This window comes from Leptopilina boulardi, unplaced genomic scaffold, assembly GCF_019393585.1.
Source record: "Leptopilina boulardi isolate dan_hultmark-lab unplaced genomic scaffold, ZJU_Lbou_2.1 LbouV2_368, whole genome shotgun sequence".
NCBI classification, from domain to species: Eukaryota; Metazoa; Arthropoda; class Insecta; order Hymenoptera; family Figitidae; genus Leptopilina; species Leptopilina boulardi.
The window spans coordinates 144280-208948 of NW_026137938.1; the positions used below are offsets into that span (position 1 = coordinate 144280).

General features: G+C 29.9%; 4 protein-coding genes across 4 annotated transcripts; 1 reads left to right on the plus strand and 3 right to left on the minus strand.

The window, feature by feature from the left end:
* Positions 1-4906: 4906 nt before the first annotated feature.
* Positions 4907-6700, minus strand: LOC127287300 (uncharacterized). The gene is made up of 2 exons (XM_051314134.1): positions 6458-6700; positions 4907-6131 (listed from the first exon to the last, which is right to left on the minus strand). The coding sequence occupies exons 1-2, from the start codon at positions 6698-6700 to the stop codon at positions 4935-4937; spliced, it is 1440 nt and encodes a 479-aa protein (XP_051170091.1). The 3' UTR covers positions 4907-4934.
* Positions 6701-7112: 412 nt separating this feature from the next.
* LOC127287301 (uncharacterized) lies at positions 7113-7679 on the plus strand. The gene has a single exon (XM_051314135.1). It carries the CDS (start codon positions 7113-7115, stop codon positions 7677-7679), a length of 567 nt encoding a protein of 188 aa, XP_051170092.1.
* A 1311-nt stretch (positions 7680-8990) lies between these two features.
* On the minus strand, positions 8991-20009 carry LOC127287302 (putative protein TPRXL). Its single transcript, XM_051314136.1, has 4 exons — positions 19736-20009; positions 12236-12335; positions 10905-11543; positions 8991-9005 (listed from the first exon to the last, which is right to left on the minus strand). The coding sequence occupies exons 1-4, from the start codon at positions 19819-19821 to the stop codon at positions 8991-8993; spliced, it is 840 nt and encodes a 279-aa protein (XP_051170093.1). The 5' UTR covers positions 19822-20009.
* Positions 20010-36736: 16727 nt separating this feature from the next.
* On the minus strand, positions 36737-37372 carry LOC127287303 (uncharacterized). The gene has a single exon (XM_051314137.1). The coding sequence runs from the start codon at positions 37370-37372 to the stop codon at positions 36737-36739; it is 636 nt and encodes a 211-aa protein (XP_051170094.1).
* Between the last annotated feature and the right edge of the window lie 27297 nt (positions 37373-64669).

The following is a 64669-nucleotide window of genomic DNA, read 5'->3' on the forward strand; positions in this document are numbered from 1 at the left end:
ATATCAAGACTATGACAGTGTTAAATGTGGACACTTGTGTTTGAAATTCCTATGTGGACAACTTGAAAATAATACTAAAAATGTACTCTATATATGTTAGTGACTCAGAAAGTTGAGTCAGTAGAGAGTGCAAGCTCATCATGGATGAATCTTTTACTCTAACGCTTTCTGGTAACACTTCTGTACTGGAAGCCGTGTACTTTCCTCCAATAGAACTCTCATCATTCAAAAGTTATGCACTTGGTCTCGTGAAGTTGCTCACATTTAATGCAATACCCAACATTGAAGAAGGAAAGAACAATAAATTCTACATTGGAAATACAGTTGTGAATATACATACAGGTAGCTATGAAATTGAGGATATTAACAACTACGTGCAAAAGATAGCAGCACGTGCTGGTATTGAAATACAGATTAGACCAAACAACAATACTTTACGCAGTGAAATTCATTGCAACCGTGAAATAAATTTTCAACACAAGGATTCAATTGGACGTCTCCTGGGATTTACACCACGCATTCTGAAGGCAAACATTACTCATACTTCAGATTTACCAGTCGCTATTCTCAAAGTGAATGCTTTGCGAGTGGAATGTAATATAACAACAGGTGCATACATCAATGGCAGAATAAGTCACACAATACACGAATTTTTCCCCCTTGTTCCACCAGGATATAAGATTGTGGAATTGCCAACACATGTCATTTATCTTCCGTTAGCCGTGAAGACAATACACAATATACAGCTGCGCATAATCGATCAAGACGGTGATTTAGTCAACTTTCGTGGAGAAGTTATAACTATACGGCTACACGTTAAAACACTGTGATGGGTATTGTATACAACAGTAAAGAAAGAGGAGGAACAAAAAGTTTTATAAATTACACAAAATGTAAAAAAAGCGTCAGTTTGAAACCACTTCGCAAAGTGTTAACACCTCAGGACGAGACTTTCCTGAAACAACTAGGACTCAAAATCGTACCTCGTGGAAAAAAAGATTCAAACGTCCTTTCCAAATATTGATTTTCTCTGTCTGTTGCAATAAACGCAATGGAAAACGTCTTAAACATTTACACAGGTGTTCAGTTTGATGAGTCTGTTTCACATTATGAAATTTACGCTCATCAACCATATGCATCCTCATCAACTTACAACAACAGCGATGAAATAAGAATTGCTATTCAACATCAAGATTTGTGTATTCTACCCAGAAAAAGTACTTTGCACGTATCTGGACGTTTGACAAAAGCTGATGGTGTTACAGCAACTGCAGCAACAACTCTAGTTTCTAACGCCATCTGTTTTCTATTTGATGATATTCGTTATGAGCTCAATGCTATTGAGATTGATCATTGTAAAAATGTTGGTCTCACGAGCACGATGAAGGGATATGTATCACTTACATTGAGACAACGTAATCCACCCAAATGACTCTCTAATGGTTAGCACCAGGAAAAAGTGGGATGAATGTTGATCGCCGCCGCTTCGCGGCAATGGTGGCGCTGGATGTGCTTTCGGGCCGACTTTTAAATAAGTGAATGAAAATAACAATAATTTCATCTTTTCTTTTTTGTTAATCTATAATTGTGGTAGAATTTCTTTATGAATAAAAAGATAATTAAATATAAAATAATAAAAATAAAATATCTCGCATCAAGTACAAATTTATAAAGGAAGCAAATAATTTCACAAACTGGTATTAAAGTATATGTGCAAAAATTCAAAATAATAAATTATTTATTCAATATTTACTGTAGTTATAATTTATAATTATAATATTATATATTTTTATTATAAATAAATTAAAATTTTTATTTTTTTTATATATTAGATAAACATTGTCATAACAGATAATAAAATAATAATAATAAAATAATCCAAATAATAAAATACATCAGATACAATTTTTATACTTTTATGTTGAGTAAAACTTCGCTATTTTTCGAAAATCAGTGCTTTTTTTTTGTGATCTGCCACCTGAATTTTAGCATATTGCCGCATGCGATTTTGCAAGTAGTAATGAATTATGTATGCTAAGACTTCTTGAGCGTGATCAGCGCATGGAAAACTAAAAGTTTGTTGAAGAATTTCATCAACTACAACGTCATAAACATTACTTTTGTTACAATTTTGAACAAAACTAAACTCAATCACTTGCAGGAATTTATAAAGCCTGATATTAGGATGTTCGATTCTAATGCTATTTTCGTCTTCTTTTTCTCTTGTTACGAGTTGAGCAATGGGATGATTTGACATAAATGTTTTTTCTGACGATTCTAAAAATCCAGTTCGGCAGGTTTCACATTTCACAAATTTTATGAAATTTTTACAAATGCTTCCTGTAACAAAGTAAATAAGGCACTCTGTTACATAGGGAAGGTCATAATCGTGATCCAAAGCGTTCGTAAAATCAGTAAAATCGTTATCGTTTTGCTCAATGACAATATTTAATTTTGTTTTAATATTTTCGATAAAAGATGGTTTTTTCTCCGATTTGTAAATTTCCTTCAATTTTGACATTGAAATTAAAGGTTGACCAACATTTTCTGGCAAGGAACAATTTCCGGTTTTAGGTGGTTTTAAAATACTATAAAATGATAATATTTTATAAATTTGCAGGAAAGTTGGAGTCGCTGGGTGATCATTACAAGCTCCTGATAGTCGTACTGTTCCAAAAAACCTCTGTACAAAATAAATACATGAAAAATGTTTATTAAAAATTATAAATACAAAAATATTTGCCAATAATTAATCGCACGCGCTCTGAAAAGTTACAATAAATATAAATTTTCAAAATATGTTAATAATAAAATATAATTACATTATAATTAATTTATAAACAATTCGCAACTATTAAATTATTAAGTACTACTACCGCACTGCCACCACCATCACCACAATTATTATTGTTATACGCCGCACTTTTTTCGCCTGCTTGCGCGCTCTGTATAAACTCCTTAATCTGATCAGTGAAAAATTTTTCGATTTCAATTATTGATCACTACCTCTTCGTGAGTTTTTGTGAAATTAATAAAATCAGTTAATTTTTCACTTCAGACTTAGAAAGTATCGCGCCAAAATACCTCCAAAGAATCCTGATTAATTCTGCCCGTAAAAACCATTTCTAATTTTTCTTCTTCAATCAAATATTTTATTAAATCTAAAGTAGATCGTAGAGTCATTCGTAATCCTACATCAGCGTCATTGGTGAGAAATTCTTCAGGTGCAATCAAACCCTGGTTAACTCTTTCCTTCCACGAATTTAGCCACATAAGAGAGTCTTCCAATACCTATTAACATCGTAAATAGTAAAATATAGCAAAATTAAATTAAATGAATAGCCTATTAGTTTGTTAATGCAAAAGTACATACACGTATGTCATTACAATTAGGTCGTATTGCTGTTTCGAAACTTGTTCGATTTAGTGCATCAAACATTCGGTCAAAAGTTTCACAAAACTGTGCAGTAGATTCACTATCCTTCAATTTGTCTCCTAATGTTTTATAATAACGTAAACCACGAGCAACGGATTTACTGAAAACCTGTATTAAGAAAATAAATATATTAAAAATAATATTTATTTTTAATTTTAATCTATGTATTAATTTAATTATATTCTTTTAAAGAAAATATTAATTATTTTTTAAGTTTCTGAAGAGGACGATTGTGTCGTTCAAACGTAAAAAATAGTTTTTTATTTTTGACTTGGAATAATCGATATAATCAATTTTATTATTATATCAAGAATAAATTTTAAAAAATTATAAATTTTTAGGTAAAGTAAAATTATTAGACATGCTATACATTTTTAAGATTATTAAAAAATTTTATTTAACATCAGCTTCATGAACAAGTTAGGTTTATATTTGTACTTAATATTAAGACAATGAAATTTATTGAATAAACGTACCTGCACCGCAAGAGAAACACGCATTTTAGAATATTTATCGCCCGTGATATTTACGTGTGCATCTGTTAGTTTCGGACAAATTCTTTCTCCGGCAGGTAAAAGTTTATCTGTATCGTGTAAAATTTTAATATGACTCCACATGATTGGACTTTCATCTGGATAAACCTAAAATTAGAAATTGATTAATATTTTAACACAATATTTAAATCGATAATTTTATAAAAGAACACAAATTTTGTCCCCTCTGCTAAGTTCTTACTCGCAATTGTCCACAGTTTACTAGACGATTTCTTATCGTCTTTATTAAGTGAGGAGCATCCGAGAATAGAAACACTTTGCGTTGTTCTACTGTGGGATGTCGAAACCAATTTTTAAATTCTTGGTCCAGTTTACCACTGCAACCCATCTCGGACCACATCTTCCTATTTGGTTTTCCCCCATCAGCAACAATCCCATGAATTTTTGCGCCTGCTTTTTCTAAAAATATTGTGGCTCTAATTAATAATTTTGCTAAGACGTCTCCACGGGTTGGTCCTTTCGAAGCAAACACTGCCACAGGTTGCGAGTAATTATCATATAAAGGCTGATACATTATGACGAGACCGTGATCAGACATTTCAGGTTCACCTTCCTTTGGAGTATCTTGAATATCCCCAAAATCTTGAATACCTTTAAAAGTCATTGTTTTTTGATCCAAAAGCAAGCTTTTCCGGGTAGACATTTCGTCTACAAGAATTAATCCATGTAATTGGTTCGATGTTTTTCCGTCGAAATGACTCTTTAAAATTTCGAAAAATCTGGGATCAAAACCACACGGGCAGTCTATTTGAGAAAGATACCTGTAAATATTAGTATAATAAATTTTTTCCTGTGAATATAATATATCGTCTTACATATAAAACATTTTAATCAATTCAAAATTTATAAACATTATTTTTAATGTTTCCAATTTAATTATACTTTAAACATAATAGTAATTATATAATTTATATAAATTATTTTAATATTGTATTTTTAATTATTTAAGCAAGGTACCTCCGAATTGTTCTGACGCAGGGTACAGATAAGATTTTATTATCGTAAATCATTCTGTACGTTACAGGTGACCGCATGTGTAGTAGGAGGCAGAGAATGATCCAGTCATCTGAATACCTTCGACCTTTTGCACTTTTAACTTTGGATGCTTTTAAAATTTCCTTAATAGCTAACTGCTCATTCGGGCTAATATTTGAATTTTCAGATAACATTTTATCCACGCAATCGTCAGAAGTTTTACTTAATTTTTCTTGTGATTCTTTTACCGTTGCTTTTAATAGTCGAATAGTAGCTTGAGCTCTTTCCTTCACTCGACCCGTATTTTTAACTATTTTTTTTATTTTTTCAAGTTGCGCTCGTTTTTTCGGACTCAAGTCTTTTGAAAGAAAATATTTCGAGTTCCTGTTCCTTTGACGACGAATAATTTTAGTATTCAACACATGTCCAACATTTTTACAATAATTGCATTGATTGTGACGACCTTTCAGCTTTAAACCTTCTTGTAGTATGATAGGACAGCATTTATTCCTTAAGATATTGATACCATCAATAAACGTAAACGACTGCAAAAGACTGGCATTAATGACATTATTTTCTATATTGAAGCTACCTTGACAAATTTGACATTTATCCACTGTTTCGAGGACATGTGATAAATTTTCTACGCTTTCAAATTTATTACTTGAAAAACCAAAATTAACATTTTCCATGTGTCTCCCATTAATATAAATGAAAATATTCATATCTTCGTCAAGAGTAACTGTTTTATGACAGCCAGAATGAATCTGCCCATTTTTTTCTTTAATTCCGATTAATTTTACGAAACTAATTCCATTTTCGTGATTACAAGTGATATTTGATCGAAGCCATCCACAAGGCAGGACTACACTTTTTTCATCTTCAGCTATTTGCTGAAACAAAGTCTTATTCTCCTCAGGCAACACTTCGTCTTCATCGACATTAATTGTCGCATCACTCGCATCAACGGCACTTTTTTCCGAAACTTCTCTTATTTTATCTTCAGAAATTTTTATTGTTTTACTGCCTTTCGGTTCATCAACAATATTCCTATCTCGAGTACGTTTCAGAAATAATGACCTTGGTTTCGCTTCAGGTTTTTCCTTTCGTCCTAAGTTCAAACTTGGTAAAACATCTTTCTTTAATTCTGGTTTTTTCAGCACAGTCTACAAAATTTTTAAAATATAATTGCTTAGGAATCGAAAATATGTATATAGTGAAAACATAAATTTTAAAAAAATTTATTTTAATAACAAATTTATTTTTAAAATTAATTTTAAAGTATAGAATGATGTACTAATGAAATATATTTTTAATGTAAAGAAAAAATTTTATGTAAAATTATAAAATTTAAAACAATGTACCTGTTTACATAATTAATTATTACCCTTTTTCGAAATTTTTTTTGGTAATTAATTATTAAAAATAAACGTACAAAGTTTGTAAATTATTTAAATAATATCGATAATTATAAATATAATAAATAACGTACCTTGCCTATGACAGTTCCGTCAGAACTTGTTATCGGTCTTTCAAAAATAAAATCAGTCTTGCGAAAATGTTTTTCGCATACTGCGTCTCCTGCTTTCAAAGTGATATCGTCACGTAAAATTGCAATTTGCCACTTTTTAATTGTTTTTTCGTCCTTAGGTACGTAATAGAAAAAGACTTTTTCGACAGGATTTTTTTTCCTTTTATAACCTGACACACAACCCACTGCCACACACTTCACCATTATACGTTAAACAATTTTAACAAATAATATTCTTTATAAATAAATAAATATTAAAAGAAAATTTATTAAAAAATTGTGTTAAACGTATTAATTAATTAATTCAACAATAATAAATTACAAAACAATTCTAAAATAACAACAATAACATTCAAATGCAGCAGAATAGACAAAAGTCGGGCCGAAAGGTAATCAGCGCTCCTATTTGGTACTAAAATTTCTGTTCAACATTTTACCTACTGTCAGATGGGGAGAGTCACCCGGGTGACGTAATCTCTTGGAGAATGCAGGCTGGATCGATTCAACACTTGCCAATAATGATGGATATTTTGATGTCACAATACCGCTAAGTTTGATCTTGGGTTTTGCTGAAGATTATCAAAAAGTAATTGTAAACGCAAAACATGAACTTATCATGACGCGTGCACGTAGTGACATCAATGCAGTTATTCAAGGACAAGACATTGAACAATTCAAGATAACACTTTACAAGATTGAGTGGATGATGCCATATGTAATGGCTGCTGATCGTCAAAAAATACGTTTACTGCAATCAATTGAGAAAGATTCATTCATTACAATGAGTTTTCGAGCCTGGGATTTGTATGAATATCCTTTACTCCCCACCACCTCAAAACATGTATGGACAGTGAAAACGTCTACGCAACTTGAAAAACCGCGTTACGTTTTGCTAGGTTTTCAAACAAGTAGAAAAGATAAACTAAAAAAGTATGCTAATCGCTTTGACCACTGTGACATTACAAATGTTAAATTATTTCTAAATTCTCAATACTATCCCTATGGAAATTTAAATTTGGATATTGAACACAACCAATTTGCATTGTTGTATGAGATGTATGCAAACTTTCAACGCATTTATTATGACAGAGAGCCGGAACCTTTATTAAAGAAAATTGATTTCAAGGATGCTGTCCCACTAATAGTCATCGATTGTTCAAAGCAAAATGAATTCCTTAAATAAGCTTCAGTAGATGTACGTTTGGAGTTTGAGTCAAGAAAAAATTTTCCTGCTGAAACTGCAGCCTACTGTCTCATTATACATGATCGTATCATTCAATACAAACCAATTAGTGGAGAAGTTAAAAAACTTGTTTAAACCTGCAATAGGTGGAAGTGGTTGGGGTAAATATTGGTTGTGGTGGGGGAAGAAGGTATAAAAGCAGAGACATACTCACCAAACATTCAGTATAATATCAACATGGAGTTCATTGTTGATGTTCAAGGCTTTAAAAAGCCATTCAACGAGTTTGTTTTCAAAGAACTGGCAATAATGCCACTCCAGAAAGACGCTCAACCTCTGGTGTACTTATTTGAACCACCATGTTCCTGGAAGTCTGTACCTGCACGTTACAAAAGTGAAAATTGGTGGTTAACACGTAATTACCATGGGATAGACTGGTCTGCAGGTGAAATACCCTATGAAGAAGTGAGACTTTTATTACAAGACATCCTAAGAGGAGCTCGTAGAATTTACGTGAAAGGTCTTGAAAAGAATAAATGGTTGGAGGTGTTTATAACTAACGTGTGCAACGTTGAAGAATTAGGCTGCCCTGCTTTGAAGAAACTACATAGTGCCATTCCTCCACTGTGTCATCACCATTGCCAAACCTGGTACCACAACTGTGCAGTTCGCAACGTTATGGCTCTAAAAACTTGGTTCCTGAATCCTACTGCTACTACTACTACGTCATCAAGTACTCAGAGCATTATAGGCACTCTAGACGATGATGATGATGATGATGTTCGAGACTCCTCTTCCTCTGGACATGATACTGTGGACACCAACCTGACTACGTTAAGAGATTATTATACAAGTTGTGATTCTATGTTTTAAAAAAAAAAAATGTAAATTTTTAAATTAAGATTGTTCAAGAAAACAGAAGAAAATATAATAATAAATATCTTTTTGTTAATTATCCCAACCATTACATTCTAAAACATGCTTTGAATTGTTTCAACTTGCTTTAACCTGAGTTACTTGTTATTTCACATACATATTATAGAAAATTCTAGAAAATTTTAACAATGTAGTCTGTGGAACTTTTGGAGTGGGGATAGCTCTTTCTATAAATACAGGATACGACAAGGTTACTTTCAGTCTTAAAGTTGACAAGTGCTGTGACACATTATTCAAGAGAAAAAAATAACAAGTTTTTTTAAAAAAGTTTGAAGTGTTTCTGCTTGGACGAATTGCAAAAGCCTTCGAGGAAGATCCTGATAACACGTTTGAGGACTTAGTTGAATCAGCTAAATTAAAAAACCTTTACATGTACTATTTTGGTGGACCCTACAATGTTTTTAAATTAAAAACTCATTAAAAAATGAAAAGATGTATATTTCTGAAATATATTTCAATACAGAAAAACAAATTATAATTACATAATTGTTATTTTATTTATTACTTATAACTCTATTTATATACTCAAAGTAAAAATTAGTGACCTCAAAAACCACAAGAAACCAGATTCAAGCGAATTTATTAATTTTTTCTCCACCATTTTGAATCCTAACCTCAAAATCGTAATAAGCGACCTCAAAAACCACAAGAAACAAGATACAAGCGAATTTATTAATATTTTTCTCCGTCATTGTGAATGCGCCATTTTGAATTTTTAAATTCTTACCTCAAAATCGTGTTTAGCGCTCTCAAAAACCCCAAGAAACAAGATTTATTCGATTTTATCAATTTTTTTTTATCCGCCATGTTGGATCCGCCATTTTTAATTATTTCATTCTAACCTCAAAATCGTAATAAGCGACCTCAAAAACCCCAAGAAACAAGATTCAAGCGAATTTAATAATTTTTTTCTCCGCCATTTTGAATTCTAACCTCAAAATCGTGTTTAGCGCCCTCAAAAACAAGAAACAAGATTTATTCGAATTTATCAATTTTTTTTTCTTCGCTATATTGGATCCGACATTTTTAATTATTCAATTCTAACCTCAAAATCGTGTTTAGCGCCCTCAAAAACAAGAAACAAGATTTATTCGAATTTATCAATTTTTTTTTCTTCGCTATATTGGATCCGCCATTTTTAATTATTCAATTCTAACCTCAAAATCGTGTTTAGCGCCCTCAAAACCCCCAAAAAACAAGATTTAAGCGAATTCAATAATTTTTTTCTCCGCTATTTTGATTTCTAACCTCAAAATCGTAATAAGCGACGTCAAAAACCCCAAGAAACAAGATTTATTCGATTTTATCAATTTTTTTTTATCCGCCATGTTGGATCCGCCATTTTTAATTATTTAATTCTAACCTCAAAATCGTAATAAGCGACCTCAAAATCCCCAAGAAACAAGATTCAAGCGAATTTAATAATTTTTTTCTCCGCCATTTTGAATTCTGACCTCAAAATCGTGTTTAGCGCCCTCAAAACCCCCAAGAAACAAGATTCAGGCGAATTCAATAATTTTTTTCTCCGCTATTTTGATTTCTAACCTCAAAATCGTAATAAGCGACGTCAAAAACCCCAAGAAGCAAGATTTAATCGAATTTATTAATTTTTTTTTATCCGCCATTTTTAATTATTTAATTCTAACCTCAAAATCGTAATAAGCGACCTCAAAAACACCAAGAAACAAAATTCATGTGAATTTATCTTTTTTTATCCATTTTGAATTCTAACCTCAAAAATCGACTTTAGCGACTTTAAAAATCCCAAGAAACATGATTCAATCTAATTTATTAATTTTTTTTATCCGCCATATTGGATCCGCCAGTTTTAATTATTTAATTCTAACCTCAAAATCGTAATAAGCGACCTCAAAAACCCCAAGAAACAAGATTCAAGCGAATTTATCTTTTTTTATCCATTTTAAATTCTAACCTCAAAAATCGACTTTAGCGACTTTAAAAATCCCAAGAAACATGATTCAATCTAATTTATTAAATTTACAATTTTTTTTTAACCCAAAAACATGTGTATTTATTTTTTATTCATCTAAATTTAATATATACATATATATATATATATATATATATATAAGTTTATTATATATTTCTTTTGTATTTCTTTTTGTTCTTTGAAATTTGGTTTTCTTTAAAATGAATTTAAAAAAAAAAGTACTATAGAAAATAATTTTTTATTTTATAAAAATTTTTTTTTTACATTTTTTTGTTTGTTTTTATTTTATGTGTGTGTTTTAATTATTATTTCCCAAAACTTTTGTTTTTTTTAATTACGTCTTGATCTTTGGGCAACTGTTTTCGTTTTGAACAATTTTCCTTGCATTCATCATCATCATTATTATTATATTCTAATAAATCTTTTAAAATAGATTGTAATTCATCAGGTGGTACATTTACTAAATCGGAAGATGGGAGTGATTCCACTGTTTGTCCCATCTTCCGATTTAGAGATACAGGTGAAGTTTTTTTAATATTCGACGATGATGGTAATGATGATGCTGATGATGATGATGAATACAATGATGATTGTGATGATGGTTTTGAAACCGGTGGCTGTCCGGAAAATAAGCGACGAATTGGCGGTTTTCCTGACGATGTACGAGAAGGCAGTGCGGCAGTTCGTGGTGGCAGTGCGGAAGTACGTGGTGGTAGTGCCGTAGTACGTGGTGGTAGTGCCGTAGTACGAGGAAGCAGTGATGGTGGTGGCATAACAATTGAAGAAGAGCGAGGGGGTGCTAATGGTGGCATCTCTGAGGAGGCCTCAGGAGGAAGTGTATGTGGGACCTCATCTTTTTTTTTCCTCTGGTGAAGATGCGATGATGTAGAAGAAGAGGAAGTTGACGATGATGACGATGATGAGGAAGATGAGACTCTATTTATCATATGTTGTGGCAGTGTAGGATTCGTCTGAACCTATAAAACAAAATTAATAAAAAATTATTTTATTTTTGAACTAAACCTTTTTTTTCTTTGTTTTACTTGATTTTATTTTACAAAAATTTTATTTTGATTAATTTTATTTTAAATGATTTTATTTTATATTACATATATATATTTTATTTTTTTTTTACTTTATTTTACTTCATTATTTTATTTTACCTTGTTATTTTTATTTTATTTTGATATTTTACTTTTACTCTTTTTTTAATTTAACTTCATGATATTTTCCTTTTACTTCTTTTTTTATATACTTGATTTTATATTACTAAAATTTTATTTTGATTAATTTTATTTTAAATGATTTTATTTTATATTACATATATATTTTATTTTTTTACTTTATTTTACTTCATTATTTTATTTTACCTTGTTATTTTTATTTTATTTTGATATTTTACTTTTACTCTTTTTTTTTTATTTAACTTCATGATATTTTCCTTTACTTTTTTTTATATACTTGATTTTATTTTACATTATTTTATTTAACTTTATACTATTTCACATTATTTTATTATTCTTTATTTTACTTTATTTTATTACACTTTTATTTTATTTGTTTTTTATTTTTACTCGTTTTTTTCACATTATATTAATATACATTACTTCTTTTTTTTTTAATTTCACTTTATTTTTATAAATAAGATTAAATATTTTTTTTAACATACCTTCGACTGCCACTCGAAGAAGGCCTCCAGGGGTAAACTAATTACAATTCGACGATCCGCGCACCGGCCACAACATTGACAGCTACATTGTTTATTCCTCCTGCACAAAAAAACACTAATTTTTAATATATACATATGTGTCGCGTCGCGAAGAAAGTGTCCTTAGAAGTAAAAAAAATATATATAGTGTGATGATATTCACAATGAATACAAGAAATAAATGTGATTAATCAACCAATAAATTTACTTTAATAATAATTAATCTTACTAAATTGTTTTTACAATTTGTATAAAAATTTCATTTAGAATTTACATATAAAACATAAAATTATCTGACTGCCAATCCTTCCATTTACCAAATTTAAACAAAGTTATACAAATTCATACACATACGCACACATTGATAGACACACATAAGACAAGACCCAACGCTTCAAACAGTATATATGCGAATTTCGTCAATAAGTATATATATAGCAACTATGCGCACCTACGCATTTCAATGATCAAGAAAATAATCAAATTATAATTATTCCTTCTCACCACAAAGTTAAATCGAACCGATGATCGCTCGCCAAATTCGTGGTCCTATTTTTTACTCCTGGAATAAAATAGCGCCACGATTTTGGAAATAGGAATGGTTGTAGTTTATCCTTCCTTAGGCGATACGGATGAATCGATGAGCAGATATTTAATTTTCGTTCACCGATAAAATATTCAGTATCGATTATCCGTCCACTTAATCCTTAATTCCAATTGCAGTACTATCCAACTTTATACTGGATAAGAGAACCATGGGGATTAAATTCTCCCTTTTATCCAAAGCGTAACAAAAAAACCACGCTAATATCGTGGTTGTATACATATAAGGTGCTAATCGCTGTCCTCAAATAATTATCAATATCACATATATATCTAAACACTTATAACGGTCTTCACTATAATCTTTTCAATTTTATACTGCCACTTGAATTAACAAAATTCACAAAATTTCTTTTCCCCCATTAATTGAATTCCCACTTATACTAAGCATACTCATTCATACCTTCACACATACATTCTAACACTCACATACATTAATCTCGCTACATATCCTCCCTTTGGTTTTATTTTAACATTTAATTTTAAATAAAACCAATTAATCACAACACGTTTAACAAAGTTGAATTTAGAGATTAAATTTTATATTCATTTACATTTCGTTGATATCATACATCGATCGTCAAAAATTATATATTTTTTGAGCTTATAAATACATATATACATTAAATAATATTTATTTTTGTCATCATTCTATAATTTTATATATATATCTTAAGCAACAATACTCATGTCATTAATTAATATGTATTTTAAATTGTTTTATAAGGTCGCAACGATTTCTTATTAAATTTACCCTTTATTCTTTGAGGATCGTTAACTTCAGCCAATTCAAATGAATTTTCGTTAAGTTTTCGATTAATCAAATATGGTCCGTAAAATATATGAAAAAATTTGTCAATTTGTCTATTCACCTTGGACGACAATCGCGGAATTCTTAACAATACTTTATCTCCAATTTCTATATTAACTCTCGAAATGGATCTTTGATACTGTTCACTGCGCTTTCTCCCCATATTCATTCGTTCATTAACTATTCGGACCATTACCTCATGAGATTCATCAACACCTGTCGGAAATTCCACTATCGTCTCGATCTTATCACGCGTTCTTACCCCAAAATGCAATTCTATTGGGCTATACCCTGTGACGCAATTCACCGCAAGATTAAGCCATTCTTCGATTCTTTTCGTGTGTCTAGCCCATACCGAATGTCGTTCCGAACATATCGTACGAAATAATCGCCCTAGTTCACGCATTGTGCGCTCTGCAGGATCCGATTGAGGGTGGCGTATAGAACAAAAAACTGATTCAATATTATTTTCCTTTAAAAAATTCGTCCATACCGGCGACGTGAATTGTGTTCCGTGGTCGGTTAACACTCGTTTTGCTTTATTTACATCCTGAATGTACTTTTCCATTTTAAGAATAACACTTTGGGTATTTTCCTTTTTTAACGGGTAAAGTTTGACTAACTTTGAAAAGACATCCAAGATGACCAAAATGTATTTCACTCCACCAGTAGACATGGGTAATTCTCCGAAGAAGTCCATTGCCACGATTTCTCCCGGTTTTTCTGATTTCACATGCAAAAATGCACCTTCCGTTGAGTACGTCAGGGGTTTTACCCTTTGACAAAGATCACACCCCGTTACGTAACGTTTTATATCTCGTTGCATTCCACGCCAGAAATAGGTCTTAGCCATTTCTTTAAAAGTTTTATAATTACCCATGTGACCCGATCTTTCATGGACTATTCTTACTAAATCCGCACGCAAATGTTCAGGAATCACCAAGCAAAACCGATCCTCATGATAAACTTTATGAAACAATACTTGATTCTTAACGCAATAAGGTTCTCGACTATGTTCCTTCAATTCCACTAGATTTAAATCGCGGTCTTGTTCATTTCCAATTCGTCTTAATTCCGGAAGATCTAATTCATTTATTGCGCAAATCTTAAGGGCACCTCCATTATCAATAGGCAATGTATTAATTGACTCATGTTCGTCGTTCTTCTCAGGAAAGTATCGGCTAAAATAGTCCGCCACTAAATTGTCCATGAACGTGAGGGCCTGATGGTCAGTAATTATAAAAAATTTTTGCCCTAACAAAAAAGTTCGTAATTTTAATAGCGCGTAAACAATAGCTAACAATTCCAACTCGGTAGAGCCATACGATTGTTCATACCCGGTTAAAGTTCAACTTATGAGAGCTACAATTCGAACGTCACCCCCACCATCGATCTGATATAGTACCCCACTTATTCCTGCCTTACTCGCATCCGTTTGTAACCGAAATGGTTTATCCGCGATATAATGATTCAGGACAACTGCGTCAATAAACTGATTCTTTATCTCTTTAAATGCTTGAGCGTGTTTAGATGTCAAAACAAACTTATTTTTTATTGTCAAAATATCTCTAAAGGGGTCCATAAAATATGCATATTTTGCGACAAATCGCCTATAATAACCCATAACACCGAGGGCACTTCTCAATTCATCAAGCGATCGTGGTTCCGGCATATTTTTTATCACTGCTACCTTTTCAGGATTCGGTTTATCCCTTTTGCCGACAACACGAATCCTAAATAAGATACCTCTTTTTGACAAAAATTGCTCTTATTTAAATGCATTCTTAAACCAACTTCAAGACATTTTTTGAAAAGTTTTTCCAAATGCATTAAGTGATCATTAAAATTTTTAGAATTTATTAAGAAATCATCCACGTACGCGGTTAAAAATTCTTCAAATTCTGGACCGAACACTAAACGAATCACTCGCATAAAAATAGATCCTGCGGTTTTAACCCCATTGGGACACGCGTGAATTGATAACATTTTCCCTCTGTTACAAACGCAGTATAAGGTCTCGATTCTTTTGCCAGTACAATATGATGATAAGAACTTGTAAGATCAAATGTAGAAAATACTTCACTACCGTGATATTTCTGTATCACATCATCTATAGCTGGTGGACCCTCTTGATCGCTTTCTATCTCTTTATTTAAACGCCTTGCGTCAAGACACAATCTAGCGGTACCGTCCTTTTTCATAACAACTCGTATCGGATTACAATGTCTACTTTCAGATGGTTCAATAACTTTTGCATCGAGATATTTTTGTAATGCGACTCGTACCGGATTTTGATAAGCAATAGGAATTGAGTATGACATTCTTATTATAGGGTTTTGCGAAAGAATTTTTAATTGATGTTCGTACCCAATTAAACATCCCGGTTCATCAGAAAACACTTCAGAATATCGCTTTACTAATTCAATTAATTTTTGTAACTGATTGTTATCTAACTTAACTGTTTCACGAATAAATATTTCCGCCTTACTCTCACATTCAACTTCATAATCAATTGGGACCTCATTAAAATTGTTTAGTTCTATATCATTAATCATTAAAGATTCCCTTAATATAACGTCTTTATTTATATCTTGTCCTTTATTTTCTTCTGTTAAAAACACACCCGGACGTACTGTTATTTTACTTAGTTCCTTTCCAATACTCGGTAATTTATTATTAAATGAAATCTCCGGTCCCGAAACTAAACTATCACCAAATTTAATATTTTTCTTTTTATAATTCAAAATTACTTTTAGAGAATCCATCAAATCATTGCCCAAAATAACGTCATACGATAAATCAGAAATCACCAAAAATCTTACCAACCACTCTCCCTCGCCAACTGTCATATTTGCTTGCATTTGTTTATTAACTCTCTTAGATTTTTTTCCGAACGCTCCTACTACAGTAATATTGCTAAGCGGTAAAACCTTTACTTTATTTACATCAATATTTTCAAATTTTTCAGCAGAAATACAAGTCACTTGACTACCTGTGTCCAAGAGTGCAACGCATTTTTCTCCCGCCACATGAACAACAATTCGCGGACAATGTTTAATTGACATTTTTGGTATTTCCCTTGAGCAATCTCCTATAACATCATATGCTAGGTCCTGAAATGCTATCTCAATTTCCCCCCTCGCCACCGGACCCAATAAGTGCGAGTTGGTTAATAGTTTTCCGTCTGTTGGCTTTCGATTTGTTCACCCTCCGCGTTTTCCGAAATAGTTTGCAGTCTATTATCCGACGCACCATGTCCATTCGTATTATCGTTATCGTAATTATGCTCCCCACCATTGTCATTATAATTAGAGGATCTTAAGATATCCCCCTCTTGAATATTCATCGCATTGACCGCGTGTCGGAAGTTACCTGGTCTTCGAAACGAATTCATATTTCTATTTTCGGCAGTTCTATATGACGAATCATTTCGACTTTCTCCCACCGTATTACTCCCTCCTCTGTGATCACTGCGATACGCCTCTCTATTACCGTAACTACTCGAGCCTTTATTCCCCGACCATCGACTCTGCCCCGGACGAGAACCTTCCCTCTCTCTATCTATTTCTATGGTGCTTCGTGTGTTGTCCTCCCTTTTCTCTATTCCGTTATTACTTCTCTGATCCGCATTTCCCCTCATAGAATTAAAATTTCCCCACCTCTGACTACGATTGTCTGTCACGCCTGTTTCATCTATTCGCGAAAGAATATGAACCACCGCACGCTGATCCTGTAATGATGCCCCCGCCATAGCTATTTGTACCTCTCGAGGCAACTGATTAATAATTATTCGATTCTTTTCGTTCATCGTCATTGGAGGTTGCAAATGAACTGCCTCACTAACCTGACTATAATAATAATTAACCAAATTACATCGTGACGAATCATATCGTCGATTTCTCCAACGATCACGCTTTCTTTCTTGTGTATCGACAGAAAGGAATTCTTGTCGGAAAATATCTCTAAAATGAGGAAAATCAACTATATCATGTCGTACTGCATCAAACCAAATTCGCGCATTTCCACTTAGGGAATTCTGAATAGTTTTCGACTGATATTCACTTGGTACACGACGAAACATCAGATATTGTTCTAATTCTTGAAGATATTCTATAGGATCCTCCGACAAATCACCCCCAAAAACCGGTAAAGCTACATCTATCATCTGTGGTCTGGACCATTCTCCAAAATTCGGCCCTTTCAACCCTCTTAATTCCGTTCTTAGTGTTTCTATTTCATTTTCTAAATATTCGATTCTTTGATACAATTCGTCATGATGATTATTGTCCCTATTATATTGCCTTTTCTCTCTATTTGACGTATCCCGATAAATAGAAAATCCAGAAGGTGCAAATTGTCTCTCTGGTTCTACGCGATTTCTATTATTATAATAATTTTCGTGATTTGATCCCAAATCGCTATTATCACGATAATGCACACCACGAGTACCATCCATTCCGAAAGTTCCGCGAGATCGTGCATTATACGGTGTTGACCATGAGTTTGGTCTAGCCATTTTTTATAAAAGGGAAAAAGAAGCTGTCGCCCACGGCAAATATGTTAATCAAATCAACAAATTTATAAACAATAAAATATTTCAAAAATTAAAATTCCTGTAATGAAAAATTTCTATTAGTATTTAATAACTGTAATTTCAATATTTCCTAAAATTTATTTAATTAAATATATGCGTGAATAAAATTTTATAATATAGTTTTCAATTAATATTTTCAAAAATATATTTTATATAAATAAAATTTAAAAGTTTCCCAATGATAACTAATTAGCATGAAGTAAACAATCAACTTATTGTTTGTATTCTCAAGGTAATTCGAGCCCCACGTTGGGCGCCAAATGTGATGATATTCACAATGAATACAAGAAATAAATGTGATTAATCAACCAATAAATTTACTTTGATAATAATTAATCTTACTAAATTGTTTTTACAATTTGTATAAAAATTTCATTTAGAATTTACATATAAAACATAAAATTATCTGACTGCCAATCCTTCCATTTATCAAATTTAAACAAAGTTATACAAATTCATACACATACGCACACATTGATAGACACACATAAGACAAGACCCAACGCTTCAAACAGTATATATGCGAATTTCGTCAATAAGTATATATATAGCAACTATGCGCACCTACGCATTTCAATGTTCAAGAAAATAATCAAATTATAATTATTCCTTCTCACCACAAAGTTAAATCGAGCCGATGATCGCTCGCCAAATTAGTGGTCCTATTTTTTACTCCTGGAAAAAAATAGCGCCACGATTTTGGAAATAGGAATGGTTGTAGTTTATCCTTCCTTAGGCGATACGGATGAATCGATGAGCAGATATTTAATTTTCGTTCACCGATAAAATATTCAGTATCGATTATCCGTCCACTTAATCCTTAATTCCAATTGCAGTACTATCCAACTTTACGCTGGATAAGAGAACCATGGGGATTAAATTCTCCCTTTTATCCAAAGCGTAACACAAAAACCACGCTAATATCGTGGTTGTATACATATAAGGTGCTAATCGCTGTCCTCAAATAATTATCAATATCACATATATATCTAAACACTTATAACGGTCTTTACTATAATCTTTTCAATTTTATACTGCCACTTGAATTAACAAAATTCACAAAATTTCTTTTCCCCCCTTAATTGAATCCCCACTTATACTAAGCATACTCATTCAAACCTTCACACATACATTCTAACACTCACATACATTAATCTCGCTACAATAGGTTATATTTATGACAGTTTTACATTTATTAAAAATTTCTTTTCGTTTTTGCAGCATCAAAAAAATTACTTTTTATTGATTATTTATTATTATTGGAATATAGAAAAGACTTAAATATTTTTAATAAAATTTTCATTAAAGAAAAAGTTTGCATTAAAATTTTATCCTCTTTGTGTATTTTCATTTTTAAAATTACAAAATATAACCTATAATTTTTTTTTACTTCTAAGGACACTTTCTTCACGTCACACATTTTTTTTTCTTCATATTTTCACTTTTTACTTACTTTTTTAATATCTTTCCACTCTCTTTTTTCTTTCCTTTCTCTTCTTTCCTCCTTTCCTTTTCTCTTTCTATTTTCCTTCCTTTCATAATTTTTTTTTATTGTTTCTCTTCACACTTTTTTTTTTAATCTGGACACTAAATACACGACGACTCACGACTAGCTGACTGACTGACAACTTTCTTTTAACTTGACAGGAGACCACACACGACTGACTGACGGACGTTTTTTGACATTGTTGCGGCCGGTGCGCTTATATATATTCGCACATGCGCCTTGTAGAATCTTCTACAGATCGATCGATATTTCGATTATACTTTCGATGAAAGTATCTCGATTTCGAAACTTCTGATTCTTTTAAAGAAGTATCTAGTTTTCGAAACTTCTTGAATGAAATCATTTTTTTTTGTATGTATATTTTTTAAAAATTACTAGCGCAATAAAAAATATAATACATTAAACATTAAATAAATTATGAATTTATTTTTTTAATTACACACGGAGAGAAATATCAAGCGAATAACGCATGAGCTGTATCACTCGTTAATCGCATCAGCTGTTACGTGCGTTTGTTACAGCAAATTCATGCGTTTACAGTATCGTAGATATCTATGCAAGAAAAGTTGAGAACATATGCTATCTTTGCTTCAAGTTCATGCCGTAAATGCTCCCCACCACACTATACGAAATTCGCTTGAAATCCATGCGCTTTTTGGATGGATTTCTTGCAACGGAGATACATATGAACTGCGCAAGCGTCACTCCCGGTTCACGGGTCCAGTCCCATTTGCAAGAAATCCATCCAAAAAGCGCATGGATTTCAAGCCAACTTTATATAGAGAAAAGGGAAGCGATTTTTTCATGTTTCTTGAGCGTTTATAGTACATATGTCTTTTTAATTTCACATCAGGTTAACTCGTGCTATTAACACATGATTTCATGAAAAAATATCTTGCGTGATAAACGATTCTTACATCAAATAGTATTTCGCGAAAACAATAACAGTCCTCCATGTACATATAGTATGATATTTCTCTCCGTGCAGAAAGCAGATAGATAGATAATTTATTTCCTTAATGCTACATGTATTAATGTTTTACATCAAAAAGTTGCCTACATACTAAAATTCTCACACACGACTTGCATCACAGTCTTTTAGTATTTTCTCCACTTCATAAAACCTTTTAAATAAAATTCTGTTCGTATTTGATTGAAAAACTTGTAAAATTCTATTTCTCCATTCATCTTCGTTGCTTTCACTTCTCCAAGCTTGCCACCATTCTTTCGCTTCCGAACTAAGTTTCTGATCCACTTTCCGGCAGTTGATCACATGTTGCAGTTTTTCCTCCACCTGATTACAAGCTCTGCAGTTTTTGTTTTTGAAGCCCTTTTTTCCCTCTCTGACTGCGTTACCGCATCTCCATCTTGCCCAAGATTCCTTCAGGTAACCCTTCAAATCCTTTCTAAGCCAGTAAGACTCCATGCCAAGTTCACTTTTGATATTTTTATAGTAGCTACAGAAGCTTGATAGATCTACTCTGATCCAATCCCTTTGTATATCCTGTTCTTCTTTAATTTTATACAGTTCCTTTAATCTATTCTCAATAACTTCTACAGGTCTCTTCTCCCAGATTTTTTCTACAATTGATCCATCTCCCAGATTTTTTAGAGACTGACATAATTCCTTTCCCCATTTTGTTGGATTTCCATTTTTAATTCCGCGAATTTCCTCCGTGCAGAAAGCAATATTTTATAATAAAATTTCAAGTTAAAAAACTAAGGAATAAATTATTCATTTATTTGAAAGTTCAAAACTTTAGGCACACAATAAATGTATATTCTGACATACAGAATATAATAAGCTTTTTTAATATTATTATTAATAATATCTTCTTAACAACATTTATTTTAAATTCAATAAATACATTAATTATTTTTTAATGTTTTTTAAAATTTTATTCCAATGTAAATTTAAAAATTTTAAGGTAAAATATAGTTTTACCTTTTTATAAACTATATTTCAATTTAAAAAAAAAAAATTCTCCATTTTCTGAAAAACATTCCTTAGCTTTCAATGACCTTCTATGACCTTCTACAACCTTCGATAATCTTCGATGACCTTCAATTACCTTTTATGAATTTCAAGACCTTCGATGACCTTCAACATTACCTATGGACTCTATCAGTGAAACAGGGACCACCGATGACCTTCTATGACCTTCTATGACATTCGATGACCTTCTCTGAATTTCTATGACCTTCTGTGAATTTCCATAAATTACGATGACCTTCTATGACCTTCGAGAACATTCGATGACCTTCTATGAATTTCGATGACCTTCAAGAACCTTCAACAATATTACCTATAAACCCTGTCGGTAAAACAGGGACCACCCAACTGATGGTAAATTAGCACGGACTCAAACCCGCGAAATCTTCCTTACCGACTGAGATCGGTAGGTGGCTCAGAACCCGCCTAGCTATACTACTTATAAAGATTAGATCAAATAAAAATTAGTTTAAGCGGCGTTTAGTCCAAATAATAATTAGACCAGAAACAAATTATCTCAAATGATAATTATGGGAAATGGTGTTTAGGCCAAGTAATAATTAGGTCAAATAAAAATGAGACTAAAAAAGAATTAGATTACAGAAAATTTAGGCCAAGTGAAATTTAGGGCAGATAAATATTATATTAAATAAGAATTAGATTAAATTAAGATTATGCCAAATGAGAAGTAGGACAAATGAAGATTAGTGCAAATTAAGATTAGATTGAATGGAGATTAGGACAAATGATAATTAGGTCATATACAGATTAGGTCGAGTAATAATTAGTTCATACGACTTTTAGGCCAATTGAATTTAGGTCAATTAAGTTTTAGGCCATTTGAAATTTGGAGAAAATTCATGCGCCTCTTCACTGCAAAAAGATGTATCTTATTATAAGATACATTGGAAGCAAGTTACCAAAAAGTATCTTCCTATCCATCTTATATCTTAAGAAAATAATGCATTTTAAGTTGTTTTAGATATCTTAGAAGTAAAGTATAAAAAACATCTTAAAAAGGTGACCAAAACATCTTAAAATAAGATACTTCTTTTTGCAGTGTTAAACATGAATTATGAATTATTATTTAAATAAAAGTCAAATGTTAACATAGTTGTACTTCAGTAACAGCAAAAGTTACATTCCTGAAGTTGATCCATGAAGAAAGTAATGAATATTCTAATTGATTTATCCTTTCTTTACACATTTCAAGATTCAAATTTGTACAGGGCATCACAAAATCGTCTCCACCGGCATCCACCGACCCTTCAATATTTAAAAAAAAATAGAATATAATTAAATAATAAAGGTTAAATAAAGTGTAGTTATATTATTTTAGTCTATATGAGGTATTTCATATGAGAATACGGGGTCATGTCTCGGATTTTTCTCAAAATTCAGTAAATTGTAGTGATAGTAGTCCTAAATAAATGTACAAATTTTGAATTTGAATTTTTTAATATTTTTCAAGATATTTACAATAACAAATTTCAGCAATATTTTTTTGATTTACTTATAACATTTTTCCTGTTAAAAATAGAAAAAAATGTTGTCAATGTTTTTTACGCGAAAGATCTTAAACTTTTGGAAAAAAATTATTTAAAAAAAAATATTAATTTGTAACTAATTTGTTTAAAAAATAAAATTTGTTTCTAACTTTTAAACATGTTCTCCCTCATTTAGAAGCGCGAAAAAAATCATGAATATTGTTTAAGTCATAATAAATCGATGGTTAAATTTTTGAGATGGCATTATTTTTTGTTTTCGAGATATTAATTAATTAACTAACAAAAGTTAATAAAAAATGAAATATTTTACTAACAAATAAAATTAGAGTAATTTTAAAAACACCATTAAAATGCTTATCAAAATCCGCATCCAACGAGCCCTATATGAACTATTTTGGATAAACGGGTGTTAAATTAATAATTAATTAATAATTAATTCCACCGACCCCAGCGTCTCCACCCGCCACAGAATTTCCACCGTCACTAGTACAAGTTTAATACTAGGGGAGATTAGTCAGGGTTGGACAGTGGTCAGGGTTGAGCCATCGCGTTTATTTTGTTTCATCACACTAGATCCATCTGTCTTTGTATGTAAGTATTTGTTAGCAATGTCAGCAAACTTTTCACATACGTTGTAGTGAAGTGTGCGAACAATAAAGACGTATTATGCTATTATTTGAAGGTCATTATTAATCGTTTATCTGCATATTTCATTAATTTTCTACAGTGGCTCAACCCTGACTATACTATTTTTTCTTTTTTTTAATTGACTATAACTCCGAAACTCTTGGTCAAATAGTTTTACAATGTTCAGCAAAAACATTACATTTTAGTAGATCTTTCGAACCAAATGCGAGAAATCTCAAAATTCGGCCTACAGGGAAAGTTATAGAGAAAAGTCAAAACTATGTCCAACCCTGACTACACTCCCCTACAATGAAACAAACGAAATAAAAAATATTTATTATAAACTATCACAGCTCTTGTAAGTTTACTATAGCTTACCAAAAAAATTTCCAGAAATTACCGCATAAATTTCCATAAATTACCGAAATAAAATTTTTAATTGTCGTTCCCGCTATATATATTTTTGTAAATTACCAAAATTAAAAATTTTAATTGTGATTTATGCTTTTCATATTTTTATGAATTTTAGACAAAATTTCTATAAATTACCGCATAAATTTCCATAAATTACCTCGAAAATTTCCGTAAATTACCGAAATAAAATTTTTAATTGTCGTTCGCGATATATATATTTTTGTGAATTACCCCAAAAATTTCCATAAACATTTTAAATCAAATTTCAACTATTTTATAGAATTCAAAAAGCAAAGAAGTTTTTTTTTAATTTAAAAAAAATGAATTTATTTCTTGACACTTTATCTTTAAAAGTTTAAAAATATGTATTGATATTTGTCATTTCGAAAAAAAATATTTTTAAAATTTTAGACACCAAATCGTGCGCTACGCGGTTAATCACCTGTTACATCCCGAGCGAAAGGCGAGGTTGAATTTAATTTTAATTAATAAAATCAATTTTTAAATTTTGGAGGACTGGTAGGCTGATTAAGTCAAGTTGGTAAAGCTTGACCATTTATTTTTATGTGAGAACGTTTGTTCCTATCGATCCTACGGGGGTCGTCTTTTAATTTATTTTACTATTAAATAATTGCCTTGACACTTATCGTTGTTAATTTAAATATGAATTTAGGTATATGAGAATCTCAATGAAGAATTTTATTGATATAAATGTTGTATAATTTATTAATATAAATGAATCAAATCAAAATGTTACAATAATGTTTTATGTTAAAAGATGTTGTTACAAAAATTGTGAATTTTAAAATATAGTACTTACAATTACCTCTGTTTAGAGGGCAGAAACAAATATAAATTGACAAGTTGGCACTTGTCCTTGACGTTGTGAGTTTTTACAACTCCTGAAAAGGAACGGTTGAGACTTCCTCACAGTTTTTTAGTTCGTAAACTCCGAAATGCACACACGTCACGTTTGCAAAATCGTTAAATTGAGAATACACTAATACGACGATTAACAATAAAATTTAATAAATGACAAGCTTACAAATCTGGCGATGATGATTACTTGCTCTAATACCGAACCGAATAAACAAGCATCTTCCAATAGTACTACGCTCGAAAACTGTGCTTGCGCCTCGCTAAAGCATACATGAGTCATAAGTCCATTCGTTGCTAGAGAGTATTGTGCGTAATAGTGTCAAATGGCATAGGTATAATTTCTAGGAATTGCCTACCAACAGGCTTTCGATATTCAAGTCAAAGGTTAGCCTATGCTATTTGATACAAGTGAGAAATTGAACATTGCATAGAATTTTATACTTTATGCAGCTGCAAAAACAATTCCTAAGAATTAGCCAAAGAATTGCGTGGAAATCATATTAGGAAAGTTTTTATATTGAGCATTATTCATACTTTTGAATAATAGCGTTTTGTAATCTTAAAATATTGAAAATATGAGGTTTGTTATTTTGATAATAATAGGTAATTGAATTTTATATAATATTGCAAAAAGAAATAATTAATTTTGAAGAATTAGGGCGAAAACTAGTATAGATAGTTTTCGCTCTTGTTCAACAACCACACGCGATTCCTCAGCATAGCCCTTCTGTAGCGGGAGGTCACCTTCGGTGATGCATCTACTCGCTATATCTATATTCACATATCCATGCCTGTACGCACTATATCTATATACATTGTTTGCTCGCGTCGAGTTATAGCATGCAGGCAGAGATATGCATATATATAGATATAGACACACGTAATGATATATATGAGTCAATGCTTCAATATAATATTAGAAATAATTATAATTTTAGATTATCAATTTTGAAAGATTGAGAGTAAAGCTTTGTTTACTATTATTTTTACTACTTATTATATGCCTATATAAATGAAATATATTTTAATATATTTTTAAAATTTTTGTTACTGGGATGTAACAGTCCTCCCTCCTTAGAATTGTTCAACGTCCCGATTGAACATAGAACTGTTTTTGGCTGTTTTAAGTTTAACTAAAAGAATTTAATTTTATACGTGACGTTTAATAGCAATTCATTTACCATTCTTCCCACTCACACTATAAGGGTAACAATAGTGATTTCGATAGATTTTATTTACGGAAATAAGAACATTGCATGGCTAGGAAGCTATGTGCATTTTTCTATTACGCGTTTGTAGTGTATAGTGTAATGTGAGTAGTGTGTTATCAGTGATACCTCTAGTGCAGTGATCTCCATTCATATAAAGATGATCTCGTCTTCCATCTATGGCTATTGTCTCAATGCCAGGGCAATGATCTTGATTTTGTTATTTCGTCAACAAATACTCATCCTTGGGTGTCAAAGTGGGAGTAATTATGCATTAGTAATTAAATCGGCACCATGGAAAGAAGACGTGCTTCATCGGAGAATGTGAACTCTGAGGACTTCTTGGCAGGTAATTATAATTTCCAATCTTCATAATTTTATACTTTGTTTAAATTGTAAAAAAAATTATGTTTTAAATTTAACTGTTTCTATTTCAGGTCGAGTTCCTCCACGATGCCCGGTCACTTTGGACGAATTTCTCGACAGAGTCATGGTGCTTGGTGTGGTGTTACACCACAGTGTACAAATTTGGAGGCACCTTGACGATGTCATAGAAAGCAGCCGAGGGCCTATGCGTCGACGAGGTCGACCCAGCCGAACAGTCCTTGCAAGGACCAATCTTCTTGAGGCACAGCACACGGAGTTGGAAGAAGCTCAGAGAGAAGTGGGTGCAGTATCGCAGGAATTTGCAGAAATGACGGACTTCCTAAGGTTGGTTTTTACACACATTTTAAAACACATGTGCATTTACATATATGTAATAAATATATATATATATTCATAGAAAATTTTTTTTTGTTTTCAGTCGTCCTGATCGTCTTCCATCCTGCTACTGTGGTAGATGTGAAGTTGAACCACCCATTCTTTCTGAAGGTTTGTGTTTTGTGATTATAATTTTTATGTTCAGATTATGCATATATTCTATGTGATATGAATTAATTGTTTTATATTATTTTTCAGCTGTGAATGACAATGTCCAGAGGATCTCCCCTGAGGTGGTGCAACCTACACCACATTCTTCAGTGGAACTTTCTTCTTCCGTGATCCTTTCCGTCGGCGAGTCCGAAATGGAATTTAAGGACGAGATCATCGATGTGGAAATGCCACAGTTTGAAGAAGTTCTAGCGGAAAAGTGTGCGGGATCCTCTGGTGAACAATTTTTCCTTGAAAAAGACCCTCTCGAACTGTGCTCTAGTGACACTTTTAGTGATAGTGATAGCGGATAAGTGTAAACTCTCTTTTTTTTATATTTTTACTGTGTAAATATGCATATATTTTGGAATGCGTGTTTGTGTGTAAGTGTGATTTGTAGTGAAAATGTAAATTGTAGTGCGAATGTGTGTGTGTTTAATAAAATATTTTTATAATGTTTAAATTAATTTCACTTTTCTTATTTATTTACTTCCTTTTGTGCATGGTTCTTATTTTAAAAATTTTTACAAAACAATTTTTTTTTTAAATTTTTTACAATATTTAAGCAAAATAATAAAAAAATTGTTTATTGAATTTTATGTTTTTAATTAAAATAATATATATTAAATGTAACTTTTGAATGCATGTTAAATATAATAAAATTTTTGAAATAAAATAAATTTTTAAACTTAGTTTAAATATGAAAAGTATATAACATCATTTTTTAATATTCTGCTTTTATGGATTCAAACTTAAAATGTTGAAGTATAAAATACTGGAATTTTTGCTTGTGTTGATATGATCATCTCATTATCAAAATTGGCCAAATATACTTTTTTTTTTAATTTGATGCATATGTATACATACATATATTTTTTTTTATCTGAAAATTTAAATTTTGGCAATGTTTATTTTAATTTTTTATTTTAGTAGGCCAATTTTTAGATAATAGGGTGATCAATATTCAATTTGAATTAGGGTAACATAATGAGTAAAGGAGTTCACTCGCATAATAATACAATGCATCCTTATCGCATTTGTGGCAGTGGTTGTAGTCCATCGCTGTCCATCTTCATGCGTCTTCTCTCTTTCTTCATGCTGTTTCTCTGTCGCACGACAATACACTGGTGCTACACTTGTCTATAGATGATTCATGATGCACGATGCTGCATAGCAAAGGCCTTGATATATATATAGATATTTAAATCTGGTTGAATATTTTTCTTGATGATTTCGCATTGAATTTAAATTAAATTTACAAAATTTGTATGCGCGTTGTCCTCCCTCCTTAGAATTTTGAATCCTCCTTGATATAATTAGGAAAATTTTTAAATTTCTATTGTCCTGAATTAACATTTCTTATTCTTTGGCGTCTCTGATGTAAAGTTGTGCAGCAAGTATACACATATCGAGCTACAATCATAATAATTATGAACAGTATGACTCGGAAGACAATATAAATGTAGCTTTTAACTTCAGAAATCCATCCGATTAGTGGTAATTCCATCTGTGAAATAAAAAGTATTTTAAGAGTTTACATATGTATATTATTTAATTTTCATTAATTTTTATTTATTTATTTATATTTTTTTTTTAGAGGAAAAAAGATAAAATTTCTTTCGTCAGTCTGAATGAATTAAGTAAAATACTTTTTTTTTATCAAGGAAATTTCTTAAAACAGATAATTGTAATATTTTTTTTTTACCATACTTCTTGTGTTTCAAGCTTTTGTTGTTTTGACATACTTTATATCTCTTACCGCTCCATGACAATTCATGTTTGGAAAAATTATAATTGATTTATAACTATTCCAATTTACCCTTAGAAAAATCAAATTCCTCTATCCTTCCTTTTGGAAGAACGAAGGATTGTTGTATTTCTCCTTCCAAAGGTTTTGTCTGAAGATTTTCAGCCATTTGGTCCTAAATAAATAATTTCGTATTAGTAATAATTATAGATAAGTGATAAGTAAATTTTAGTTTCTGTACGTGTTTATTGAAAGAGTTTTTCATTTTTTTTGTCTCTAGAATGATGATAGTTTTATCTAAAATTTTATTAATTTTATAAGGTCTGTGATATTGGCTGATTAGTTTCATATTTTATTGCAATTTCTAATGCGGCGTCCAGAGTTAAGGGATTTTGAGTTTCTACTATTATAGATACGTTATCAGGTAGACCACGAATAAAAGCTTCTAACGCGCAATCATTCAAGGGCATCATCATATCTGCGGCATTTTGATATTTATCTCGTAAAGCAGCTTGCGCACCTGATAATAAAAAGGTTATTCTATCATAGAACTCACTAATGCTTTCCGTTCGGTACATTCGAATAGTAGAAATATCATATAAATACCAAGCATAAGTTTTTCTAGTAGCAAAACGTTGTTTTAAATGCTGTATTACTGCGTTTAAGTTTGGAAATATTTTGCCATGAGTGCTGTCTCTAGCCGCACCTTTTAAACGCGATAATATTGCCCTGATATACTGTTGTTCACAATTTTCGGGTACACTTGTTTTTCCATTTTCTATGTCTTGAATGAAATCTCTAACCGACATATTTTTTCCGTCAAATATTGGGATGTTTAATGTTGCTTGTTGTAAAACAAAACACTCAGTCATGGAGGTCATCATAGCTTCTGTCATTGTGCGATTTATTGTCCCAGTGCAATTAGGTCTATTGTCTGTCATTTTGTTTAACAAACGTATGGAATTTTGTTAAAAAAAATTAATTAAAAAAATTTTTTTTTTTGAATATGATTTAAAGCGTGTTTCCGAGATATAATACGATCCTAATACTCCCGAAATTTCAAAATTACCTCGAATTTAAATAAAATTTTCGTACACGAATTTTTAAGACTGTTCACTTAAGATCGGTTTATATCTAAAGATGCAGCCAATACACATTTCCTTATTAAATTAATTGGTAAAGAAAGGTCAATGATTAAACTTCTTTGATAATATTTCAATTGTTATTATATAATGAAAGAAACAAACAAAAATTTTCATTTTTTCTATTTGTCTTTTCAAAAAAAAAGATAAATATGGAGAGATTAAAAAAAAGTTCTTTTAATTTTATTAGAAGTGATAAGGCAACCATTCAAATAAAATAAAGAAACAATTCAAAATCAACTATTTCAAAATGTCAAATAGGATGTTGTAAAAAAATTAACAATTAAATACATGTATACAAAGATTATATTCAAGAATACCATTACAATTTACATTTATATATTAAATCTGTTTTTAAATGTTGTTTAAACTCAAACCTTCTTTATGCCTTAATATCGCCTCGTTTTCTAATTTTTTAAAAAGTTTTGATTTTTGGAAAATCACTCATGATAATAATAAGAAAAACATGACTAATTTAAGGAAAATTATTTTTAAAAAAATTGACTTAAAACAAATAATGATGTATAGATATGTAATCTTATGTTATTATTTTTTTTTAATTTGTTAAATAAAATAATTTTTATTTCAGGAATTTTAGAAAATGAAGGAAAGAATTTTTCGAATTCTACCTTGACAGGTGTGCCGTGCGGCACTAAGTGTCAATCACGAAACTGTCATGTGCCGAGCGGCACAAATGATCAGGTTCTAGCAGAATATTTTTTATTAATTTTTAACAATTCAAGAAGGCCCAATTAACAAGTGTGCCGTGCGGCACCAAATGTCAATAACCAGAAATACAATGTGCCGTTAGGCACCAAAGCAGTTCTCGCTTAGCCTTCTTAAACTTGTCAAAATCTTCAAGGATATTCTTAACAAATCAAAGGATATCAGACATGTTTGCCGTACGGCATAAAATGTCAACGTCAAAAACTGTAATGTGCCGGACGGCACTAAAACAGCTTTTGCTAACACCTTAAATTTATTAAAATATGAGGTAAATATTATAACAATTAAAGAAAATCAGACAGATTTGCCGTGCGGCATAAAATGTCAAAATCAAAATAAGTAATGTGCCGGACGGCACTAAAACAGACTTTGATATTTTCTTTAATAAGTTAAAATATATAAGGATATTATAATAATAATAAAAGAGAATTAAACAGATTTGCCGTGCGGCATAAAATTGTCACAATCGGAAAGAGTAATGTGCCAGACGGCACTAAAACAATTTCTGATAATCCCTTTAATATATTATAATAAGAGTTTTTTAGATAAGTGGAATACAAGAAAAAATAATAAAATATTTTTTTTTTTTTTAAAAAGAAAGGTAACAAATCCCACCGCTGCCACCAAATCAGCTGTTACATCCCGAGCGAAAGGCGAGGTTGAATTTAATTTTAATTAATAAAATCAATTTTTAAATTTTGGAGGAATGGTAGGCTGATTAAGTCAAGTTGGTAAAGCTTGACCATTTATTTTTTTATGTGAGAACGTTTGTTCCTATCGATCCTACGGGGGTCGTCTTTTAATTTATTTTACTATTAAATAATTGCCTTGACACTTATCGTTGTTAATTTAAATATGAATTTAGGTATATGAGAATCTCAATGAAGAATTTTATTGATATAAATGTTGTATAATTTATTAATATAAATGAATCAAATCAAAATGTTACAATAATGTTTTATGTTAAAAGATGTTGTTACAAGAATTGTGAATTTTAAAATATAGTACTTACAATTACCTCTGTTTAGAGGGCAGAAACAAATATAAATTGACAAGTTGGCACTTGTCCTTGACGTTATGAGTTTTTACAACTCCTGAAAAGGAACGGTTGAGACTTCCTCACAGTTTTTTAGTTCGTAAACTCCGAAATGCACACACGTCACGTTTGCAAAATCGTTAAATTGAGAATACACTAATACGACGATTAACAATAAAATTTAATAAATGACAAGCTTACAAATCTGGCGATGATGATTACTTGCTCTAATACCGAACAACGAGTAAACATATACTGTTCGAGATGCAAGAGTTACAGTCGTAATAATTTTAAAGTAACCGAAGGGTCAAACTCACGATGGTAATTTCACGTTATGAAACGAACTATGAAATGATTCCGGAGCAAATGACAAATGACAATGCATTTGCATGGGTTTTTATACTAGAAAATCATCCTCAGTGGGAGTAAATAAGTTCAAAGATCACCCCATCTCTAAGCTTGACTCTTAGATTTTCATAGAATTAAGACAATTCTCAGAACTTAGATGGACACCTGCATCCTGTATCGCATAGCGCAAGTATCGCTATTACATCGTCTACAAGCATCTTCCAATAGTACTACGCTCGAAAACTGTGCTTGCGCCTCGCTAAAGCATACATGAGTCATAAGTCCATTCGTTGCTAGAGAGTATTGTGCGTAATAGTGTCAAATGGCATAGGTATAATTTCTAGGAATTGCCTACCAACAGGCTTTCGATATTCAAGTCAAAGGTTAGCCTATGCTATTTGATACAAGTGAGAAATTGAACATTGCATAGAATTTTATACTTTATGCAGCTGCAAAAACAATTCCTAAGAATTAGCCAAAGAATTGCGTGGAAATCATATTAGGAAAGTTTTTATATTGAGCATTATTCATACTTTTGAATAATAGCGTTTTGTAATCTTAAAATATTGAAAATATGAGGTTTGTTATTTTGATAATAATAGGTAATTGAATTTTATATAATATTGCAAAAAGAAATAATTAATTTTGAAGAATTAGGGCGAAAACTAGTATAGATAGTTTTCGCTCTTGTTCAACAACCACACGCGATTCCTCAGCATAGCCCTTCTGTAGCGGGAGGTCACCTTCGGTGATGCATCTACTCGCTATATCTATATTCACATATCCATGCCTGTACGCACTATATCTATATACATTGTTTGCTCGCGTCGAGTTATAGCATGCAAGCAGAGATATGCATATATATAGATATAGACACACGTAATGATATATATGAGTCAATGCTTCAATATAATATTAGAAATAATTATAATTTTAGATTATCAATTTTGAAAGATTGAGAGTAAAGCTTTGTTTACTATTATTTTTACTACTTATTATATGCCTATATAAATGAAATATATTTTAATATATTTTTAAAATTTTTGTTACTGGGATGTAACACACCCATAAACTTAAATTTAAATAATCACAAAATTTTATAGCCAAAATGTGAATTTTTGATTTTTTAACTTTCATTAATTATTTAAATTTAAATTAAAACTATACTTTATATATACCAATCGATTTGTCTTGACGTATCGAATACGATTTTATTATATATATAACCTTAAATTTTTCTATTTAAAAAATTTTTTGATTAAAAAAAAAATTTTGGAAAAAAGACGATAAAAATTTTTTTTGTATTTTTTAAAATCCTTTGGTCAGTTTTGAAATATTAATATGATAAATAAGCCTACCAAATTTTACCCAAATCCATTAAAACTTGTTAAAGTTCTCGTCTAAACAAAAAAGAGATCCACACACACACATACACACACATACATACATCCAGACAATTGATCAGGATCTCATATAACATGTTTCTATATAGAGAAAAATTTATTTCCGCCAGTTTGAAAATTTTTATAAACGAATGGACTACAATGCTTCCTCCACAAGGAATCAAAAATAATAACATTATATACAACTGTATCAAAAATCATTTCCCAGTGGGCACACTTTTTCAACAGACGTCCTAAGGATATCTTTATGTGGACGTCTTTTGGACTTGTGACAAAAGACGTCTTAAAGACGACCTAAGAATGTTCTATGTCTTGGCCATTTGATTTCTTTAAGATGTCTTATACAGACGTCTTTTTTCAAATTTTGAAAATAGAAAAATTTTCATAAATATATAATGTTATTTTCTAAGTTAAACGTGAACTTAGAAACTGTTGAAGATTAAAGTTATTGGAATTCTTCTAAGTTAAATTTATTTCATTGAGATGTGACATCGTAAACTTTGTAGAGGTTTACACAGGAAAAAAAGTCTTACTCTGAGCATAGTCTAATTTTTAATTTTGATTAGAAAGTAGTTGATAACTAGTATCAATCACAAATAATGGTTTTAAAATAAGCCGTTAAGGTCTTAATGAAAAACGAGATATTAAGGGGTTATATACAGTCAGGCGCTCAAAAAAAATGCAGTTTTTCGGTATTTTTTTTTTCAAAGGAATATTTATTTATATAACCAGAAGTTTTTCTACATTGTTTTACATGTTTTTAAGTTTAAAAAAATATATTTAATTTGTAAAAATATTATTCTTTTTGGCCTCTATATCCAATCTCCCAAAGGTCCTCGAAAAAAAGTGGTCCGCGGTGAACATAATAGCAATTGACAGAATCATCTGAAATCAAAAAGTCAAAAAGATTCTGTTATTGTATTAAAAAATGTAGTCCTTAATCGAAGGAATTAAAAAAATATCACTTTTTGATAAAATGGCAAGTTCTAGAAAAAAAAGATTCATTTTCATGGAAAAAAATCGACTTCAAGTGTTGATTAAAATTATAATTTTAATTTTATTTAAAAGATCTTCGATTAAGGACAGCCAAAAGTAGTTATTTAGCTTGTGTGAAAATTAGAGCTAAATCGGTTCAGTGGTTTTCGAGAAATCGTGTTCACCGATTTGAAAAACATAGTTTTGAGAAAAAGCGATTTTAAGTTTCACAAACAGTTTACATTAAGTTAAAATTTTTTTTTCATACTTACATTGAATCGTCTATTCCAGGACCATATAATGTATCTTCCATTCCAATTGCAGACTCAGGTATACGACAATTATATGTATATATATATATTATATGTATACGGCGCGCCTTTCTAGTTTTGTCTGTAACTTCGAAAATATTTCTCGAATCTTAATAAAAATTTTCTTCACAACAGACAAATATATATACTTTAAGAAAATGCAGCAAAAAAATCGATTTTTTGAAAATCGTGACTGTATATAACCCCTTAATATGACAAATATTTAGTTCTATTAGATTCAAAACAAGTCTTTGTGGTCTTGGACTCAATACAAAATTTTATTCGATAGAAATGAAACGTTAAAAGTCTTCAATCAAGCCCAAGAGGTCTAGATACTAGTGAGTTGTAACTAGACGTACAACAAAAGTGCCCGAGTGTAAAGTGTCATAGACGCCTTTCCAAAAATGTGACGCGTCTATAGTTAATCGGCACTAAATGAATTAATTCAAAAGACTCACATCTTCATTCCTGTATAAAAAATTTAGACACTATTTTTATAAAACATTTTCATATCATGAATTGTTTGTGTCCTATAAATTCAGTTTTAATTGTTATGAGTGTGATAATAATGTTATATATACAACATAATTTTGTTACAATTTTCTCACAAATATAAAAATATATAAATTATATACAAAAATAAATTTGTTTCTTTATGTTTTATATATATATAAAGTATGATTTATATCAATAAAATGTTGTCTGATGTTTCAAAACTTGTGTAAAATTTCAATAATATGGTGTGGACAGGTTTCATAAAAGTTTAGGTTATGTTAGCTAATTTTATACCGCGCAGTGGCTTGATTTAAGCCCAGGTTCGGGCTTGTGGCTACTTTCTATTTCAAAAGGTAGCTTATTGTTAGCCCCTACAGTAGGCTTAAAGTAAGACTTATGCTATGAGCGAGTTAGAAACTATATTCGGTCTAGTTTGTGTCCCATATTGAAACTAGCTTCTTTTCAGGTTTGAAACAAAACTTATTTTTTCCTGTGTATATCTGGCTTCAATGGCTGAGGTGTTTAAGGCGCAATGCTTCAAGCCCAAGATATACGAGTTCGATCCCAGCTTCATAGACATTTTCTCATTAATTCTGTATAATTTTAAAAATATAAAGTAAAACTTAAAATAAATTTAATACAACATTAATGTATTTTAACTTACAAGTAACGCTACCCAATTGTTAATCAACGATTGAGATCGGACTATGGGCATTTTGCACAGAATCGAAAAAAATTTGACACGTGTATTTTTATTTTGGCAGACATGATGCTTTAAGGGTTGAAAATGAGGATTGAAATATTTGGATTTATTATTACCACATATACAATAAAAATCACTATTACACAACAACACCATGAAAAAATCCCGAGTTGGACCTTTATCATATGTATTTTGATACGCTGAACACGAATCTGGAGTCAGATTTGTTCCATCACGTCAACAGTTTTTCCTAACCTCAAAAAACATGTCGGATTTCAAGGGTAAGCGGAATGTTTTTAAAGTTTAATGGTTTTACATTTAGTATCTGGATGTTTTTTTGATCCCTTATTACGAATATGAAGTTAAAAACTTTAAATCCAATATGGTAAAATTAAAATTTTCAAAGAATATAATGGCGGATCCAATATGGCGGACGAATTTTTAAAAATTGTTAGATTTTAATGAAATTTATTATCTAGGGGTTTTTGGGGTCGCTGATTACGAATTTAAAGTCCAATTTTCACAATTCTACGAATTTCTCAGTTTTTTTTGTTATAATTGAGTGTAAACTGCATGTCATCCAAGAATTGAGACAGATACATGTTCTAGCCGATTCATTATTTAGTCGATTCCGTTGTTTTCTTATAATTAATCCAGCCTTTGAAAATAGACGTTCTGCCGGTGCAGAAGTCGCTTGAATGCTGAAGAGATCTCTGGCCATGCGACTTAAATTAGGATAGATATTTTGATTTTGCTTCCACCAGAGTCCAATGTCTGTCTTCCTGTCAGCGAATGGTGCTTTCAAATATCCATCAACTTCTTCACGCCATGCAGGTACAGAAACCTGTTCGAAAAATGAGAGAATATTAAATTCATCTTTATCGTTTTCATTAGCGCTTGCATTGTTGTCATGTGGCGATTGGAAGTTATCTTCTGGTTGATTTCTAGATTTTTTTGGTGCGTATAAATCTTCAAAAATTTTATTAAATTTTTTTAAAGAGTCAGAAGCCATTTCACGACCCCATTTTGTCTTCTGAAACATTTCGTATTTAAATCTAGGATCTAGAATTAAAACTGAACTGTAGACCCAATTGAATTTTCGGTAATGTTTCAAAATTTTGTCTATAGCAGTCTCAAGAGAATCTCGAAGTTTCATTTCGACTACAGTTCTGTTTGGATTTTGATATACACGCGTTATTTAATTTTCCAATTTGTCCAGTAGTAAATTCAGTCCACGTACGACCAGAGATAGAGTGATATAATTTTCCCCGCAGAGAGTTGTTGACAATGACTTGAAATATTTCAAAGGTGTGCGAATAGTTGACAAAAATGTGCACTCGGCATTCGTAAGAGCGTAAGATTTCAATTTTGGATCACTGTTACAAAGAAACTCCAAAGCCGGTCTCATCGGAAGAGCTCTGTCAATCATTTCGAAAGATGAGTTCCATCTTGTTGCCACGTCGAAAAGTAGAGACAACATTTTTACTCCCATCACATCGCAGGCAGATTTTAACTTTTCTCGAAGTTGTTCGGATTTTTTCATTTTTTTAAACAGATTCCTCAATCGAACCATGACCTTTGAACCGCTGGTATTTTCTTCTTCGCTCTCTTTTTCATCACCATCTAATCCATCGACAGAATCGCAGTCGTCATCTTCCAATTCTTCAGAATTTTCTTGATTATCATCAACTGCAAGTTCACGCAACAAATCTTGAGCAGCTAAGTTGATGACGTGTGCAACACAATGATAATGTGCATCTTTAGAATCAATATTTATACCAAAAGTTGTCTTAATTAGCATCGAAAGTTGTTCTATAAAAGTCGTGTTCACTGCCGCGTTGTCGACAGTTATTCCTTGTAGTTTATGTACTAATCCCTTTTCTTTCAGAACTTCTAAAAATAAATTGGCGATGTCTCTTTCCGTGAGCTTACCATTCGATGGTACAAAGTCAATTACCAAGGCCCTCAGAATCCAATTTTCATCGATAAAGTGACCAGTAATGCCGCAGTATGATTTCCCTCGAATCGATGTCCAGCCGTCAGCGGTAAACGATATTTTAGAAGTGTTATTTTCCAAAATTTCTAAAACAATTTTTTTTGTTTCTTCGAAGTGAGACAGAAATAATGATTTCAATTTATTGCGTTGAGGTAACTGTGCTGTATTATTTAGATACTCAAAAACACTTCTGGATTCAGCGTCGTCGAAAAAGTTAAACGAGAGGCATTTCTTTGCACACATTGTCACCAATAAACGTTCAAAGTATTCTTGGTTGAAAATAATCTATAAAATATAAGGGAAAATTCAAAATTTCTGAAAGATAATTTTAATAATATTAATTTTAATAATAAATTTAATTAATTTAACAATTTGTCTCAACATTTTTATTATATTTCATTGCCAATTATTTTCTACGTTTTTTATAATTTTAAACAATCAATTACATGAATTTTGAAAAATTGTAATTTTTTAAAAAAATAAATTTATAAAATGATAAAAAATTTATATATTTTTAATTGTATTAATAGAAAATTATTTTTATCTTAAAAAATACTAAAAATAAAACTGGTATACGTCTAGTTCCTCCCCTTAATTATCAAATTAATTCTAGAAATTATATACAAAATCATAAAAATTATTATAAAAACTACCCCAAAATTTTTAATTGTAGTTTATCTTTATTATAAAATAAAAAAATTAATTTGTTTTTAATTATAACGAATTTAAGAAATTATGTCAAACTATAGAAATTATTTTTAAAAAAATTTACGTCTAAAGATTATTCAGTTAGAAAGGAGCTATTAAAAAATAAATATTAGAAAGAATAATGACTTCGTATTATTAACCTTTTTTTCTACAGCACCCGATGAGTTGCAACCATAAATGTCTTTGTATATTTCATTGTGGTGATTTTCTAAATGCCGCATCAGTCCAGTAGTGTTACAATTCTTCGTTTTAATCGTTCGTTCTATTTTTTCTTTGCGGCAAAGTTTGCAAACTCCTTCCTTGTTTCTTAAGTCGACATTTTTAATTTCAAAATTCATTTTCAATCGTTTACTGCGTTCACCTTTATTTTCAATTCCACTGCTTTTAAAATTATATTTGTTAATCAGAGAAAAATAAAATTTTAATTCATAAATATATTGTTTTTATTGGCATATTAAAAAGAAAAAAAAATTGTAAGTAGATATACGAAGAGAAATTGTTTGCCTGTCTGACAACGAATCAAATTTTCTTTTTTCGGAATTCGATTTCTCCATTATTCAATGTGCACTAATTGTTGTTATTAATAAAAACTCAATTTATAGTAATAGAAACTTGATTTGTTAAGAAAAGTTCGTTAAAATTCAAAAAAAACTTCCATCTGTCAAAGTGACAGTTATCAAAATCAATATTGTTTTAAATATCGCTTGTCTCATTAGATAAAACAAGACTACAGGTTATTGAAAAACAAATGAAAATTCAATAATTTGACAACAAGATAATTTCAATAACAATCGATAACATTCAATAATCAAGAATATTGCATCTCGACGTGCATCACTAGAAATTTCCGTAAATTACCAAAATTATAATTTTTAATTGTGATTTATGCTTTACATATTTTTATGAATTTTAGACAAAATTTCTATAAATTACCGCATAAATTTCCATAAATTACCTCGAAAATTTCCCTAAATTACCGAAATAAAAATTTTTAATTGTCGTTCGCGCTATATATATTTTTGTGAATTACCGCGAAAATTTCCATAAATTACCGCAGAAATTTCCGTAAATTACCAAAATTATAATTTTTAATTGTGATTTATGCTTTACATATTTTTATGAATTTTAGACAAAATTTCTATAAATTACCGCATAAATTTCCATAAATTACCTCGAAAATTTCCCTAAATTACCGAAATAAAAATTTTTAATTGTCGTTCGCGCTATATATATTTTTGTGAATTACCCAAAAAATTTCCATAAACATTTTAAATCAAATTTCAACTATTTTATAGAATTCAAAAAGCAACAAATTTTTTTTTAATTTGTTTAAAAAAATTATAAATAATTTTTCGACCCACCATGGATATTTATTTCTTGACACTTTATCTTCAAAAATATGTATTGATATTTGTCATTTCGATAAAAAAATATTTTTAAAGTATCAGACACCAAATCGTGCGCTACGCGGAGAATCACCCATATATATCTCGGAACTTTTAAGAAAAAAATACAATATGGTTATTAATTATTATTTAACAACAAATTTTAACTCAAAATTATTTTTTTCCAAAATTGTAAAATTGGATCTCTCCAATTTGGGTGTAATAAATTTTAAATATATTTTTAGTTCTGTTAAAAACTAGTTTTTAGTTTGAGGTTATGTTAATGGGTTGAACCTCCTTAATATTATATTTGTAAATACAATAAAAAATATATTAATTATATTCAATACATTTTTGAAAATAATTTTTTTAAATAAATTTTGTTTTTTGCTTCCTCGTGGAGGAAGCTTTGTAGTCCTTTCTTTTATAAAAATTTTCAAAGTGGCGGAAACAAATTTTTTTCTATATACCCAGACAGCACCGTTTTTCGCAGGGAGTTCGCGGGGAGTTCCCCGTGTTAAGTTCGGAAACTAAGTTGGGGAGCTTCAGGGGAAGTTCAGGTGAGCTCTATATGTCCTCGGTTTTATAACTCGCGGTGCGAAGTTCAGGATAGTTATCCGATTAAGTTTGCCGAAAAATTGTGGATAAAAGTTTAGGAAATATTAAATTTTGAGTTTTACAGAAATTTGCTTTGTAAATTTCTTTAAAACTATCTCCAGAAAGTACTCTAAAGATATATAGACAAATTTCCTGTAAAATTAAAATGCAAGTTTTCAGTGAATTTTATAAGGTAAGTTTATTATAAATGTTTTATAATATTTATTAAATAAAAGTAAAATTAAAAAAATTTATTTTTCCCTATTGCGCTTTCTTTTATTTTTCCCCAACATTAACGGCGCAATTTTCGGAAATAAATTTGGAGGAGCTGAGGATTGAACCCGGACGCGCAACACAACAGCCAAGAACCCTAACCACTAACCTAACCAACGACCTGAAGGTGGGTAACTTTCGGGTCTTTATAAGCTGCAAGCCTTGTCGTCATCAGTTGACACGAATGGCGGGAAAATTTAAAAATGTTTTCAACGAAATATTTTTAAATTCTATTATTAAATTAGTGTCATAATTAAAAGGGCATTGAAATAATATTGCAATGTTAATATTAATATTATTTGTGAAACTAGCAGCTATATAAAACGATTTAAGGTAATTCTTTAAAAATGAAATTTATTAAATACTGAATCTCGTTATAAAAAATTCTGGACTTGTCAAATTTTTATTAAATTATTATTCAATTAAAAGTAACATAATTAGAAAAACTTTTTGAACATTTATCAACGTATGTTTATGGCTTTTATCATTAATTAATTAATTAAATTTACCGAGATGTATGGTGGACATTTAAATCGTCAATTTGTAATTTGATAAATTAATTTAAAAATTAAAGTATCTGCATTTTATAATAAATATTTATAATTATTTGTCAATAATAATATAAATTATTTATAATAATTGTAAATAAATTTCTTGCATTCTTTAAATCAAAATTTTTTATACAACGCAATGTTTTTTCATATTTTTTATAATAAAAAAACATATCTGTATTAAAACACACTGTAACACGTCGTATAATATATATAGTAATTTAAAAAAATTTATGTATTTACAAAAATTGATTCAAAATTCGCACCGCGAGTTATAAAACCGAGGACATATAGAGCTCGCCTGAACTTCCCCTGAAGCTCCCCAACTTAGTTTCCGAACTTAACACGGGGAACTCCCCGCGAACTCCCTGCGAAAAACGGTGCTGTCTGGGTAGAAACATGTTATATGAGACCCTGATCAATTGTCCGGATGTATGTATTTATTGTCTTTTTTCCAAAATTTTTTTTAATCGAAAAAATTTTTAAATAGAAAAATTTAAGGTTATATATAATAAAATCGTATTCCTTACGTCAAGACGAATTGATCGATATATATAAAGTATACATTTGAGGTAAATTTAAAGAATTAATGAAAGTTAAAAATCAAAAATTCACATTTTGGCTATAAAATTTTGTGATTTTTTAAATTGAAGTTTATCTATGAAATAATTCTATTCCTTGCATAAAAACAAATCGATTGGTATATATAAAGTATACATTTGAGGTAAATTTAATAAATTAATGAAAGTTAAAAAAAAAAAATTCCCATTTTAGCTGAAAAATTTTGTATTTATTTAAATTCAAGTTTAAATATAAAATAATTGTGTTCCTTGCATTGCAACAAACCGATATAATTGTAAACAATTATAAATTATATATTATTTTTCATTAATTTTTAGAAATTTCAGCTAAAATGTGAATTTTTGATTTTATAACTTCCATTAATTCTTTAAATTTAATTCAAATCTATAGGTACTCAAATGTTTATATTATTATTATATTATTTTTGTATGTTTATTTCAATGTTAATGCTTTCTCCACGAGGAAGCAAATTTTTTTGCTGATCGTAAAGAGGAAGCAAAATTTTCATGTAATGAACATCTGAATTTACAACTTGTTTAGATTATATTTTAATAATTTATCATCTTTATTATGTATTATTACAATATTATTCATTATAATTATATCTATAATATTGTAATATTTAAAGAATTATTATTCTACATTATAGAGATGATAAATCATTAATATAACGTAAAAAAACAATATTTACTATAATTATATTTTCAAAAATATGTTGAATATATTATGCTTTTATTTTATATTTTTATTGTATTTATAAATATAGGTTATTAATTTAATAAAGATAAAAGTTTATAAATTCATTACAAAAATACATTTATTTAAATTATCAGAAATATATATAAATTGAAATAATATATGTGTATTACATTTATTAACAATAAAAGCAATGGATATGGTTTTTATATAAAATAAAAATAATTTTATAATTATATTAAAAATATATAAGTAACACTGGGTTACAAAAAAATGGTCAAGTCGTGTTTATTTAAAATTTTTTGTGTTTATTGAAAGTTTAGGTGTCACTGAACAAGAATATACCCAAAAAAAAATTTTCCATTCGGTCAGTTCCGTAGAAAACGAGATTAAAGTGTCAAAAAATCGCCTTTTTAGCACTTTTTGAAGCGTTGTAAAATGAAAACGCAACAAGATAAAAATCTTCACAAGGACTTGAATGAAAGCTTAAACCTTCAACTTTGAGTCCCAAAACTGAAAAGTGAATGATAATTGCGCAGAAAATTTATATAACATGAAATGAATATCTCAAATAGTCAAAATAGTTGGGATAGAGAGCACTTGTTAAAAATCGATTTTCATTAACGAATTTATTTGGAACTTGTTATTTGGAAGTTTTCAACGTTTCTATTGACGTTTCGAAAGTTGGATTTAAAAAATTCAAAATGGCGAATTAAAATTGGCGTTCAAATATTTCAAAAATGGAGTGAATTTTTTCGCAACTTGTTCCTCGGGGGATTTTGGTGACGCTGATAACGAATCTGAAGTTTATTTTAAAGAATAAAAAATGACGGATACAAATTTTTATTTGATTTTAATAAAACTTGGATTTTAAATGTTTTTTGGGCTTGTGGTTACAAATCGGAACTCAAAAATTTAAAATACAAAAATATTAATGAAGACATTGTAGTTTTTAATTTTAGCAAAACTGGTTAAATTAAAATTTTTACAGAAATTATTCTACAATAGAAGTTTTGTAATTCACGTATTAACATTTTATTTGAATCAATAAAGTTTTATTTGTTGAAGAGCCAGAATCCATTTGATGTGGATTTACAGTATGCATAACAATTAATGCTCAAGAGAGAAAACTCAAAAATAAAGATTGAAACATCTTAAACATTGTTTGCGAAACTGATAACGGATCGTCTCTTGCGCTTATGAGTGACGTACGTGCCAGAACGACCCAAAGACCAAATATAGTCTCCCATCATAGCGGTATCCCAGTGTCCTTGGTATCTTTCTTCCATTTCCGCATAATTTTCACTTTTTTTATTTCCGAGAAAATTCTCCACTACCAGTCTAAAAGCTTGCCAAGCATTTTTCTCTTTTGCTGTCATTACTTCTTCCAGCTTCGTCGACTTTAACATTTGTCGAACTTGAGGGCCTGTAAATACACCTGCTTTTATTTTAGCATCTGATAGCTTGGGAAACATTGCTCTTATCGCAAGGAATGCTTTTGATGTGCTACTTAGAGCCTTGACGTATTGCTTGATTAGACCCAATTTTATATGTAAAGGTGTCAATAAAATTTTCAGAACTTCTACAAGTGGATCATGAATGACATTGTAGCATCCAGGGGTCAGGTGTGGTCTTGCTGGCCAGTCGCGTTTGATGAAATGTTGTGAATCAGCCCTACTATCCCAAAGACACAGGAAGCAAGAATGTTTTGTGTAACCCCCTTGTAATCCAAGTAAAAATCCCAACATTTTAAAATCACCGCACACATCCCACTGGTATTTTTCGTAATTTATTTTCTTCAGCAAAAGTTTGACGTTCTGATAGTCTTCTTTTAAGTGGACTGAGTGTGTCACAGGAATTGCAGGATACTTATTTCCATTATGCAGTAACACTGCTTTGATACTTTGTGAAGAACTATCGATAAATAACCTCCAGTCATCAGTTACATGTGAAATTCCAATTTTTTCAAAAAGTCCGTCAACATTAGAACAAAAGCATAACTTTTCATGCATTTCAAAAAATTCTGCAAAATCTTCATGTCTTTGCCTGTAGGTAGTAATTTTGCAATCATTTTCCAAAAGATTCCACTCTTTAAGTCTGGAAGCTAAAGTTCTGCATTTGATTTAGTCAAGTTCAAATCTCGAATCAAATCATCCAGTTCTTTTTGATTTGGAAAATGTGGTTGCTTACTTGACTCATCTTTATCATCCATGTTATCATCAAAAAAGCAATCATCATCATCATTTCTTAATAAAACTGAATGGCATGCTTCAGTGTCACTGTAGAAAAAAGTTTAATAATTTTAGTTATTTCAGGAATCACTTTCTAGTTATTTGCAATCTCTTAGATTAAATTCAGAAGCTATATAGCTGTTTTCACGGGGAAAAATAAAATATGCTTGGTCCGGGATAAAAGTAGGGATTTTTAAATAGATATATATTTGCGTCTGCGCAGAACTTGTAAACTAAGATCAACCAATCATAAATCTCCTTTTTATCTTTTTATTCCTCCTCGTGAAAACAGCTTTTCGTCCTAGAATGCAAAAAAAACCTTTCCCTCACAATTGTGTAAATTAGGAACCGAATTAAATTATTATGTATTTTACATTTTAATGTAAGTTACGAAGTTACCTATTTTTACATTGCTCATCTTCTTCTACGAGCATTTTAGTTTGAGGACGGTTAGGAACAGGAAGTATATCGCTATGTGGTATAGGAGAGGTTACTGAAGAAATATTTGGATAAACTACATCACTGTGACGATCATTTTTTTTTGCATAAAAATTTGAAACGTCGACTAAACAGAAGTAGCAATCATCCTCATGATTGGTCGGCTCTCTCCACATTGCGGGAATTGCAAAAGGCATTGCTCTTCTAGAACCTCGCAGCCATCCTTCTAAAGTTGATCGACAACTACCACAATAAACATGAGGAACCCAAGGTTTATCTTGAGAACTTATGGAAAATCCAAAATAAGCTTCATATGCTTCTGAAAACTTGGTTCCAACAACTATTTGATGCTTCTTCTGCTGCTTTTTAATCAAATGACCACAAACATAACAAAATAAATCTGGAGATAGTTTGCAGGGCATTTTTACTGACTTATATTATCATAAAAAGTATTTTTTCACTCGCAATATAGCAATTATAATAACAATTTCTTAGGCTTCAAATGACTTTTTACGATTCATATATTCGATTCATATATTTACGATCATATATTCGCTTTAATATATATAAAAAAAAATTTTTTTTTGAATAAAATGAATTTTTGATAAAAGTAAAATAAAAAATTTTTTTTCAAGATTTTCAAAAATCCTCTTGACAATTTTGAGATATTAATATGATATACATACCCATCAATTTTTAGCCAAATTCGTTAATACCTCTTCGAGTTACCGTGTTCACAAAAAGTGATCCACACACACACATACACACACACACATCCGGACAATTCATCAGGTACTCATATTTGACATTTATAAATAGAAATAAATTTGTTTGAAGCATTTTTAAAAATTTCAAAAATTAAAGGACTACAAAGCTTCCTCCACGAGGAAGCAAAAACACTAAATTTATTAATAACGAAATTTTTGAAACGCTAAATGCGACTACAATTGTATCAAAAATAAATTAAAAGGGATGATAAGAAAGATTCTTAACTAAAAACAAATTAAGATATTATTTTATTATTAAGTTTTGACTCACATATGACAAAAAATGTTAAGTTATTTTCACAACATTATTATTAACAAAAATAATGCTCTTTTTTATATTTTCAGGACCCCCAAAAAACATTTAAAATCCAAGTTTTATTAAAATCAAATAAAAATTTGTATCCGTCATTTTTTATTCTTTAAAATAAACTTCAGATTCGTTATCAGCGTCACCAAAATCCCCCGAGGAACAAGTTGCGAAAAAATTCACTCCATTTTTGAAATATTTGAACGCCAATTTTAATTCGCCATTTTGAATTTTTTAAATCCAACTTTCGAAACGTCAATAGAAACGTTGAAAACTTCCAAATAACAAGTTCCAAATAAATTCGTTAATGAAAATCGATTTTTAACAAGTGCTCTCTATCCCAACTATTTTGACTATTTGAGATATTCATTTCATGTTATATAAATTTTCTGCGCAATTATCATTCACTTTTCAGTTTTGGGACTCAAAGTTGAAGGTTTAAGCTTTCATTCAAGTCCTTGTGAAGATTTTTATCTTGTTGCGTTTTCATTTTACAACGCTTCAAAAAGTGCTAAAAAGGCGATTTTTTGACACTTTAATCTCGTTTTCTACGGAACTGACCGAATGGAAAAATTTTTTTTGGGTATATTCTTGTTCAGTGACACCTAAACTTTCAATAAACACAAAAAATTTTAAATAAACACGACTTGACCATTTTTTTGTAACCCAGTGTAATTTAAGGATAAAAACATTTTGAATTTAGCATAAAGGCACGCCTTAAACATCACCAGTATTATCAGATTGACGGCAACTAGCCAGTGTGGCCCCGTGGTGAGCGTAGTAGGTTTGCGAGCGTTAGGTCGTGGGTTCGGTGCCCAGTGCGAGCGAGATTATTTAAATTAAATTAGGTGTTATTTCTACAGGTGTTGTTAATTAATCTTAAGTGATGAAACAAAAATAGTAAAAAACTTCGGATTAAATTAATTAAATAATAATAAATTTTTTTTGAAATTATACTAATAATAATTAAATGAGGAGATAAGTTGTCTTGACTTATAAGATTCCAATACAACTTATCTCCTTATTATTAATAAATTAAAATCATATTATTAATAAATACTAATGTTGTTTTAATTTTATCTATAAATATAATAATACGTAATATTAATAGGATTATTATTATTATTAAGATTTATTGAAAGCGAGAATTAAGACCTGGTCAGCTTGTCTAACTGTAGACCGTAGCATGGAACTTTCGTTCCACTTCTGATCAGGGGCTCGACAAGACCGTCTGGCCTGGGTCTATAGAGACGTTAGACAGTCTGTCCAGCGTTCTACCAGCGCCCCGAAATTTTTCCACACGAGAGATAGGTACAAGAAAAAAATTTTTTCTTAAAATCGGGTCCAAATGTAAAAAAAGTTAATTTGTTTATAAAATACTAATATTTTTTATTAAAAAATTCTAAATTTTTTTTGTTAACATTTTTTAAAAGTTGAAGGAAAAACAAATTTTTCATGTCGTAACAAAATTTTTCGAAATAAAATAGTTTTTGAGCTATTCCCAAGCAGCACGGTAAATTCCCTGAATATCCCTTGAGTACCACAGTGGAATATTCTCATGATCTTCTAGGAAAATCAAAATGTCCGCCTCCTGGAAATATTCCACGGTGACATTCAGGGTATATTCCAGTGACATTGAGGGAATATTCCTCAGTGACATTCATGGAATATTACAGTGACATTAAGGGTATATTCAGGTGATATTGAGGGAATATTCCAGTGATATTGAGAGAATATTCCACGGTTATATTGAATTTTTTTTTAAATGTGTTTTTAATCTTCCTGCTTATTTAAATAACAATTTATAACACATTTTTATTATTTCAACACTTAAAAAAATTTAATATAACCGTGGAATATTCCCTCAATATCACTGGAATATTCCTTTAATATTACCTTCAATGTCACTGGAATATTCCCTGAATGTCACCGTGGAATATTTCCAGGAGGCGGACATTTTGATTTTCCTGGAAGATCATATGGGAATATTCCACGGTGGTATTCAAGGGATATTCAGGGGATATACCGTGCTGCTTGGGTTCTTAATTGAAAATAGGTCTACTTTTGACTGAACAAAATTTTGAAAATTCGTAACTCAAAAATTTGACCAAAAAAAAATACGTATCTCATATTCTTTTATAAAGAATAAGAAAAAAATATATTTACCCGAATTTTAAACCTTGACTATAAATCTCACGTGGAATCACCCATATATTTTTATGTATTCAGAGATTATGTAATTAATGCGTTTTCTTCTTTAGATCTCGACGACTGATTGTATTTTAAATTGTAAGACAACGAAGATGGTTAAATACGATTTTCTACCTAAAGAGTTATATAGTCAAACTTATTCAAATTATTATGCTCCAAATGGTTTTCCATGCTGTAACAATGGAGTAAGTTTTCTTTTTAATTTTCTTCTCATTTTAAATTAATTATTATATTGAAATATCTAAAATGTAACATTTTTTTCAGATTTGTTATAATACTACTTGTATCCATCAAAATCAACCTAAGAGAGAAATTAATATATAGAATTTAAGAAAAAAATATTTTAAAAATTATGTTTAGAAATTAATATTTGCATAATTTCTCATTGTAATATTATTATACTTATATGCGAATGTACTATTTTAATTTTTAAAAAAAATTTGTAAAATTAAACTATGAGGTATTCCATGCCAAATCAGACACTATTTTCCACTTTCATATCCGATTTTGCTTCCTCGTAGTAGTCCTTTCGTTTATAAAATGTTTTAAAATGGCGAAAACATATTTTTTTCTATATAGAAACATCCCGGTAAGAAGCGAAGAATTGAAAAGAATTCAGAATCTGAATTCCTTTGAATGGGTGATTTTACGTTTTTATTCAATTCCTCGATGAAGCAAAAAAAAATAGAAAAATCTATTCTTCTTAACTGACTTGGCCAAAATTTATACTCTAAATTATACATGTAACCTGACGCAGTCAATTGCAAGGCATAAAGATACCTCATTTAATCTAAAAATTTTCTATTCCTCTAAATACGCTCCTGATGTCATGACACAGTCAATTAAAAGGAATAGACATATCCACTTCACTCTCCAAATTTCTTATTCCTTTCAATGCGCTTCAGAAATTTTGATACTGTCGATTGAAAGGAATAGATATTTAAAATTTACTCTCCAAACATTTAATTTTTCTCTATTCGCTACCAAAAATTTGAAAATATTAAACTTTGCGCATTAAGAAGAATAAGAAGTCTGAATTCTTTTCTATTGACTTAATATGTACTGGGAATAGAAAAAAATAGAAAAAATGATTATTCATCTCTCAATCTTGGATTTTCCGACGAGTTGACTCTGAGACTCGAACCCTCGACCATCATATCTCTCAACCGCACTGGGAGCGCCTTAACGCGCTCGACCAGGGGAGGTTATAAAATTTTTTGAGAAAATGTCTCTTATAATGAACACATTAAACAGATACATATATTATTTTGTTAAGTCATCAAACAGCTTTTCAGATGTTCATTATTACAAAGAGTATATTATCGTATATATATATATATATATATGAATATATATATATATATATGAATTTCAATACCTAATTTTAATGTGAAGTTTATTAACTTCGACATTTTAATTTAGAATGACATGGACATGAACTTAAATTTCAATCAAGTGAATTCTGCATACATTCCAATTTTTTCGAAAATAAATTAAGTAACAATGTTGATATAGCAAATTTTTTTAACAAACTAATGTAATTTATACAATGCTAATACTTAATCAGCACTCAATTTTTTACCAGAATTTTCTTAAGCATATGGAAATATTTCCATATAATATAAATAAATAGTTCAGGTCTTATATATTGACTAATATTATTAAAATTCTATTTTACAGAATATTCAAGTATAAAAATAATTTTCCGGTAAGAGGCGAATAATTGAAAAGAACTCAGAGTTCCAATTCCTTTGAATGGGAGCATTTACGTTTTTATTCAATTCCTCGATGAAGCAAAAAAAAATAGAAAAATTTATTCTTCTTAATTGACTTGGCCAAAATTTATACTCTAAATTATATACATATTATTCTTAACAACCTGACGCTGTCAATTGTAAAACATAGAAGTGCCTCATTTATTCTCCACATTTTCTATTCTTCTAAATGCGGTCCAAAATGCGACATTTAAAATTGACTCTCCAAACATTAAATTTTTTTCTATTCGCTTCCAAAAGTTTGAAAATAAGAAACTTCGCGAATTAAGAAAAATAAGAAGCCTGAATTCTTTTCTATTGAGTTATCTCTACTGTGAATAGAAAAGAATATATTTTTTATATATTTTGATGTTCAATGAGGAATTGAGTAAAAACGTAAATTCACCCATTCTGAAGAATTGAAAATGATCAACTTATGCTTAATATATGCAAAATTTCAATCTTTCTCTATTCCTCCCTTCTTACTAGGCAGGTTTAACAATTAGTTAAATAATTTAATTCAGTACACTATTGTTTCACTTCCATTTTTACACACACTGAAAAAGTTCAGATTTACAGTAAAAATATTTGTTTATTCAACTTTTTTAAAAATGTCTTTAATTAGTCAATAAGTAAATATAAACTTATATTCTTTTAAAATCTTAAAATTTATATTCATTTTCTTTCGCTTCTTATAATATTTTTAAAAAAATTGAAATGATTAGGAATTATTAATATACTCGCCAGTTTTTTCATTCCTTTCAATACACTTTTAGAAATCTGACGCAGTCGATTGCAAGAAATAGAAATATTTAATTCATATTACAAAATTCCCATTCCTCTGAATACGGTCCTAAAAACTTGACTCAGGCGATTGCGAGGCATAGAAATACTGAATTTATACCCTAAATTTCCTATTCCTCTGAATATGCTCTTAAAAACCTGACGCAGTCAATTGCAAGGCATAAAGATACCTCATTTAATCTAAAATTTTCTATTCCTCTAAATACGCTCCTGATTCCTCTAAATTCCTCCTTGACACAATCAATTAAAAGGAATAGACATATCCACTTCACTCTCCAAATTTCTTATTCTTTTCAATGCGCTTCAGAAATTTTGATACTGTCGATTGAAAGGAATAGATATTTAAATTTTACTCTCCAAAAATTTAATTTTTCTCTATTCGCTACCAAAAATTTGAAAATATGAAACTTTGCGCATTAAGAAGAATAAGAAGTCTGAATTCTTTTCTATTGACTTACCTCTACTGGGAATAGAGAAGAATTCATTTATCTGATATTTTGATGTTCAGTGAGGAATTGGGTAAAAACGTAAAATCGCCTATTCAGAAAAATTAAAAATTCTTAACTTCTGCTCTATGTCTGCAAACTTTCAATTTTTCTCTATTCCTCGCTTCTTACCGGGTATGATAAAAATAAAAACACTAAATTCGCCTTAACCTCTCGCACTCAATCGTACTCAGCCTTAGTCGAATCACTGCATTGTTTTCGCGCATGCGTTAAATCCTTACAGAAAATATCTGTAGAATTAACAGATTTAGGAACATGTAAAATCTTCAAATCGATGTTAAAGAATTACCAGAAAATTTTTTTCCGTGTGTTACAAATTTTGTAAAAAAAATATTTAAAAAGTCGAAAGTCTCATTTTTTTAATGTAAGTCAAAAAAGTCGTATAATCCGAGGCCAGTATTTATTTCATTTCTTTTAAATATAATTATACTCACAGTCTCCAAAACTTTGTACTTTTAAATCCTTCCTCTTCTTCTTTAATTTCTTATCTCTTTTTTGCAACTTCCGCAAATCGGCTACTTCCATCATCGTTTTTAAAAAATCGTCCTCGCTGCTCTCGTCACTCTAAAAGAATTGTTACATGTACGATTATAAACAAAATTTAATAATTAAAAAAAAGGAGTGTGATAATAGGGAGAGAGAAAAAAAGAAAGGGAACAAAAGACAACACAAGAAAAGAAAAAAATTATATGCAGAAGAAAATTAAAAAAAGAAATGGATTAAAAAGAGAAAAAAACAGAGATTATACTCGCCCCAATGATTGAAAAAAAAAGTTAAAAAGCACGTGGTATTATAATATACAAAAAAAAAGAATAACATTCACAATTTTAATAAAATAAAATTAAAATTATACATTAATAAAAAATATACTAACTTTGTTGTAAAAAATGGAAGAGTAATACATGAGGAAAGAATAGAAAAAAATTATGTGCATAAGAAAATTAAAAAAAAAATGGATAAAAAAAGAGAAAAATACAGAGAGATTATCCTCGCCCCAATGATTGAAAAAAAAGTTAAAAAGCACGTGGTATTATAATATACAAAAAAAAGAATAACATTCACAATTTTAATAAAATAAAATTAGATAAATTGTGTCAAATAATTAAAAAAAAAAAAAGGTTGAAAATGAATATATTTACAAAACTTATATTTCAAAATAAATTAGTTCTATGTACTACTTCATCATAAAAAATTTCTGGTAAAAAAATTTCTGGTTGATCTTACCAGAAATTCTAGTTAATCTGAGAATTAATTAAATTTATTATTATTATATTATATTATAAAATATGTATTAAAAAAATTTGAATTATGTACATATAAATGCAATCAAATAATAAGCACGTTTTCAACATAACCTTCAAACTATTTTCCACACGAACGGGTTTGCCGTTCGTCAACAATTATTTCACTTATATTATAAAATTAATTAACCTACTTTTAAACAGATCTTTTAATTCTCCCAAACCCCAATTTTCCAGAGCTTGGTTAACTTTTTCATCCATTCTTGCGATACGCAAGATAAACTATTCGAAAAAGAACATCAGACGCTATGCAGTGTCCGCAAACGCGCGTTTTTAACCAGAATTATTTTAACCAGAATAATTTAACCATACTTATTTAACTAGAACTGTTTAGTCTTTTTAACTATATTTTCTTGTTAAAATAACTAGAAATTTTTTAACCAGACGCATCTAGTAACTTTAACCAGAACTTTTTTTTCAGTGTAATAAACCGTATTATGAAAATTTAATGATATCTCGATTCAAATGCAGGAAATTAAATTTTCCGAATCATATTTGAGGGGCTGATAGTAAAAATGGTTTAAAATAACATTGGGAGCAAAAGTGGGATAAGTGACTTGGGAGCAAAAACGGGTTAAAAAGGATTCGTGTAATTTATTGATAAATTCATTATATTATCGATTAAAAAATATTAATTATAATAAAATATGCATTTTCTCCTATTGTTAATATTTTTTAATCGATAATATAATGAATTTATCAATAAATTAAACGAATCATTTTAACCCGTTTTTGCTCCCAAGTCACTTATCCCACTTTTGCTCCCAATGTTATTTTAAACCATTTTTACTATCAGCCCCTCATTTCTTTAATCTTTAAACGTACTCTAATTGTCAAAGTAATTTAATCGCATTTGGAGGTCAGTTCCATATATTAGTACAAAAATTCCTGAGTAATCTAAAAGTTATGGGAAATAAATTTAATAAATAAATCGACCAAAAATTTTTTCCACTATAAAAATAAAAATAAATTGAATTCTACTTTAAAAGAAAAAAAACCATTGATTGAAAAAATCGGAAAAAGTCCTAGGTCTGTTAAGCTGGCACCACAAATTTGATATTTTTAAATATCTCCTATGTGAGAATTTAGGGCAAATTACCGCTCAAAATAAAAAATGTACCGCTCTTTATATTAAAAAAGGCGGTTGGTGCTACCTTAACGTTAAGCTGTCACAAACCGCTTAAAAAACTAAATAAAAAACGAGATATTTAAAAATCCACCCTGCCACCATTTAGGGCTTATTTAGGGCATTCAAATGGACATAGGAAAAAATTTTCCAAAAAAAATTTAAAATAAAAAAACCCACTCTACCATATAGATTTTAGAAAGGAGTTGGTGCTATACCTTAACTATAAGCTGGTACAAATCCCCAAGTAGAAATATCCGTGGCTCGCCGTAATTAAACACCGGCATGGTACTGATCCAATACTGGCTGTCGGTATTGACTTTCAGTACTGGCAGTGTACTGACTAATACACCGAATCAGTACTATGTCGGAGGTAAAAAAATATTAAAACCAGTACTGGCAGTACACTGTCATTCACACCGAATCAGTACTATGTCGGTGATAAAAAAACATTAAATGAAAAAGTCTTTAAATTATTTCAATAGGTAGAAAACGATGATTTTTTATTTAAAAAAATGTATATTAATTTCTTTCGAATACTTTCCCTCAAAATTTTGGATGTAATTGTAATGTATTATTATATACCTATGTAAAATATATTTATGTTTTTTTAGTTATTTTAATACTCATTGAAATATGTGCATTAAGTTATTTATCATGCATACAATAACAATAAGTTGAGAATTTTTTTCTAATAGTTTTAAAAATAAAGCAAATGTAATTTTTTCACTGTAATTTTTAAATATTATTAATAATTAAATATTAAATTTAAAAAATTTTTCACCATTCATATTTTACAGTCGTCTTTTATTAACTTATTTTTAATTATGTAATTTATCAATCATTTTTGTCTGTTTTAATATTATTTACGGTAAAAATAATTTATTAAAAATATTTAACTGAAATTGATATCCAGTTTTATTTCATTAAATCTTTGTAAAAATTGAAAAAATTTTATGAGTTTAAAAAATTTAAGAATAAATTCATTTTATTTTCGTGATCAATAGATAATACAAACTTTGAAATGAAAACTTTTGTATTAGGTGAACTACTTCAAGTCAGCACTTCAAGCCAGCGCGGCTGTGCGGTATGCGTATCTGACTTGCGTTCTAAGGGTTTAGGGTTCGATCCCCCATGCGTGCGAGATTTTTCGTTCTTAGTTTTAAGTGTTGTAAGTACAATATTTGTTCATGTGTAATATCAATTATTAAATAATTATTAAATTAAGTATAAGTGCAAAGTAAAAAAAATTAAATATTATGAATTTAAAAAAATAAAAAAATTTACAACACAAATTATTTTTTGTAAAATAATTTATTAAAAATAAAATAATTTAATTAATATAAGTGATAATTATTATTTTAATTATTTATTGTTAATAATATTTTATATATTCTAAATAACATTAACTATTATTGGCTTCACATTACCTGTTCGTGGTAAAAATGGGAGTAATAAGCTAATAAGGATGAAATTTGCATTGAAAAGCGTGTTTTAGCATTTTGTAAAAAAGTGAGATTTTAAGTCCGGATGAGTACTTTGCCAGTATTATGCCAGTATTATTCTAGTACTACGTTAGTACTGGTGAGCGGGACAAAATCAGTACTGGACAGCGTTACCAGCCAGGGTTGGTCCACTACTGGCCCAGTACGGCAGTCAGTACCGTTATACTGACTGGCAGTGTTGGGTCAGTACTATGCCAGTGGCACATTTCTACTTGGGTCTCTTCAAAACCTGAATGAAAAATCAGATGTTTAAAATTTGACTTTGCAATAATTTGGAGCTCATTTAGGGCTTTCAAATGGACGAAATTTCAAAAAAATTTCCAAATCAAAAAAAAATCTTCTAATTTTTTTTAAAGGAGTTGGTGCTACCTTAACTCTAAGCTGGACATGTAACAAGATAGACAAACAACTTTCGTAAAATCAAAAATGCAGTATTGGAGAATTTTCCTCTAATTTGCCGTTAATTATTCCTGAAATTTTCAATTTTGCCGTATTTATTTATTTATTTAAACAAGGTGCACTGTAATCAAATCCCACAATTAGTTTCTCAAAATATTTAAAAAAGAAACTAAACTTTACCATATTCTATCAGGATTGTCAAAAATTTATAACTTGTCTTCCTCAGAATCACAATAATATAATTAGTTAGTAAAAAATCTGCACGCTCCCCCTTCGGGGTAGCGGACACATTCTCATCCGCGCTTCGCGCGGGGGGGCTCGCTGCGCTCGCGGGTTTGAGCGCACCTTGGGGCGCGAAGAGCACTCCGTCGCGCTACGCGCTCTAAATGTTATGCTGACTCTACATTTAATATTATATTATAATATTTTAATATAAAAATTATATACAATAATTTTATTATTATTATATAGGATTAATTTTCTTAAAGTTCTTCGACTTTAAGGAGAACATTCTCATCATGGCACTCGCGTTTCACGCTCGAATGTATGATGCGGAATTAGAAGTGATTTTGAGTATTTGGATTTTTTATTATTTAAATATATGAAACATTTGAGCAAACGAATACATTTAAGGGGTTAGTATCTCATCTCCATTATTTTTTTCAAATAGTTTTTTTAATTAAACAATTTATTTTATTTACTTCAAACTTGTTATATTTTTTAAATCAAAAAATTTTATTTAAAAAAATTGTTTTCTTTTTCCTGGACTATAATGCTGTGTAGTGAAATTTTTTTTTTTTTTTTAAATTAAATTTCAAAATTTTGAAAGTCCCGCAGTTTTTGCATTTTTTGATGAAAATGGCTGGCTAACGAACTTAACCTGTATTTTGATACTAACTTTGTGTATGCAAATTTGCAAAACGATTTGTTTCGATTTACAAAAGTTATTGTGTCAACAACATTTTGTGTCTACATACATACATACATACAGTCACACAGACAGACACATTCGCCGGACCATGATTTTTCGACTCAGGGCACCTCAAAACGTAAAGATTTCATGGAAATAGTAAAAGTCAATTTTCGACCAATTATAATACCTTCTCATGTGATGAGAATGTAAAAACGACATATTAAACAATAAATCTAATCTTAAATAATAGACTAAAGACACACAGAAAATTAAAAGGCATTAAAATAAGCTGCAACGATTATTATTTTAATGCAATTTTGCTTATTTTAATACCAAAATGGATTAAAATAAGCAAAATTGGATTAAAATAATAAGCGTTGCAGCTTATTTTAATGCCTTTTAATTTTTTGTGCATACGTCAAAATCCCTGATAAAAAATTACTAATCAAAATTTATTTCTGACCAAGAATTTCGACAGCTCTACTACTTTGTATTATATTAAATTTTAAAAAAATCTCAAATCATTTATTAGACCTAAATTATATTTTCGAAAAATGAATTAGATGGTAAGCAAATTTAAATAACATAACCTATAAATAGCAAAATTTATTCAGACCAAGATTTCCAATATTTATATTTATACTAATATATGAAATATTTAAAAATATCAAACTTGTGGTGCCAGCTTAACACACCTAAAAGTCCTACTAACCGAGTCCTGTTGAATTAATTCCAGTTTATTGGTCCACTTTTTTATAGAATAAAAAACAAAATTTTTTATATACTTTTGAACCCCAAAAGTTATCACGTAAGGGTCGAAAATGGACTTTTTCGATTTTTAACCAAGAGGGGGGTGGCTTTTGGCGGTGGGTCCGAAGGGTATGAATACATGGTGGTTGTTTAGGGTAAAAAAACAAAATTTTTTAGCTAGTTTGGAGTCCCAATAGTTACCACGTAAGAGTCGAAAATGGACTTTCTCGATTTTTCACCAAGAGGGGGGTGGCTTTTGGGGATGAGTCCGAAGGGTATGAATACATGGTGGTTGTTTAGGGTAAAAAAACAAAAATTTTTAGCTAGTTTGGAGCCCCAAAAGTTACCACGTATGGGTCTAATTCTCTCCCTAACAGCATCCGGATATTTAGGATATCCATAGGATCTCCCAAGGATATCCGTTAATATCCTATGAATATCCTAGGGATATCCTAATTTCCGGATACGACTAGGATGTCCGTCGGATATCCTAAAATATCCGTTGCTGTTAGGGCTTATGTTTTCTGTCAATTATTACTTAGGGGTGGTTTAGCACCCCTAATATTAATTTTTGTTGTTTTTATGATTTATATCGTCTTTGTAGGTCAACTTAAAGGTTTTCCAATAAAATATTTTTAAAAACAAAAAAAATTTTTTTTTTGTTCATTTGAACGTTCAAAACTTTTGCATCATTATCTGAGACGGGATATCTGATATCGGATATCTTATATGTATAGACTTAAGTTATTATATTAAAATAACAAAATTATTAAATGCACAATTATAATCATAATACGTTTTTATTAAATAAACTCTTTTTCCATCAAATATATAAATATATCTTTACATTGCAAGAAATGATTTACATTAAGTATTTTTGGAAAGAGGTTCCTGAAACGTTTACACTAGAGATCCTCAAGGGAAAGTTGACGCATGTTTCCCCTTTCACTACTTTTTCGGGTAACCGGAATCGGAAGTGATGAAAAAGTATGATATACTATTGGTCAAAAACGAGCGGGATCTTCGACCGCGCTCATTTCGAACCAATCAAATAAATTTTGGATTAACTTCTGATTCCGGTTACCCTCTACCAATCACAGTTCAGCTCGACTTGCGTCAACTCTCCCTTGGGAGTCATAGTTTACACTGTATACATCTTGTCAGCTGTGTGGAACGATCACAGGGAGTTTCCCGCACATACGAAAAATACACTACCGTCAGAAGTTGTCGGTACGCCTGACGTGCGAGGAGTGTAAATTTGATCTAGAACTTAAGACAAGATATTTTAAGTTAGAAAAAAGTTAGAGATTTGTAACTTATTGTTAGATGGTTGGAAAGTTGACAAAATTCTTCGTCTGAATGTAATATCAAGAAATTTTTTTTCTCTTTTTAGCATTTATAACACCGAAAAGATTTCAAAAAAAAAATTATGCAATTTTCCTACTTTCGTACTAATATTTTTGACTTCCGGCATAATCTAGAATAATGTATTGAAAAATTTGCCAATTTAACAACATAATCTTTAAGATCTCAGCTTTAATTTGCATTTTTGAAACTTAAAAAATGTTTTGTGGTTCCTGAAACATGTTAAAAAAGGTCCGAGCATGTTTTTCTACAACTCAGACGTCGATCATCACTTTTCGCCGCCTCGCTGCTGGGTTGTAGAAAATCATGCTCGAACATTTTTTAACATATTTCAGGAACTAGAAAACATTTTTTAAGTCTCAAAAGAAAATTAAAGCTAAGATCTTAAAGATTGCGTTAAAAATTTGAAATATTTTCCAGCATCATGCAAGAACGGTTTGACGTTTGACCGATGGAAGCGAAACTTGTCAGTCTTCTAGGTATTAGCTAAATTTATAATCTTAGCCATATACCGAATTAAAAACTATTAATTTGAAAGGAAGATATGCCACATTTTAAAAAATTCGAAATTCCAAAATATTTTAATTTTTGATATATTTTTTCTAAACTTTTTGTAGAAAGTTTTTGAGGGAGATTAATCTCATTTTAACATTAGAATCGAAGAAAAAAACGAGTTTCCCCTTACTCGAATTATCCCTATTAGTTATTAAGTGGGGAATTAAAAAAGCACTTTTTGACATTTGTTGACAGCCCACCTTAGACACGCACGTCAAAATATGAACTCAGGCACGTGAGGGTTAAAATATATTTAGAAAAATAAAGAGAATAATATTTATAAATTCTGACCTAAGCAGCAAGTAATATTACATGAAAGATTCGTAATATTACAGAGTAATATTACAGTAATATTAAAATGTCTGCCTTATAATAATATTACAGGTAATATTAGGATAATATTGCATTTAATATTGATGCAATATTACAACTAATATTGTAATATTAAAATAATGTTTAGATAATATTACATGAATTTATATATTTAATGAAAAAATGTTGCCATGGCGAGAATCGAACTTCGAACCTACCGCACATCAATCGAGAGTCTTAACCGCAATAGATCACTTGTGCTTGTAGTATGGCTTTAACTTTTTGTGAAAGATATAAATCTATTCGTTGCTAAAAGTATTCCATATTTTACAAAAAGTTGATGTCATACTACAAGCACAAGTGGTCCATTAGTTAAAACTCTCGATTGATGTGCGGTAAGTTCGAAGTTCGATTCCCGTCATGGCAACATTTTTTCATTAAATATAAAGTCATGTAATTACCTCAATATAACTTGTAGTATTACACCGTAATATTACGAATCTTTCATGTAATATTACTTTGATATTAATGGAATATTACGAGCTTTGAGATCTAACGAAGATGAGCTTGACAGCTAGTATATAATAAGTACATAAGTAAAGAAACCAATTATTCAGCCTTGGAATATTTAAAAAAAAAATTTTAATTAAAAAATAATTTTTACGATAGTAAAACTTTGATTGTTATTTAATTTTTATCCAAGTAGAAAAATGCATTTCTGTCAGACATCTGCATTTCTTTTTAACAATAAGAAAATGTCATTTTGACTCGACGATAAAAAATTGAAATTTGTTACTTAAGTAGATAAAACTGGTTCAGTCAGGCATTGCATATTAAAATTTTAAACAAAAAAAATATAACTTGAGAATATAGAAGCATTATGTGAGCATATTTTCAAGGGTTTTGAACCCACCTCTCCCCCAAATAAGCATATTGTAATAGAAAAAAAAGAATTTTGTATGGCGCATTCGCAACTGAGGAATCCCTCCCTTCCCCTTAGATGCTTACGTAATAATTAAATGGCCCTTTTATATAAACAGTAGTTGTGTAGAATTTTGAAAAAAAATAATTTTTGATTGTACAATAAAATTTAATACATTTTAAACATTTATTATTTTCGACTGTTTTAATAATAAAAGAAACACAATATTTGTTTAGTAAAATGTACATATTAAATTATTTTCTATTAAATTTAATAATATAAAAATGTAATAAAATTAAAATAATTAGAGATGTTTTCACAAAAAGAAAACAAATAAAATATATAAACAACACCCTCATAACAAAAGGATATCCCTAGGATATCCATATCAATGGTCGATTTCCTAGAATGGTCCCCAGGATATCTTGGGATATCCAAACCGCCGGTCTGTGGGACATCAACAGGGCATCCATAGGATATCCCTAAGACATCCACAAAATATCTATTGGAAATTATATCGCAGGATATCCGTGGGATATCCTCAGTATGTCCGTGGGATATTCTTAGGATATTCACGGGATATTTAATATCTCAACATATATTTTTAAAGGTTAAAATTGTTAAGCTAATATAATGAATAATAATATAATAAAAACAAAAATCTTATGAGCTTCTAATTTATTTTAAATGAAGATTTGAAACGCATTTTTCAAAGTTTTTAAATAAACTCATGCACTTAATGTATAATTAATATTAATAGGTATTCGTTATTTGCGGATAAGAATTTATATTGTTTAAAGCCAATTTATTTTCTGACAATATTAAGCATATGAATAAAGGAATGAATCACAAATGAGAAAAAAATTAGTTAATAATTTTTCAATTTAAACAACTTTCTCGGAAAACAAGTTGCATTTAATTTTATTTATATAAAATTTAATTTAAAGAATATTCTCACTCGTAGTCTCATAATGACTATAAAAACAGTATCCTGAAAATATCTATGGGATATCCTGATTATATCTGTGGGATATCCTGATGATATCTGTGGGATATCTGGAGGACATTTATGAAAGTCTATAGAGATATCCAGAAGATATCCTGTGGATATCCTCAGATATCCTGTGGATATCCTCAGATATCCATGGGATATCCAAAGGATATCCAAACCGACGATTTTTTGGATATCCTTAAGAGATCCTTTTGATATCCATAGGACATTCCTAGGATATCTGCGGGATATTATCAATATATCCCAAGATATTTTGTGTTATTAGGGAACAGTTTCTAGCACATAACCAATCTTTCTCTCACTGTAATTTTCTATTCCATATTCCACACAAAATGTAACAGTACATAAAATAAATCAACAATATTTATAAATATTTTGAGTCAATATAATTATATTTAACGAAATAACTATACAAACAAATAATGTATGATTGAAAAAAAAATTTTGATTGTTTGTTTTAGATAAGAATTGTGGACCCTAGATTGTACACAATGGGAAAATTTCAGCAGCAAGGCGTTATATATATATATAACGTTTATTTAATTAAGAAATTTTATTCTTTTTTAATCCACTCAAACTCGCATCGATTTATTTCAATGTGTTTGAGAAAAAAAAATTCTTAAATATAAACATTTTTTGACCTTCTATAAAGTAGACGCGCCCCCCTTTAATATGACAAAACCGTTTTTCATAAAATCCAGAATATCCTAAACAAACTTACAGCTAGAAGGGTATTTTTCACAGCAGACAGACAAGTTTGAGGAGTTGAACATGGTGGTTGTGCACAATGAAGTTAAGAAGTGTATATATTGTTAGTTACTTTCTTTGGACGAAAATTCTAGAAATATCTTCAAAAAATAATTATTACGACGGATTGATAAAAAACCTCAACGAAGAGAAACCTCGTCAGGTGGTGTATATTCTTGAAAGTGAATTGGACATTGATGATTCAGTAATGAATTCTCTTATGACAGCAGTTAATAGGAATTTTCCATCTTTGATTATGACATACGATATAATAAATAATAAAACTCGAAAAGAATTCGAGGATTATTATTATAAATTAGGAGATTCAACATTGTTTATTCTACACAATAAAACTAACAAATATGAGGATATACTAGTAAATATACCTTTAACGTTTAAGCCGAGAATTTTAATTATAAATTCTTTTCTTTCAAGTCAAAACGATCTTAACGACTACTTACAGTGGCAATGGAAACGCAAACGTTCAGATATTTCTATATTGTCACACAATAGACAATGGAAAGTTATGCTTAACGATAGTCATAAGGACAAGGTACCTTTTATAAGTCAAATAAATTGTTTTACTGAAAAAGTTTTCATTGAGAATTTGTCATCTAAAAAGCAGTGGTTTCAAAATAAGACTCACAGTTTGTATGATTTCAATTTAAAATACATTCATATAATTAGCTATTCTTCAAATAAATCAATATATATTTTAAGACGATATGTAACCATTTTAGGAGTTAACAGTTGTAAATTTGTTATTCTAAAGACGTTAAAACACTCTAATGACATGATATTGTCTGAAGAATTTTGGTACCTACTCTTGGGAACAATTGGCATGATTTTCATCATTCGATTAACAGCTTTTTATATGAGATTCGAGAGGAGTACATGGAAAATATTCAACATCAGTCAAATTATAATTGGAATGTCTACTACGCGTGAACCGAAAAAATTTTTCGAAAGAATAGTTTTTGGCTTACTTTTGATAACATGCATTGTCTACTCAGGTTATTTTTATTCAGTTATTTTGGACATTTCTTGGCCACTAGAATCGGAAATAAACACTCTTGAAGAACTTGCTAATTCATCTTTAAAAATGATAGCCAAACAAAAAAATGTTAAGACATTAGAACTACTAAGTCGTGATAATCCTAACATTGCAAAAATAATAAATAAAGTAGAAAGAATTAATATAGCTGAAGAAAAAGAATACAATGATTATTGTATGAGATACTTGACTGAACATCAGAACATATCTTGTCTTTTCTTTAATGCTGAAAACGTTGTTAATGAGTACTGCACTAAAAAAGAGACAAATGTTAAAATATTGGACGAAATTGTTTTTTATAACATAATTGCCATCTACAATTCGCGATTTAGTCTTTATAATCGCCATAGTAAACCAATTCTATATGCTTTTGAATTAGGGCTGATTAAAGGTTTTTATCCGTTCAAAATATGGAACACTAAAATTTTGCCGCCAGAGAATATTGAGAAGGAAAAACTGTTCTTCGTACTATTTCGTGTATTAGCTATTGGATATACTCTCTCTTTGATTTTCTTTCTGATAGAAATTTTCACAACAATATTTAAACGCAGAATGTATACTCTTTACACGAGATTTAGATTTGTAAATTAGAGCCACATATAATCTGAGGCAAAAATAATAATTCTTCAACTAAGGTAAGAATAATTTACTTTTTCATATATTTATTCTGAAAATAATAATTATTA

Excerpts from the sequence above, each read along its gene's own strand:
- LOC127287300 (XM_051314134.1), bottom strand. The coding sequence starts at position 6,700 with ATGGTGAAGTGTGTGGCAGTGGGTTGTGTGTCAGGTTATAAAAGGAAA. Across the intron at positions 6,132-6,457 it reads ACGGAACTGTCATAGGCAAG|ACTGTGCTGAAAAAACCAGA; the intron begins GTACGTTATTTA and ends AAAATTTTGTAG.
- LOC127287301 (XM_051314135.1), top strand. The coding sequence starts at position 7,113 with ATGACGCGTGCACGTAGTGACATCAATGCAGTTATTCAAGGACAAGAC.
- LOC127287302 (XM_051314136.1), bottom strand. The coding sequence starts at position 19,821 with ATGAAAGGAAGGAAAATAGAAAGAGAAAAGGAAAGGAGGAAAGAAGAG. Across the intron at positions 12,336-19,735 it reads AGTGGAAAGATATTAAAAAA|GAGGAATAAACAATGTAGCT; the intron begins GTAAGTAAAAAG and ends TTTTTTGTGCAG. Across the intron at positions 11,544-12,235 it reads TCTTCGAGTGGCAGTCGAAG|GTTCAGACGAATCCTACACT; the intron begins GTATGTTAAAAA and ends TTTGTTTTATAG.
- LOC127287303 (XM_051314137.1), bottom strand. The coding sequence starts at position 37,372 with ATGAAACTTCGAGATTCTCTTGAGACTGCTATAGACAAAATTTTGAAA.